Below are 72,089 nucleotides of genomic sequence, written 5' to 3'. Positions count from 1 at the left end.
TGAATAACCGAGTATTAAAGTGGCACCTCCTTGGGATTTTTACCTTATTGAGAAATTCTCATTGCTTGGAAATCCAGACTATCTGAAATGATTGTTTTCCCGACCCTCTCCCTTATGTGGGGTGCTCACTAATGGAGTATGGTCTTAGCCAAGTGCTATGCCGATTGGAATAATCGGTTTAAAATAACCGAATAATTGGTTGTTGGTAAAAACTGCAATCGGCCTATCGGTTATGGTTATTAAAATAGGAATAATCAAAGACCCTAATTGCGACAACAGTTATAAATAAATAACTGCTATCCTAACCGATTGTATACTCTTATTAGGCAATTCATTCAGAATGAGAGAACGTGCACAATTAAGTAAAGGACAACTTGCCAAAAGAACGTTTCAAGCTTGAAACAGTATTATTGTAGTACGTACAAACGTTTTCGAATAACAGACTCATGATTGGTTATTTCATATTTGATTCTTAATTTATTGTAGCACAAATACACCGTTTTGCATTTTTTTTTTTTATATATATTTGGTTACAATAACTGGTTATTGCTTATTGTAAAACAAATTTATTTTGCATTTTTAGTATTGAGATGCTGAACATCTTCAAGATTTACGAAGCTTTTCTCTTCCATTCTAGGTAACTTAGACTCTTTCATGACAAAGAGTAGGATTAAATTATCATCCACTTTAAAAGTGTAAGCCGGTAAAAAAAAATAAAATTATTTATTTAATTTATTATTTTAGGATCCGTTTAGGGAAACACTTCCAAAAAAAAAAATTGAAAAGATTTTTTTTCAAAAAAAAAAAAAAAAAAACCAGTTATCCGGTTAATAACGGTTTAAAATAACTGAATAACTAACAGTTAGTAAAAACCGCAACCAGCTTACCGATTATGATTATTGAAATAAGAATAACTGAGGACTCTGGTTGCGGTAGCGATTATGAGCAAATAACTGCTACCACAACCTATTGTACACTCCTATTAGGCCGGTCGTTCATAATGGGAGAGCGTGCACAATTAAGTGAAGGACAGCTTACCAAAAGAACGTTTGAAGATTGAAACAATGTTGTTGTAGTACAAACGTTTTCGAATAATAGACTCATGAATGGTTATTTCATATTTGATTCTTAACTTATTGTAGTACAAACACACCGTTTTACATTTTATTCTTTTTTATATATATATTTAGTTACAACAGCTGGTTATTGCTTAATATTGTAAGACAAAACTATTTTGCATTTTTAAGTAGATGATGGGATATAAAACTTTTTTATGATTTTGCTTAGTTATTCTAGCTAAAAGTGAGAGATAGATAATCTATTGGAATGTTCTTGGAAGTTTAGGACTTCAATTTTATTTTTTTAAAATTAATTTGGACTGTATTAAATATTTATGCACTTCGGGACGTTTATCTTTTGCTTTATGGAACGTTAAATTAACCTAGATTTTAAATTAATTTGTACTCCCACGCTATATCTCCTTGTTTTCTTTTAAGTTAAGTGTATTTTTTTAAAAAAAAAAAACAAAAAAATTGTTCGAAAAGAAAAAAAGTTGAGTCTCTACAACATGAGTTAATTATCATTCACTTTAAAAGTGTAAGCCGATAAAATAAATAAATAAATAATTATTTTAGGATCCGTTTAGGTTTGCATTTTAAAAAGTAAGATTTAAAAGTAACGATTTAAAAATGTGCGATGTGAAAAAATAATTTTTAAAAACGTAATTAAGTATTTAGTAAAATTGCAGTTTGACTTCCCAGGTCAACCTTTAAAATTATGCATTTTTAAAAAGCACTCATTTGCATGGAATTTAATAAATAGTTTCTAATTAAGACCCGCAATCATGGTAAACGTAATTACAAATTGAAATTCTCATTATTCACATCAAGGAAGAAATCCATCAATTCTTGAAAAGTTCAACTTATTTACTCTTTTTGAAAGCCTAATTTTTAGGTTCAAGAAATTAGTTCAACTTGCATAATTTTTTCTCCGACGATTATTTGGATTGAGTGTTTCACTCATTTCAAAATAAGGTACCTAAACTTTAAAACGTCTCAATTTAAAATAATCAAGATTACGTTTAGATGCCGCGGGCCATTTTGTTGAAGGTATAAAGACAGAAATTCAAGGTTTAAGTCATGCTTCTTTGGTCCACGAGGGTAGAGGGGCCAATAATGTATGTAGCTCATTACTTAGCTAAGGAAGCATCTAGTAAGAAGATAGATTCATGAAGAGATAGCGAGTTTCATTTTACATGCAATACTTAGGGACAGTTCCTATCCCTAAGATCCTTTTCTGGGATCAGTTTTATATTCAATGAAGGAATTCTACTTTGTTTTTTTTTTTTTTTTTTTTTTTTTTTAAAAAAAAAAAAAAAAACATGTATTGGCATTCCATTTTCAACAATTATATATTACATGTGAAAATACCATTAGGCAAGCGTTGTGGGTTCGTTCAATTTGTTGACAGGCAAGTAAAATTTTCAAATATTTGTTGGATTGGGTGGACAAAATATTCGACTTTCTTAGGGCCGTAGTCCTTCAAACAAATAAGCGGTATGTTTTACCTAGCAATTTCCAATCCTTTTTTTCTACGTAATAATCGTTTCTAAACACTACTTGAGAATTTTGTTTGGCCCGAATAAAACGCAATGTTTCACAAATATCCTGAACCATATGTAAAATCTAAATAAAATAGAGTTAATGGATGCCTTTCTACAATTTACCATAATTCATGTAGTAAGTGTTGATTTTTTACTATTTTCAATCTTAAGATGATGAATGAAACAATGAATCAGCAATTGAGATGCAACTCTCATGAACATATAGTGGTTTTTGTTTGTGCCAAACGATAGCAAAAATTGTTGTACCCATACACTCATATGTGATCTTTTTTGTTTGCTTCGTTCGCATTGCATTGGATTATGTGTCCAACAAGCAATGGCCACAATATAATCCAATCTCCAAAATCTCTTTTCTTTTTCTTTTTTTTCTTTTTTTTTTTTTTAAATAGAGGAAAGTATACAAAAAGACAATTTTTTCTATTGTATTAATATTTTTTTCATTTTCTGTTTGTCTTTATATATTAATTGTGGTCATGTTTCTCTGTTTTTTCTCTTTGTACTTATTTTTTATTCTAATTTATATAAAAATTTTAATTTATGTTCTAAAAGTAGTTTTTTTATGTTATATATATATATATATGGGATGTCCTACATCAATCATACACCAAAACTCATTGGGTGTGGGACTCACATATATGAAACCTACATGCATAGGTCTCACACCCTATGTATCTTAGTTTAGGATTGATGTAGGGTAATATGATATAGAAAAATTATTTTCCTATACACACACGTGTGCGTAAAGATGGTAAAAAATAATAATCTCTATTTCAAATGACTTCTTCCTATACCTATTAATTATTTTGGAATAGGGAAAAGTATATAGAAAATATATTTACTTTATATTATATTAGTATTTTTCGACTTTCCATTTTTTGTTTTTATTTTCTGTGATTTTCTTCTTCCTTTCCATTGTTTTTCCTTATTTTTTCCTTCTAATTTATATTTTTTTCCTTTTCATAAATTTTACATTGAATTAAAAAAAATTATGGTGAGAGAGAGAGATTTCTATTATTGTTTTTTTTTTTTACGAGGTATGACAATTTTTTAATTTATACTGTTATTTATTATTATTTTTTTTAAAAAAAAATGTGTAATATACATTGTTTACGTACTAAATTGATGGACGGCATTGCTTTCAAGACTTCATTGGAACAAGAAAAATTATACATAAAATGCAATTCTTTTCTATTATATTAGTATGTTTCATTTTTTGTCTTTATTCCGTCTAAATAAATATTGCACTTACTTTCTTCTTCTCTCATATAAGTGGTTTTTCTTTTTGCTTATAGCAAAAATTGGACTCAATATTATTATTATTATTTTTGCTTTCTTAGAATCGGGAAAATGTACTTTCCATTATTTGAGTAATGTTTCTTCTTTTTTCTTTTCTTTTTTTTTTTCTTTTTTTTTTATTATCTTTATTTTTAATGGTCATGTTAATTTGTTATGAATTTTCGCTCCTTATTTTTGTTATACTATAGGGTTAAATACATTTTAACCCCCCAAATTACTACAATTTCTCCAAATGGCTCCCAAAACTACCAATGCTTAGATTCTGGCCTCCCAAACTACCACTTTCTGATTTTTTGGCCCCATCCATCCATTTATGCCGTCAATTCCAACAGAAATTGAGTCATGTGCACGACACGTGACCTTTTTAGCCCAAAAATCTGAAAATATCCCTCCCTCTCACTTTGAAATTTCCACGGTTAAGGGAGGGGTATTTTCGGGTCTTTTGGCTAAAAGGGTCACGTGCCATGCACATGACTCAGATTCTGTTGGTATTGACAGCATAAATAGAAGGATGGGGCCAAAAAATTAGAAAGTGGTAGTTTGGGGGGCCAAAATCTAAGCATTGGTTGTTTGGGGGGCCATCTGGAGAAAGAGTAGTAGTTTGGGGGACTAAAATATATTTAACCCTATAATTTATATATTATTGTTATTTCTATTCTAAAAGTAGTTTATATTTATTTTATTATTTTTTTAACATGATGTATGCAAAGGAACTATTCAAACTAACGATAACAAGGACTCAACTAGAGTGCTAATATGAACTTAAACTAATATGGTGCAAAGTGATGGACACCAGTATCATCCATATCATAACATTTCACCCTCCTTGAAAGTGTCCTTGTCCGAAAGGAGAATTGGTGGAAATTGTTGTTGCATGACACTGCACTTCTCCCACATTGCATCTACAAGTCCATTAATTTTAAATGCTTCCGTTGCGGAAGTGACTTAGGCGATTTTTCTTTTTCTTCTACCAGCCTCTTTAATTTAAGTATTGAATGAAATTGGACTCGATGGCCTTGAACGAACATGTCGTCACAGTTTAAATACAATCCTTTGGCTTGATGTTCTTACATCTTTGTTGGTGAAAGGCAACGGCTAGGAATAGACATAATTCTAGCATGGTTTAGGAGTTGTTCAAACTATAGTTGGTAACATGTCCCGGGATCGAAACCTGACCCTGATACCAAAATGTTGTGTGAATGATTTTACAATCACGTTGTTAAGTTTTGAAGGAACCTATACTCTTTAGATTTATTAAAGGGAATCTAAACCTTTTCAAACACTAGGTTTAGAATAATTCTTCGATTATTTTTATTTATGACTTCTTCTCTTTAAATAGATGACATAGCATTGTAGGATTGATCCACATGTAGAGCCTGGAACAATTCCTACTTCGACTCAATCAAGTAGTGATAAGCATCCACTCAAACTAACTAACAAATGATAGACTCCTATTAATTGGCTAACGTGAACTCAAACTACAATGATGACTCATACTAATCTTTCAAACTAAAGATAAAAAGGACTCAAAACAATTCAAACTAAAGATAACAAGATGATCGTTAACAAAAAAAAAAAACCAGTTCCTTTTCTATTATTTGAGTATTTTTCGTTTTTCGTTAGTCATCCGTTTTCATTTTTTTCCCCTTTATTTTATGCTCTAATTCATATAAAAAAAATACAATTCTTTTTTGTTATAGGACTATAGGAGTATTTTATAGTTTCTGTCCTTATTTTTTTGTTTTAATTTATATATTATGTTTATTTCTATTCTAAAAGTAGTTTTTATTTTTTAACGTTATATATGCAAAGGATGGTCGATTATACATAACTTCTTCCTATACCTTTGAGGCTAAGATTTCATTAGAATTGGAGAAAATATACAAAAAAGAAAAAGACAATTATTTTTATACTATATGAGTATTTTTCTTTTTTCGTTTGTAATCTGTGTTTTCAAATCACAATTTTTAAAAACATAGTTCTCAAATGATTTATGTTTTGTGATTAAGTTTAAAATCGCACTTGGTGTTTACAAAATCTCAATCCCAAACACACCCTTAAAACGTCTCAATTTATGGTATTTATTTTTCAGAAAGTTTCAATCTCAATCATCTGTTAGAATTTTTTGTTAAATTCTATCAAAATTCAAAAAAAAAAAAATAATAAATTTTTTTAAAGATTCACGCATAGGTATTTTTACAAATTCTGTTAAATTCTAACCATCACTCAACAGAAATTTAACGGAAAAGAGTAGTATTTTTAGAATTTTGACGGAATTTAACTGAAAATTTTAACGGATGACTGAAATTGAAATTTTCTGAAAAATGGATACCCAAAATTGAGACGTTTTAAAGTTTAGTTATATTCTTTCAAAATACGTGAAAGTTAAGCTGCTATAAGTGAAATTCTCCTTTTTCTTCAATTTTTTTTTTTGTTAAAAAAACAAAACAAAAGTTGGTGCTTTCTTGGGCCAGCCTAAACAAACTTATCAGCAATAATGATGATCATTGATCATAACAATAATAATACTTGCAAAATATTAATGATAAGAAGAAAATACAGGAACGTAACTAAAAATGAAGTCCAAAATCTCCTAATCAAATCCAAACAACATAAGCAAATCAAATAAATGAGATCAAAAAATTTGCCAAACTTATGTAGACTTTCGCACAAGCATCATTCAATTCACGCATTCCGATTGCCAAAACTGCTATACAAATTAACTGTTGTGATTCAAGTTACTTAAAGATAATAATCGTCTAAAGCAGTTAAGAGTTACGAATTAATAATCGCAACCGCTTGTCACCATATATGTTCAACAAACAAAATTAATGCTTAAGCAAAATAATTCGACCGCTGGAGAACAAATAACAAAGATTCTCGATCTGCTAATCTATACATAATTTACATATTTGACTGCAGCAGAGTTATCGACTTAATTGTGGCAGAATTTTTTGAAGTTCTGTCACCCATCACATACTCAAAGACCGGCAGGATAAATGAATCTCATAATAATTAACTATAATAATCACGATGATCGATTTTCGCACATAAAAATAACAAAACATATACCATTAACTATTTTCCTTCAAAAGACAAGAAAATGAGTGTAGGAATATATACTAATTACTTAATCAAACCCACCAGTACGTCCACCTAAAACACCAAGACTACTGACTAGGCCCCATAATGCATGCATTGCTGCTTATAATTGTCTTTACCGGCGCGCATATATGGTAGAATAAACTGACCCACCTTGGCACATTTTTTTACCTTTGCCATCCTTATTGAAGGTAATTGTCACTGTCAGCATCGAGAAGAACAACGGTGCTTCCCACACAAGTGTATGGCAGAAAGAAATACTCGGGCATATTCTGAATCTCAACAATCTTGCGAGTATTCTTTTTTATGTCATACCAATAGAGTTCTATGCAATGATCATCTATAACTTCTCCCGTAAGAACCTTTTCGCCTTCATGCGAGAACACTAAGGGTGACAAGTTGGAAAAAGCCGGCTGCACCCAATAAAGCAGGGTCCAACTACTGCTCACCCCATACTCCTTCATGACCCAAACTTCACAGAGATCCTCAAAAACTGCACAGAGCCATCCTCCCAGGTCCACAAAATGGACACGCTTTTTGATAGAAAAATTAACGGGAAACTCATGCACTCGAAATTTCTCAGTGCTGAGATCAAATGCGACATGCTTCTTTTTTAAGTCCATCGTAAATATTGGAGTAGCCACCCAATGAAAAGCACCGTTTGAGAAACTGTACGGGCCTGATAAAGAATACGGTTCCTCAACAGGCCATTCTTCTTCCACCATTCTCCAAGAGTGTTCTCTGAGACTGTATATGTCAAGAGAATAAGCTCTTCTACCTTCCCTTACACGCTCAAGCGTGGCCCGTTGATGGAATTTTACAAGCCTTAAAACCTTGTAGTCGTCGTTGACCCGGTCGTATCCAAATGATAAGTATTCTCCACAAACAAACTTCTCTTTAGGCTTAGAGGGTAATTTTTTGTGTTTTCTGATTAATGGGTTCCATATCACAAACTCACAGACAGCATTATCGTCGTTTCCGATGCAAACCAGGCCATTGCAAGAGTCTACAATCTCCGTGGACGGTAAGTGGTGCAGTGGGTGTTTGATCTTCACGGCCTCGCCGAACCGATCATCGATGGAAAAGTTTACCATGAGGTAATCCAGTGGCTCGTCGGTCTCTAAAATGAGGGTGCGTTCTTTGGAGCGTTTGAGATGCAACTTGATGAAATATGAGTCGTTGATTATTAAGGCGAACCATGACTTTGAAACGTACTGAAAACGAACCAGACACTTGACAGGTAGTAGGGAAAGTATCTCGATGATGAGCTCTTGCGGGAGACTCGTCCTCTTTTGTTGAGCGAATTCCTCGTTCTTTTGGTATATATGATTCTTCATCCGTTCTGAACTGAACGTGTTTGGTTGGGTTTTGCATGCTATGGAATATTATATGGATGGCGGCAGCAGAGGTTAAGGTGGTATATATATAATTGATATTTGTAACCCTGTTATGTCGAATCCTCTGAACAAGGAAAGTAGCTGTTGGAGGGCTCCCCGTAAGGAAAACGAATAAAAATTATGAGCTGATCCAAAAAGCAGAGATGCCTATGAGAGTCTGAGGTGGGTAACCCTCAAATCCACGGACTATAAAGCCATTCATACGGGCTGGTGGGCAGCCTTCCCTACTAACCGCCCAAATTAGGAGAGATCATCCAAAAAGGTTTTGGTATATATGTTTAGTTTCTTTTAAAAGTAATTGATGCAAGTATATATCATGTTATAGTTGATATGGGTTGATTCTCAATTATATTTGTAATCTTTGATATTTATAAATGGACAAAAATTAGTTACAAATCCGTTGGTAGCCAAAGGCAAATTAGAATTTGATAATTTGAGAATCTCAAATAATTAAACAATTTAAGGGAATACTGATCCGCAGGGGCGGAGCCAAGTTTTAGGCTTTGGGGGGGTCAAATTGAAAAAATAATAATTTTGGAGGCTAAAACTACAAATTTTTTAAAGAATAGGGGGAAAATTATATTTTTTTCTTTTTTTTTTAGATTTTTTCTTTTTTTGGGGGGAGAGCCCTTTGGCTTGGGGGGGCTTGGCCCCTGCTGATCCGTTTTGTGGGACGGGCATCAATAATTACGCTCAGTCTTCAGAAAATATATATATATATATATATATATCTTTTGAGAATAACTATATAATAAATAAGGCAACTCATTATTTTCCATAATTAAATGAGGACAATTGGACAACCCAATGGCCACAATGTAAACGTTAGCATTTAATAATAATAAAATAAAATAAATAGTATTTAGCAACTTATAGCATTATCATATTTAAGGAAAATTATGAGGACAACCCAATATATATGGCAATATATATTTTTAAACATTAGCATTCTCTTATTTATAAAAGTTTGACATTTGTTAAATAAACTATTTAAAGATATTTAATGAGAGTTTGGTAATAAAATTTTCAATTAAAAATTTAAATTTTATTCAAAAAAATTGATTTAGGTCGTTGTTAAGGTGAACCTAAATTTTATTTCAAATTTAGGTAGTTAATTAATGCGAATTTTGAAAGACATGAAGATACTCTTTTTGAAATTTTAATGCCCAGGCATGCAGCTTTTGGAGAGAAGATTTATTGTTTATACAATTGCAGAATATGATTTTAGGTTTAAGTCTTCATTTAATGCGATTTTCTAAGATTCTATGTATGTTAATGCGATTTTCAAGGCAACTTGTTTAATGCAATTGAAGAATAGGATTTTATATGTAGCCGGTTTATGTCTTTAATTAACGTGATTTTTGAAAGACTTGAGATACTTTTTCATTCCTTCAAAAAAAGAAAAAAAAAAAAAAAAAAAAAAAAAAAAAACTTTTTCGACATTTTAATGCCCTTGGCAGGCATGCGACTTTTGGAGATAAGATTTATGTAAAACCAAGAGTAAGCTGATTGAGCAATATTTTCTGCACAATAATTGTACATACTTTTGTGTGAAAAATGATTTTCACAATTAAAAAAAAAAAAAAAAAAAAAAGAATAATGTTTCCTACACAAAAAAAAAAAAAAAAAAAAAAAAAAAAAAAAAGAGACTGAAAATCATTTTCACATCAGTGTTGTTGTATAAAGTGTAGTGCACAATTGTTGTGCAGGAAATATTATTCTAGCTGTTATATGAAAAATTGAGTGAAATTTAAAACAAAGTTTGAATTTTGAAAGTAACCCTTGAATTGTTTTATTAAATGAAATTTCATTTCCCTTTTGGTATTGTCTCAAAATTTTAAAAAAATTATGAGTTAGATAGATCAGGCACCTAAGAGAAATAACTTCTTTTTTTTGAATAATCATTTAGAATTCATTATAAAAATCACTTACATAAGCTCATCATAAAGAAGATCCTGGATGAAGGATGGACACTCATCCGTCCAGACACACTTACTGTGAACTACCAAGGTATACTTTGCTAATGAATGAGCTACTTGGTTGGCTTCTCTGTGAACAAAATTCACTGACCAAGGGCTGAACCGGTAGAGTCTCTCCTTGATAACTACCACAAGGTTTCCAGCAGTGCCCTATTTCAAGATATATTGGTGGATTCATGTATGGTGAAACTCATATGCATAGATTCCACCAATATATTTTGAATTGTACATATAAAATTTGTGCATTTGAGTTGTGCAAGAATCATATTCATAAAGTATAACAAATTGTATTTTAAGTGATATATAACATATCTCTTCTTTTTATTTTGATCAAGTAACTGACATTTCATTGTAATTCATTTGTCCAAACAATTAAAGTACGTCAATCAATACACGTTTTACTTCACCATATTTTATAAGGGTTGCATAAGAAGAGCGTTGAAGCATACATTTTATTTACCTTAAATTAATTATATGCCAATAGAAATAGGAAAATGCTAAAAATATTATTAATACACAATTAATGCATAACCCCAAAACATATTTATAGGACCTACATATGTGGGTTCTATTACAATATATTTTGAAATTGTACACTAATAATACCCTAATTAATAGGGCATGAATCATTCTCCTTTCTTTACGCAGGTTATCCTTTATTGGCAAAAGATATCTCCCGGGATCTTTCTTGTTTCAGAAGATAAAAAACACCATATCAGAGAGAAAGCGACCTATAGAGTATAAGTTGTATAACGTGATTTCTTGAAAACTGGCACCGACTCATGTGCGTTGAAAATGTCAGTATCCTTTTTATGGAGCTTTGGCCTTTGTGCACTCAAAATCTCTCTTTTCTCCCTTTTATTAAGAATGAACTTCCTGTCTTTATCTATTTTTTCTTCTATTTTTTTATTTTCTAAAATCACTATTGATCAGTTCCATTGTAAAATCCACGCCTAAACTATCAAATCCTTTAAAAAAGGTTACTTTTGGCGAAATATCCTAATAATACCCTTGTTATATGTCATTTTTTAATTAAAAATAATAAAATAATTCAAAATTTTTAAAAATAAACTAATTTTTTTTTTTTTTTTTTTAAAAAAAAAATGGGTGTTTGAGGTGGCGATATTTCCCAATCGCGACCTGATCTTCTCGACACCCCTCCGGTCACCGTCCATTTCTCCATCAGAAACCGATCGAGGTCTTACACAACGATAATAAACTTGTTCATCGTTTGTAACAAAACAAAATCTAGATTGTAATCATTTATAACCTTCGAAAGATCAATATCATAGACATCGAATGATAGAAAATTAGCCATGTTTGCGTTCAGAGAGACAGAGACGAGTTCACCGAGCTGCAGGCGACAGGCGTGCATCATGCCCAACGACAATGCTAGAAAGAAGTAGACAAGTAGTACGTATTCCGGTCAATCGCAATATTTTTTTAAAAATATAAAATAAAATTTTAGTTTTTTTTTTTAGTTTTTAATTTTTATAAAAAAATATATTTTTTTTAAAAAAAAAAATAAATTTTTTTTTGAATTATTTGAATTATTACTTAATTTTTTCAAATTTTTTGATTTTATTTTTATATTTTAATCGAAAAATGACACGTAGCAGGAATATTATGAAGATATTTTACCAAAATGGGTCTTTTTCAAAAAATTTAATAGTTTAAGGGGTTAGAATGCAAACCTTGGTCATCTAGAAGGCCATTCGGGAAAAAAAAAAATTAGTAATTTGAAGAGTTAAATTGTATTTTTTCCAATTATATATATTTGACATGAGGAACTTTTGTTGTTGAATCTTTCTGGTTCAACGTTTTCAAGAAAAAATAATATATATATATATATATATATATATATATATATATATATATATATATCACAAAAACGTCGAGTTTTTTTTTTCCAATTTTTGCCTACTTAAGTGGTGCCACTGTTATCTTTGACAACTAATAATTAACTTAATTATAAGGAAAAAATTATATTTAGTCTTTAAATTTTTGTCTTATTTAAATTTAATCTTTAAGTTTTTAATTTTAAGAATATGGTTCTTAAATTTTGTACAAATTTAAATAGATCCCTTTGTTATTTTTTCCCTAAAAGTGAATAGTTTGTCATATTCCATGTGTATCTCAATTGACACGTTAATGTTCATATTAACACTTAATATTAAAGAAACATCAGACTCCAAGGGATAGCAATTAAAAAAAAAAAAAAAAAGAATGAAAGAAAAAAAGACCAAACTCTATAAACAAAAACTATATTATCCACCATCTTAATCTTCTAAATTTGTAAGATTAGATAAAAAAAAAAATAATAAAAAAAAAACCGTTAAATTTGATGCTGACATGAACATTGGTTGACATTGTATTTGGTACTAAAATGAATCCTAGAGTGTTAAATGAATACATGTGACAAATGAAAAATCGTTAACTTTGACGGTAAAGTAATAGAAGAATCAATTTGAAATTTAGACAAAACCTAAGGACCTTATTTTTTAAATTGAAAACCTAAAAACTAAATCCAAATTAGATGAAAACTTATAGGCTAAATCTGATTTTTTTTTTTTTTTTCCCCTAATTATAGTGACCCCTAACAAGCTAATGGAATAATGTAGTGTTTGCATCCGATTCCGATTTTGAGGAATTTTTTCCAACTTATTTATTGAGCCGACATGTCTTCACATACATTTTATATTTTTATACGTAATTTTAAAAGTACATGTGAAAATTATATATATTTTAAACACTTGTTAATTTAATAGATTGAGTTTGAAAACATTTCTAACTCAATTTAATGAAAACTTTTTTTGGGTTTGCGAGTTTCCAATTTATTTATTTATTTTTTCATGATATAATAATGGATATTGGAGGAGAAAACATGTAATTCACGGAAATGTTGAACTCCTTCTGTCTTATAATAGAAGGAAGTTTATGGATCATATTTATTTTAAGAAAATAAAATAAAAATAACAGTCTTCTTATATATATACATATATATACCAAAATCATATGACAAATGCGAGTATGAAATTATTAGTATTAAATCACTCAGTTTATCTCATAAGTTTAAGTTAATGAAAAATGACTGATTTAACAAAAATGAAAAAAAATAAGTAAGTCATTTATCTCCATTATTCATTGGCTCTTCCTTAATAAGTAAGACCAACATGATTTAACTGAAATATGAGATAAAAAGTAAAGGATTTGTCCTCAGAATTTTTGCTTTATTAATATATTAAATTATCACTTATTTCCAAATGTTAAGATAAATAATAAATTAATAAGTTAACAAATAAAAAATGTTGTATCTCACAAAATTAGAACGGACACATAGTTATTTTATTCTACTGCTTTTTATACGAATATTTGAATTCGTGGATTTTTGTATATTTTGATTCAAAATTATTACAAATACATTTAATGAAAGTATGAGAGCTTTCGTATTCGTATGTTTGAAATTATATTTATTTATAAATATAAAAAAAAAATCATTTATTAATATTTAAGAGAAAAGAAAAGAGACTTCAACCTATGTCGCATCAGTGTATTAGTTGGCATTAATGAAAGTATAAGTGTTTGAATTTTTTTTCATTTATAAATATCAAATTTTATGAGACAGATACATTTTAATAATATAAAAGAAAAGGGTCTTTAAGCTATGTCCCATATGTGTATTAAGTGGCACTTCAACCTACGAAAAATGTTAGATTTACAACATTAATACAATAATTGTACAACAACCCCTCACATGAGGTCCACCCTCATGTGAGGGGTTGTTGTACAGTTGTTGTATTGATGTTGTACAAGAATCAAATTCCTCGACCTACTTTATTTCAACTCAAATTCCTCAATCTTCTGGTTCCCGCCTTTTTTATTAGGAATGATTTTACACAGTTTCTTATTATATTACAAAAAGAGAGGAAAAATGAAAAGGTAATAATAAAAAGTAGGAAGAGAGATGCTAGAGTTTAATTGATTTAATCTTCAAATGAGTTTTGACTTTTAATTGATTAATTTATGTTTTATTTTTATTTTATTGTGAGTATAAATTATATTTAGGTAATTTTTTATTATTAATTTTAGCTTTTGACGTAGTATAAATAATGTTTAGGCCCCTTCAATAAATAAATAAATAAAGAAAATGTTTCGGCATGTGAATACAGTAAAGGCTGAGCATGGAAGATGCGTGTACAGTAACCACTACTGCTTCCTTCTGCTTGAGGAGAGATAACAGCGGGCTTCATTTAATGCACAGTACAAAACTGACAGTCATTTTTATGATGGGTCATCCATACTTGACTTTCCCATGAAACGTAGGGCGTATTTGGCAAAGATCATGACAGGGTAATAGGTCGTTAATTTTGAAATTTGTAAAAAATGATGGTGTGATAAAAATAAAAAAAATTTGTATAAAAAAATAAAAAATTTTGTATTGTAGTGATTTTTTTATTTAAATAATAATAAAAAATTATTGATGTGATATAAAAAATAAAAAAAGTGAAAATGTTTTGATGTTAATTATTATTGAAAATTTGAAAAAGTGAAAAAAAAAAAAAAATATATGTCTACAATAACAAGCACTACTATGTAATGTCTCGGCATTAAACAAACAAGCTCGTAAATTTCGAACCTCTATTTATTGTACGCGTTTTTCTCAGGTATATATACATTACATATATATATATATATATATATATATATACAGGTAGCATAGGGATAGGACAGCAACCTTTACGCGCGGTATGTTTTTGAAAGGAAAGAGATGGAAAATGCTTGCGTGTATCATAAATTAAGAAGTGTGACATCTTGCTACTCTTCAGAGTCATCAACGCTGGTCCCTTTCTTCCTTCTTCTTCAGGCCGCTTCTCGTATTCGACCCCTTGAGTTACCAGTTTCCAAATGAAGGAAATGATACTTATTGTTCGCCAAAAGCTCTCCGCTTTCTCTCATAATATGATGTTCTTTAGAAATCTCCTGCTATCCCCGCCCCTCTATATAAAGACGCACACCCTTAACCGCTGTTATCACCATCAACCTCCCGCTCTCTCTTTCATTTTTACTCATTTACAATACTCAATCATCATGGCCGATTTTGCACCACTTTTCGTGAAATATTTATCTAAGAAAAACATGAATGACAGTGTCATATCGACTTATTCGAAGTCCGAGTTTAACTCGTTTGCCAACATCATTCCTCCACAATTTTTCAACGACTCTAATCCGTCTGTTCCTGTTAAAATCCCTGCTCGCATAATATTCAGAGAAGCTGGTGTCTTGCAGGCATCAACTTAATCTGGAGACAAGAGTCGGTCCACTTATAAAAGGCGTCAAGCATCCGATAGACCTTTAAATGCGTGGAATCAATTTCAGGATGATGGAAAACAAATTTGGCCCGATCACTAAGGATCTTATGGTATTATATCCATGGTGATTGGGCCAAATTTCATAGTAGTGTAATTGATTTTACTCATTTAAAGGTCCATAGGAAGATCGACACTTATTATAAGGAAACTGACCCTCGTCTTGAGATTGAGTTGGTGCCTGCAAGAAGCTCAGTTTTTCTGCGCAATGATGATTACGAGCCCATAGTGTTCGAGGAGTTAACAGTGAAGCTAATCCAGCAGCAAGACTCTACACGTAGCGAAATACTTATTAAAAATATGGATGTGACGCCTTTTTATGAGACTTACTTGTGTGAAGGCGGCCATCCGTGACGGAGGCCGTTTTCGGTGCATATATTCCCCCGGTCGATTATGTAAGTTTGTGGGGGTGATATTTACTTTGAGATGGATTATTCAAGAAGGGATGAGTACCGAACTGGAAAATTCAATCTCAGGAATTACTTGGAAAGTGGCGCTCGGAAATTTGAGATTGGAGAGGAGATTAAAATCTGGTATTGCCAGGAGCATAACAAAATGGAGCTGGCTTTCATGGATATATGTTACCCGAAGCTCCCGTAATGTTTCTTTTGTTTTAATGTTTTTTCTTTGGTTTAATGGATGATTTTGTTTTTCCCGACTCTCCTTATTGTTTATCTGTGCAGGGTTTCGGAAGTCTGAATATCTCGCCGTAGTTTTTGTCGGCAGGTGTCACGAGTACTCTCCTGGGCTAGGGCTAACTGGCTAAGTTCGGAAGAGAGGAGATAGAACTGAGGAAGGGGTTTAGTTCGTGGAAGCCGGGAAAAGCTAAGGTTGAACTGCTGGCTTAGGGAGTTACGTGGCAGAAAATTGGTGGTTGTTCGTGTGAGTGGGGAAACAGCTTGCTTCTTACTCTTTGTTGGTGACGGTGGCGTGGCTGCATCACGATGATTTATTTCTCTTTTAATTTTTATTAAAGTTGGAAGGACCGTTAAATACTTAATATTTTTATATGGTTGTGGATGTTTAAACTAATTATGGTGTTTAATTCTTTGTTGCAGTTTAATCTCTGTGAGCTGGCTTATTTTTTATTTTATTTTTATTTTTATTTTTATTTTTTTAATGTGATGAAATTTTCGGAGTGTTTTTTTTTTTTTTTTTTTTTTTTTAAATTTTTTATGTGCTGAAATTATTTGGAGTGTTTTGTTATATTTTTTTTTATGTGATTTTTTTTTTTTTTTTTTTTTTGCAGTGTTTTGCATTTTGGAAAAAGAGGATTATTTGTTTTGCAGGTCATGTTTTGCAGCGACGCTGGTGTTTGCTGAAAAGGAGGAATCGGGCGTGAAGTAACAAGAAGAAATAAGTCCAAAGAGAAGGAAGTGAGGAGTTCAGAAAAAGAGAAGTTAAAGGGACTCATGTTCGGTTATTTTATATTTTGTTATTATACTACAAATGCAAGTTTTGTAATAAGTTTGAATAAGAAAGCTTGTAATGGGTTGGTTTGGTTATCTGTTGGACGGTATTATCTAACCTGACTACCCAACGTATTGTACTGGGTATTCGAATATCTCAATGCTGTTTTTTTTTTTTTTTTTGGGTAATTGGCAGATGGTGATCAAATGGGGGATTAAGGGATTTAAACTTGAATCTCTGAGTTAAGAACTTAAGAGAGCACTATTAAAGTGCCGAATATTTGTTCACTCCTAGTGGGTTACAAATTATTTGATGTCTCGGAAAGAAAATGAAGAAATAAACTGATGATAATTAAAAACTTTAGGTATTACCATATAATTATTTTGTACTTAGGAGCTAGTAAAACGGATTGTGGCATCAACCTACTGGCATGGTGATTCTCCAAGATAATGAGGCCATCTCCAGTAGTTAAAGTTATAGTAGCTACTCAAAAACTACAAATATTTACTTAATTTAGCTACTCCAACAGTTAAAAAAACACTCCAACAATACTCTTTATTCTACTCTTCATTTCATTAGAATACTATTTTTTTAATCATTTTCTTTTATTAAATGATAGAGAGGGAGAGGGAGAGAGAGAAAATATTAATAAAAAATTCATAAACAGATGAACAGTGAATAGCCAGTGTTGGCTATTCACTGTTCAATGTTGAAAAGAAAAAGTCATAGTGGCTAATCTGTTGGAAGAGAAAAAATGTTCAAAATAATCAAATTTGATCCTTTTGATTAAAGTAACAAGTCTGTTGGAGATGGCCTGATGCAGGAGCACGAGGTATGTACTAGAACCCAATCAAGATTTTATGAAAATATTACGTTCAAATGAAAAGAATTTTAAAATAAAAAAAGATGCATTTGGGTGTGTGTGTGTGTGTATATATATATATATATATATATATATGTATATATATATATATATATATATATATGCATCTGTCTTATATATTATATAAATTTTTTAAAAGAATAAAATTTTGAATAAATTGTGCAAATAGTAAGTCAAGCTATATTTTGATAAAGATAATACATAATATGATATTTGATATAGTAGTAGAGGATTTAACTGAAATATGAGATAAAAAGTAGATTTGAACTCAGAATTTTTGATTTATTAATATGTTAAATCATCACCTATTTTTAAATGTTAAGATAAATAATAAATTAACAATTTATTTTCTAACTTAACATTTAGAAAATATTGTATCTCACATAATTAGAACAGACACATAGTTATTTTATTTTACTGCTTTTTAGACAAATATTTGAATTCGTGTATTTTCTTTTGTATATTTTGATTCAAACTTATTACAAATACATTTAATGATAACTATTGGCATGCATTTAATGGAAGTATGAAAGCTTTATGATGTGTTTGGCAACCGAGTGGAATAAATATTCCACTCGGATTTTTCCTAAAACCCGCCCACCCGCCCGAATACCCGAATTTGACCCGAATTTTGTTTGAATTTTAAGCTGATAATTTGAGTACTGGTTGGGCCCCACGCGCAGGACAAACTGTCTCCCAAAAAGCGCGTGGGTCCCACATATAAATAATAAAATAATACAAATTTAAATAAAATAATAAAAAAAAACTTAATTAAAAACACAAGGGGTACTTTTCGGCTTATAATTTTAAGTAGTGCGATATAAAAATAATAATTTTAAAATATATAATTTGAAAATTTAGTTAAATGTTCGTTTAAATTTTAATTTTATCTTTGAAATTATAATTTATTTTTTAAAATTATTTGTTTTTTTTTTAAAAAAAATACATATTATCCTTGATTTAAAATTGTAAAATTATAATTTTTTTAAAATAAAATTCAAAACAATTCCTTAAATATGATTTAATTAAAAAAAGCATTGATGGTAAGTAATGAAAGAAAGCACGCAGTAGGTGTGTTTGGTGGATTATTAAAAGAAAATAAATAATGCTGTGAGTAGTGGGTAGTAGATTTATAAATTTTTTTAAAAAAAAACAAAGCAGTTGCCAACATAGCCCTGCCACGTAGCCCTAAGGATTTGGATCCCTCCCTTCCCTCCATATTAGGATCCCAAATAGATCCCTCCGGTCAATACCAGCTCTTAAAAACCTGACTTTCCCCCTGTCCTAGACACCTGAACACGCCACGCCACTTCCGACGTTCTCACAAGAACATTAAAAGGCTTGTTCTCCTCATAGTGGTCCACGCAGGTCCCTTTCTTTCTTCTTCTTCCGGGTGCTTCTGGGATTCTACCCCTTGAGTTACCAGTTTCCAAACGAAGGAAATGATGCTTATTTTTGGCCAAAAGCTTTGTAAACTGCTCGTCCACCTCTGGAAATGGCCTCTACCCTCCGCCCCTCTATATAAAGAGGCATACATCCACTCTCTCTGTTCTCACCGGCACTCTCACTTTTCATTTTTATCACCTAAACCATTCTTGTATTTCCTTCAGTCATTAGTCTATCACCATGGCTAACTGGGATACTCTCTTCGATAAAGTCATAACTGCAAAAGATGCCAGGGAAAGAGCCCTAACTACTTACAGAAGAGAGGAGTATAGGTCTTTTGCTTACTCCATTCCCGCAGAAATTAACCACAATCCCCCTCCGTTCGAGATTGAACTTCATGCCATTGTTATGTTCCGAGATCAAGTGTACGAACACTGCACTTTGGAATACAAACGCTTTATTGATCGTGGCAGTTTTAAGCTGATAATCTACGGTGGCGGTGATTTGAATTTATCGCAAGGTCGCAGGATTGATGCCAAATTCAGGTGGATTGGCACCCGGCTTGAAATTAAGCTGGAGTTGGCTGTTAGCCCCGAGGTCCAGATGGACTTAAATCAGGAGGCTATGCCATTTATAGAGCTCACCAAGAAACGAATCACCAGGGACGACGTTTCCAACAGTCGATTCCGTCTTCCACAGACTGATGTGAGGCCGTTCTACGGTATCTGCCCTGAGGAGGTCAAGGTAGCCATTGATAATGGCTCGGCGTTTTCTGTGCAAATTTTCCCCCCTGGCCAGGAAGAAAGTTTTGGTGCTGATGTCCTAATTGAGCGAGGTCGCATGGGAAGCCGCCATGAATGTTCTAATGTGACCATCAATCTGAACCATTATCTTTCGAACCGCGTGAATGCTGGTGAATTTCAGGCTAGACGGACCTTGAAAGTCTGGTACAGAGAGGAGTCCAACAAGTTGAAGCTGGCGTTCACCAGGCCAAGAGACGCTCAGATCCTGTTATGTCTCATTTCTTTCAATTATTTATTTTTTTGTTAAGTCAACGACTATTTTTTTTTCTAACTCACCTTGTTATTTTTCTCGTCAGGGGGTTTCCAATCGAACCGTTCGAGGAGGACGAGGAGTAGACTTTGGCACCGTCGCTGCATTTATTTCTTTTTTAATTTTTATTAATGGTTGAAGGACTGTTAATCACTATTTTTATGTGGTTGTTGAACTTGGGACATTATTTAGTTTTAAACATTATTAGGATGTTTAGTTTTTTGGTTGTAGTTTAATCCTTGTGAGCTGTCTTATTATTTTGTTTTTTTAATGTGTTGAAATTATGCGGAGTGTTGTTTTATTATTTTTGATGTGCTGAAATTATTCAGGGTGTTTTGTTTTATTTTTTTATTGTGTTGAAATTATTCGATGTGTTTTGTATGTTGGAAAAAGGTAGATTATTTGTTTTGCAGGACCACTGCTAGTCATGTTTTGCAGCGCCGCGGGTGTGGCTGAAATGGAGGAATCGGGCGTGAAGTAACAGGAAGAAAAATAAGTCCAAAGAGAAGGAAGTGAAGAGTTCAGAAAAAGAGAAGTGAAAAGGACTCATGTTTGGTTATTTCATGTTTTGTTATTGTATTAAAAATGCATGTTTTGTAATAAGTAGAATAAGAAAGCTTTGTAGTGGGTTTTTATCTGTTGGACGTACGGTATTATCTACCCAAAGTATTGAATTGGGTATTCGAATAGAGAAATGATTAAAACACTCACATTACACAACATCAAGACACAATGGAGTGGGGCTTACACATGGACTCCACTACACATGGATCCCACTCCATTGTGCCTTGGTGTTGTGCTATTGTTGTGTAGTGTAAGTGTAAGTGTAAAGATCACTCCCCATTCGAATATCTCAATGCTGTTTTAATTAAGTCCGGATTTTCTTTTTAATTAAGTATCATCATTTGGCGTATAGTATTTTTTTTGGGGTAATTGGCAGATAGTGATCAAATGGGAGATTAAGGGACTTAAACTTGAATCTCTGAGTTAAGAACTTAGAGAGCACTATTAAAGTACTGAATATTTGCTCACTCCTAGTGGGTCGCAAATTATCTGATGTCTCGGAAAGAAATTGGAAAAATAAAACTGATGATAATAAAAAACAGTAGGTTAGGCGAGGGCAATTAGTGAAAATATTTTTTCATATATGGACTACCTGAAATTACCCATTGGAGCTTGCAATTTCAAAATAATATAATTTAATATTAACCATTTTAAATTTCACGTGAGAAGGTACAGTGGACTTATCGTTTGGATATTTTTTTAGTAATTTGTTCGCGTGCCTTACAATAATTTTTTTTTCTTTTTATTATTATTTTAAGTAATTAATGTTTGGAAATCATCAATTTTCAATTAAATTTTATCTTTGGAATATTTTTTTCCTAAGCCGCGTTTTTATCCTGTATAACCCATATATTTCTGAAATCAGTACGTGTGATCCTAGTAGGGGTGTAAATCCGGGCCGGTTATAACCGGACCGGAACCGGATCCGGGCACTAACCGGGCCCGGAAAACCGGTAACCGGATAGGTACCCGGTTTTTAAAAACCGAGTACCCGGGGTACCCAGTCCCGGTCCCGGTTTCGTGTTTTCAAAATTCCCGGTTAAACCGGGAACCCGGGACCGGGTGTAAATTATTAACAAAAAAAAAAAAAAACCCCTTCCCTTTTACCGTTTTATGCTTTTATGTGTGTCGTTTTAAGCTTTAACCGGTTAACCCTAAATCTAAAATCATACACTCACAGTCTATTCTTCATTTTTTCACGCTTTTAGATCACCCACTGTCCACCGCTTATCTGCTAGCCTGCTTACTGAACGCATCTCTTCCTTCTCCTTTTCCTCTTTATTTCCAGTTCTTCCTCCTCCTTTTCTTATTCTTCTTTCCTCTTGTTTTGTTCTTCTTGCCGAGTCCAGATACACAGAGAGAGTAGAGAGACCGAGAGTGAAAGATGAGATCGAGAGAGAGATCAGAGAGATTGAAGAGAGAGAGAGAGATCGAGAGACTGAGGAGATCGGGAGTGAGATTGAAGAGAGAGAGAGATCGAGAGACTGAGGAGATCGGGAGAGAGGGAGAGTCAGAGATCGGGAGAGGGAGTCGCAGATGGAGTCGGACCCGGAACCTAGGGGACCCGATCCTCTATAGGCGGTGGCTAGAACCGAAATTCAGCGAGGCATGGAGAGGTCTGGCGAGCCGTGAAACCAAAGGAGGCCGATCCTCCATGGGTCACCAGAGGCGCAATTTTCCGGCGGTTCTAGTGGCAATTCTGGCGAACCCGTGATTTGGTTTATTGAATGAGTGTTTGGATTATTGTTGATTTTTAGTTGATAAATTGTGTTCTTGTTCGGCCATGTACTGTGATTTGGTTTGTTGATGATTCTTGGCTGAATTGTTGTTAGAAGCCCTCCATTTTTCTGTTGAAACGATTTCCCCTGTTTTGGTGTTGGTTGTGTACCCGGTTGTGTTTCCTATTTTAGTAGTATACCTGTTTCGGTTGTTTTGGAATTGGGTGGATTCACACTGCATTCACCATTCATTTCTTCTTCAGTTCTTCTTTTCTTTCATTCTTTGTAATGGGTTTTGGACATGAAGAACAAAATATTAAAAACAGGCCCAAAATATATATATTTTTTAACCCGGTTTAGGTACCCGGACCCGGGCCCGGTTATTGAAAATCCAATAACCGGGACCCCGGTTCCGGTTCCCGGTTTTGGCCAATAACCGGGAACCGGAACCGGATTTACACTCCTAGATCCTAGGCGATAATTATTACCATCATTTGCATAATTCAACAAAAGTCTATGGATATTTGAAATACCGTATAATTTTCATAATATATGTGCTTCACACAAACGGTTTAGACCTTTTTTTTAGTAAAGAGTAATGATTCATTACCACTTAAATATACAACTTTTTATTACCTTGCCTATGAGGCAAAGTGGTCCCTCACTTTAATTTATTTTTTTTAAAAAAAAAAACTCAAAAGGTAGTGGGAGACCACCTTGCCACATATGCAATGTGGTGAAAAGTTGTATATTTGGGTGGCATTGAATCATTACACTTTAGTAAACAATACAACGGCCCAGATTAAAACTAATCCATTACAAACTAATCCATTTTTCCTTCACAATGGTTGGATTCAACCAAAAATAACTAATAGTTCACATTAAAAACGGGAGTAATTGCACCATTGATCCCTGTGGTATGTCATAATTATTTTTAACTCCATATGATTTAAAAAGTTCATGAAAGGTCCTTGTGGTAAGTCATAATTACAAATTGATCACTGGCGTCAAATTCCGTTAAAATTTTTAACAGATTATGTCAAATGCCACGTCAGCGCCACGTGTCGCCATCTTATTGGTGACACGTGTCCATCTTGATAAATAAATATACTTATTTTTAAAAAAAATTAAAATTGAAAAAAAAAAAAAAACAAAAAAAAAAGTAGCCACGCCACCTCGCGGGCCCTTGCTTCCCTTTTTTTTTTTAAAAAAATAATAATAATAAGTTTTTTTATTTATTTTTTAATAAATTTATATTTTTTTTATTAATATGGACACGTGTCGTCATCTTATTGGCAACACGTGGCACTGACATGGCATTTGAAGGAATCTGTTAAAAATTTTAACGGAATTTGACGCCAGAGATCGATTTGTAATTATTGCTTACCACAATGACCTCCCATGAACTTTTTAAACCATAAAGAGTGAAAAATAATTATGGCATACCACAAGGATCAATGGTGCAATTATCCCTTAAAAACGAATGATGTGTTTGGTGGCCTTACTAAGTGCACACGTTCTCAGCCTTTTTGGAAAACGTAAATGAGGTCCTAAGATTTTGATTCCTTCATGAACGGCACAGATTCAACCAAAAAATATATATATATGGCAATGTACATTTTTAAAGTTAAGCATATTTTTATTTTTAAAAGTTTGACATTTGTTAAATAAACTATTTAAGGATAATTAAGGAGAGTTTGGTAATAAAATTTTTCAATTAAAAATTCAAATTTTATTTGAAAAAATTGATTTAGGTTGTCGTTAATGTGAACTTAAATTTTATTATGTGTACCTTCAAAAAACAAAAAAAATACGTGTAACCAGTTTAGATCTTTAATTAATGTGATTTTTAAAGACTTTAAGATATTTTTTTTCGAAATTTTAATGCCCTTTGCAGGCTTTTGGAAATAAGATTTATGTAATACCAAGGGTTAGTTGATTGAGTAGTGTTTTCTACGCAACAATTGTACATACTTTGAACAAAAACGCTAATGTGAAAATGATTTTCACAATTAAAAAAAAAATAACGTTTCTTACACAAACACAAAAAGAAGAAGAAGAAGAAGAAGAGTTAAAATCATTTTCACTTCAGTGTTGTTATACAAAGTGTGCATTATTGTTGTGCATAAAATATTACTCTAGCTGATTGTAGGAAAATTTGAGAGAGATTTGAGTGAAATTTAAAGCAAAGTTTGAATTTTGAAAGTAACCCTTAAATTGTTTTATTCATGCTCCGTTTGTTTCAACGTAAAATGATTTTAGCATTTTTCGGCGTTTGGCAGGGGCGAAAATAACAATCAACTGTAAATGATTTTCAATTGACAAAGAATGCTTAGTAAATTTCAGAAACAGGTTTACGCTTTTTAAAAGCGTAAATCATTTTCCTTCGATGACAGACACATTCAACCTTTTTTTAAACAACGCAGTCGACCTTCACGAATTACACTCAAACATACAGCTATCATCAGAAACTTGATAGTGCCGGAATATGCTTGCCAGAATCATGTCGGCACCGGAATCCAGCAACACCTAGTCGCCGTCGTCGGATTCTAGCGACCATATTCCGATCGGATTTGGCCAGGCAGGCTGGATTTTGACCGGATTCATGCCGGGTTCCAGCCAAATCTGGTCAGGCTCCAACCGGAATCGATCAAACTAGCTTACTATTGGAATCCGGCCATACCAGGCCAAATTCTTGCGAATTTGGTCGGAATCTGGCTCACCGGATTTTAGCGACATCAACCGGACGTTACCGAATACCGGTGGCGGTTGCCGGATTTTGTTTTTTGCCATTATGAATTTCTCCGTACGAGCGAAACATCGAAAAATATTTAATTTTAGTCGAAAAAAACAAAGCATAAATGAAGTTTCATTTGCCTTTTTGTTTTGTCTTAAAATTTAAAAAATTTAAGAGTTAGATAGATCCGGCAACTAAGAGAAATATAAATTTCAAACAAAAAAAAAAAAAGTATTGTTTAGGATGAGTAAGGAAAGTTTTCTTGTAAAATCTTTAATTAAAAAATTGAAATTTTATTTGAAAAATTAAAATCTTAGTTTAATAGGTTGTTTTGGTCAATCTATTTCCCATATTTCATATTTGCATTTGCCAAAATTGTTTATAATTACTAGGTACCAATTTAATATCAAATGATTTTTGGAATTAATAATACATTAAATTTGAAATCATTGATACATTAATTCTAAAATACACGTATGTTTAATTTTTTTTTTTTTTTTTCCCTTCCAAATGATCCAATCCACTTAATTGTATAATTTGTACTTGGTTATGTTCGTTTGAAGTCAAAACACATCCCTAATTGTTTAATAATCACAACTTAATTTGTAATTATGTAAACATATACTTTAATACTTTAAAATTTTAAATTGTGATGTAATGATTCTCATGTATCTAATGAAAGAAAATTATAGCAATACTCAATATAAATATTAACTAACATAGATTAAGTTTTTTTTTTTTTTTTGAATAGAAAAACCGAGCTACCTTGCATTGATCTATTGGACACTCGAAGGTAAATAAAGTGAATAAGTACAAATTCCCTGCACACTAAGCCATAAATTTTTTTGACTTGAGTGCTGCCTACAAATACCAAATATTACTGACATACGTATGAGCCACTCTTTAACAATAAAGCTCTACAACAAAGAAAAGATGGCTGATTTAGCTAACAAGCCATAAAAAGTTCAGGAATATATGAAAATCTAATAGACAGACTTGCAAAAACCATACTAACACACAGAAAACACAAAAACACAGATCTGGCATCGGTGAACAACTGTCATCGCCAGAGACGGCGCGTGTAGAACACGTGCCATCCCCAGGAACCCCACTGCAACAGGCGACCGCCATAAACTACTGGACACCACTGGTCACAATCTGGAAGACGGAGCGTGGCTGCCCAAGGAGAAAATCTCTGGCGCGTGCTGGCCACTCGTTGCGCACTGAAGTCCAACGAGGTCGTGGCTTGAGGCGACAGAACCAGAGGATGTTGGCAAACACCATGGAGGGGCGCGTGTTGTGCAAGATTCGACGGATAGACACAGATCTGGCTTCAATAGTAAATGAAGAAAGAAGAAATCCCCACTAGCTATTGCCGGTGACATGCCGGTGCCGCTTCCAGATGCCTTCCTACTTGAAAAACTGAATAGAGAAAAACAAAACAAAACATCATTGCCCTGGAAGGACTAGGAGAATATCCAACTCCACTGGATCTGACTAGGGAGAAACGAAAACTCAATAGCCCAAAACAGACTTGGAGAAAACCAAAACAAGAAACCTAAATTGGCATGGGAGGAGGGAAGAATGGCGCCTCCAACCTCCCCGAACACAGATCTCGTTCTCCTCGCTCTCTCTCTACACTCTCAAACCCTGGCGGCTAGGGTTGAATTCTACTGAAAACATTAACAATGATAATTATTGATAATCATATGGTCCTATGTATCAAACTATTAGTCATTCTACGGATAGCCCCCCGAACTATCAATGCTTGGACTCTAGCCCCCCAAACTTTAAAAACCTTTGAAAAATGCCAATTTTAGTGAAATATCCACATATTCTCCATGCAACGTGTCATTTTTCAATTAAAACTAATAAAAATTAAATTTTAAAATTTTTTAAAAAAACTATAAAACTAAAAATTAAAAATTAAAAACCATTTTTTTTTTTGCTATACGACAAAAATTCTTCATTATTTTTTTTAAAAAAAAAAATACAAAAGGAGTGATTTTCTAAAATGGTTAAATCTAATATATATTTAAATGAGTTCATATTTTATTTTGAGAAAAGATAAAATAAAATAAAAATAAAATTTTAATCAACTGAGATTATTCTCAATTTAAAAAATATATATTTTTTTAATTTTTGTATTTGTTTTTTAATTTTTAATTTTTTAATGTTTTTAAGTTTTCTTTTTCTTTTTAAATTTAATTTTTAGTATTTTTTTAATTGAAAAATGATAGGTGGCAAGGGTAATATGAGGATATTTCGTTAAATTGGGTATTTTTCAAAACTTTTTTTAGTTTGGGGCCAGAGTCCAAAAGTTGGTAGTTCGGGGGGCTATCCATAAAATGACTGGTAGTTTGAAGGGCTAAATTATAATAATTTTTTTTTTTGTAAAAAAATAAATAAATAAACCACCATTTTTAAGTAATAAGGTTCATTTGATCTTGAATCTTAAAATGTGATCTAATTCTTAGGTAAGGTGGCTTTTGGTGGATTCCGGTGTCTGGTTGTCTTTTTTCCATGATTTTATCTTTCCTCAGTATTCTTGGGTAGATCCGATTGGGAGGTGAGGGGCTTTGGAAGGAAAAAAACTCAAAATGTATCCTTTTTATTATTATTATTATTGGTTTTGTTTTTTTTTTTTTTTTTTATAAAAAAAACTGTCATGATAATATTTGTTAAGAAGATTAAATAAAACTCATAAAAATCACAAAATGTATACCATTTACTCTTTTCCTTCCAGAGACAAGAAAATGCGCGTATGAGTACTAATTACTAATTTTTTTTTTGATGAATACTAATTACTAAATGATACCAAGAAAAACTTACAAAAAAAAAAAAAAAATTGATACCAAGAAAGATAAAACAACTCCAAATTATAGATGTATAAATTGCTAATACATGACCCCGGCAAAACTATTCAACTGAATACTCAATTCAAAAAAAAAAAAAAAAAAAAAAAAAGCCCCAGCATATCCACTTAAAACAAACATGCGCACCAAGATCAACTGACTGGGCCATCATGCATGCCACAATTAATATATATACTGTGCGCCTCCTTATTGAACATAGTAGAATAAACTCACCCACCTTGGCACATTATTTTTATTTTTTTACCTTGCCATCCTTATCGAAGGGAATTGTCACTGTCAGCATCGAGAAGAAGAACGGTGCTTCCCACACAAGTGTATGGCAGAGAAATATTATCGGGAATATTCTGAATCTCAACAATCTTGCGTGTCTTTCTTTTTATGTCATACCAATAGAGTTCCATGCCGTCCGGCTCTACAAGTTCTGCCGTAAGAACCTCTTCGCCGTCATGCGAGAACACTAAGGGTGGCAAGTTGGAAAAGGCCGGCTGCACCCAATAAAGCAGAGTCCAACTACTGGCCACCCCGTACTCCTTCATCACCCAAACTTCACAAATATCCAGAAAAACTGCACAGAGCCATCCTCCCAAGTCCACCAAATCGACACACCCTTTGATAAAAGAATTAAAGGGAAACACATTCACTCGAAATTTCTCAGTGCTGAGATCAAATGCGACATGCTTTTCTAAGTCCGTCGTCTGAGGAGTAACCACCCAATGGAAAGCACAGTTGGAGAAAATGGCCGGGGCCGATAAAGAATACGGTTCCTCAATAGGCCATTCTTCTTCCACCATTCTCCAAGAGTGTTCTCTCAGACTGTATACGTCAAGAGAATAAACTCTTCTACCATCCCTTACACGCTCAAGCCTGGCCCGTTTATAGAATTTCGCCAACCTTAAAACCTTGAAGTCGTCGTTGACCCGGTCGTATCCAAATGCTAAGTAATCAGAACTAGTCTGTTCTGTAGGCGTAGAGGGTAATTTCTTATATTTTCTGATTAGTGGGTTCCATATCACAAACTCATCGAACTCATCGTCGTAGTTTCTGATGCAAACCAGGCCATTGCAAGAGTCTACAATCTCCGTAGATTTTAAGTGGTGCAATGGATGTTTGATCTTCACGGCCTCGCCGAACCGATCATACTTGGAAAAGTTTACCAAGTGGAAATAACGTGGCTCGTAGTCCACAAAAATGAGGGTGCGTTCTATAGAGCGATTGAGATGCAACTTGATGAAATGTGAGTCGTTGATTATCAGGGCGAACCATGACTTCGAAACGTACAAAAAACGAACCAGAGGCTTGACGGGTAGTAGGGAAAGTATCTCGATGATGAGCTCTTGCGGGAGAGTAGTCCTCTTTTGTTGAGCGAATTCCGCGTTCTTCTTTTGGTGTATATGACCCTTCATCTTGTAGAACAAATTCTGAACTGAACGTGTTTCAGTGGGTTTTGCGTGCTATATATATATATATGGAATATGGATGGCGGCCGCGGAGGTTAAGGTGATATATATATATATATATATATATATATATAAGGTCTACATGATAGACGTTCCCCAAATCCAAAAAGGTCTTTAGTATCTTTTAAGAGTAATTAATAACCATAATCAGTGCTGAGAATCAAATGGGCACAATCCTGGCAAAGAATCAATGGCAATATCTCAGGTTTCCGTGATTAGTGCACTCCCAGCGTGATTCTCTCAATTGATGTAAGCATCCTGTTATAGTTGATAATATGGGTGGATTCTCATTGATACTTGATTGATTGAAATTGATCTATAAATATAAATAAAGATTCTTCTTTACCAATGCATTACCGATATTTGTCGAGGATTTTGTCTTTGGTGCATTTAATAATGCAATGGGCCTATTGTCTAACATAGAAGAGAAGGGAACTGAGTTTAAGGAAGTTATACTCTTTAAGGAAAGGTATCGATACATGGGCACCAACACCCACGGCTTCCCGTTGTTCATTCTTCAATTTCTTCTTCACCTAATATAGAAATGGAAGTGTACGTAGGCCATTTAAGATCTACTATTATTGGGGACGGACCAGATCTCTTCATATTTTTTTAATATTTGAGATTCTTAAATTATTAACCGTTTACAATGTGCCAATTGTCTACATGAAATAAATGCAATAAAAAAAGTGATATTTATTTCGTATGGACAGTTAGCACATTGTAAATCGTTAGATATAAAGTGTGATTAAGGATTTAACAATTTAAAAATCTCAAATGTTTAAAAATTTGAAAAAATCCTAACCTATTGGGGACACGCTAGCCTGATTGCTTGAGTTTTCACGTGTTCATGTTCTTTGCCCTCAATTAATAATTATACAATATATATATATATATATATATTAAGGCTCAAAAAAATATTTTAAGACTTTAATACGGTAAAAAGTTACTAAATACTCTTTAATTAAAGCCCTCACTTAATAATTGTAAAATAAATGTTATTTGCAAAAAAAAAAAAATTTAAGACTATAATATACTAAAAAAAATTAGCAAAATTTAGCAAAACGTCACTTTTGGAGAGCTCTAAACCTGAATTCAAGCCGACCCAATAATTCAAACACTGGATGGTGAATTCCTAAATTTGGCTCGGGTCAGTTACCATTTTTCGTTTTAGGGCCTCGTCAATTTGAAATTCGGAAAGGGTGATTTTTCGCCCCAAAAAGACCCGGTGACCAGGCCTAGTTATAGGTACAGGAAGCTGGATTGGGATCTCTAATTGTGATCGATTGATTGCATAGCGGACAACAAAAAGCCCACAACCACAATTCATTGAATTCAATAGGAGTTATAAATGGAAGGAAGGAGCATTGGACCTGCAATTAGCAGCATAGTCTTATGACTCAGTTGGAATGAACAAGCCCAGCCCAATTTCGCATCAAACATAATATGGGCTTTAGCTTGATAGCTTAGCCCCTTCACAAGTTGGACAGATAAAATCCACCAGGCTCGCCAGAACCGTTCTTTAACGTTTACAACTTTACATACACCAGGAGAAAATGCTAACAAATTGATTAAATGTGTCTTTTCGAATTTTATATTTATCTTTCTATAAGCAAATAAGCTTGAGATCAAATGGTACTTTTTCTCTTTATAATTTGTATTTGGTTATGTTGCTTTGAAGCCAAAACACATCCTTAATTGTTTACTAATCATTGCTTAATTTGTAATTATGTAAACACATACCGTAATACTTTAAAATTTTAAATTGTGATCTAATGATTCTCATGTATCTAATGAAAGAAAATTATAGCAATACTCAATATAAATATTAACTAACATAGATTAAGTTTTTTTTTTTTTTTTTTAAACAGAAAAACCGAGCTACCTTGCATTGATATATTAGACGCCTGAAGGTAAATACAGTGAAAAAAGGTACAAACTCTCTACACACTAAGCCAAAAAAAATTCTAACTTAGGTGCTAGCTACAAATACCAAATATTATGAATAGACATATGAGCCACTCTTTAACAATAAAGCTCTACAAGAAATAAAAGATGGCTGATCTAGCTAACAAGCCATAAAAAGTTCAATAATATCTGAAAATCTAACAGACAGACTTGCAAAAACCAAACTAACATACAACAAAACAGAAAACATAAATTTGACGTCAGAGAACAATTGTCATCGTCGAAGACGGCGCGTGTCATCCCCAAGAACCCTACAGCAGCATATGGCCGCTAGAAACCACCGGTCACGATCTGGAAGATGGAGTGTGGCCCTCACGCGCTGCTGCCCAAAGAGAAGATCCCTGGCGCGTGCTGGCCACGCGTCGAGCACTAAAGTCCGACAAGGTCGTGGCTTGAGGAGGCAGAACCAGAGGATGTCGACAAACACCATAGAGGGCGCGTGTCGTGCAGGATCCGGCGAATAGACACATATCATGCTTCAAAAGTAGATGAAGAAAGAAGAAAACCCCGCCAGTTATCGCCAGTGCCGCTTTCCGATGCCTTCCTGGCTGAAAAACCAAATAAAGAAAAACAAAACAAAACACCATAGCCCTAAAAGGACTAGAAGAAAACCAAAACAAGAAACTTAAATCACCATGGAAGGAGGGAAGCATGGCGCCTCCATCCTCCCCGAACACAAATCTCATTTTCCTCGCTCTCTCTCTACGCTCTCTCAAACCCTGGCGGCTAGGGTTGAATCCTACTAAAAACACTAACAATGATAATTATTGATAATCATACGGTCCTATGTATCAAATGATAATGTTTTTTTACTTTTTTTATTATTTTTTTTTATAACAATTCTTAACTAATAAGTATCATGTGATTTTGAATCTTAAAATGTGATATAACTTTTCTTTTCTTTTCTTTTCTTTTTTTAATTTTTTAGAAAAATACAATTTAACCTCCTAAACTACTAGTCATTCTACGGATAGTTCCCTGAACTATCAATGCTTGGACTCTGGCTTCTCAAATTATCAAAACCTTTGAAAAATACCTATTTTGGCAAAATATTCTCATATTATCCCTGCGATGTGTCATTTTTGAATTACAACTAATAGAAATTAAATTAATTTTTTTAAAAAAAAAAAAAAACTAAAAAACTAAAAATTTAAAACCAATTTTTTTGCTATATGATAAAAATTGTGTTATTAATTTTTTTTAAAAAAAATATATAAAAAGAATGATTTTCTAAAATGATTAAATCTATTTTTTTTTTTTATAAAAAAAATGAGTTCATATTTTATTTTGAGAAAAGATAAAAATTAAAAAATTAAAAATTAAAATAAAATTTTAATCAACTGAGATTATTCTCAATTTATTTATTTATTTATTTTGTTTTTTAATTTTTTAATTTTTGTTTTTAGTTTTAATTTTTTAATTTTTTATAATTTTAAATTTAATTTGTACTTTTTTTAAATTGAAAAATGATAGGTGGCAAGGGTAATATGGGGATATTTCGTCAAATTGAGCATTTTTCAAAATCTTTTGTAGTTTAGGGCCAGAATCCAAGCGTTGATAGTATAGAAGGCTATCCATAGAATGTCTAGTAATTTGGAGGGGTTAAACTGTATTTTCTCTTCTTCTTCTTCTTTTTTTTTTTTTTTTTTTTTTAAAAAAAAAAATAAAATAGAATCTTAAGTAAGGTTTATTTAATATTGTATCTTAAAATATGAACTAATTCTTAGGTAAGGTGGCTTTTGGCAGATTCTAACGACTGGATAGTTGTCTTTTCCCCTTAATTTTATCTTTTCTCAGCATTCTTGGGCAGATCCGAGTTTGGGGAGGGGGAGGGGGGGTGGCCTTTGGAAGGAAGAAAACTCAAAAAGTATTCTCTTGTTTATTGGTTTTGTTTTGTTTTTTTTGTTTTGTTTTGTTTTTTTTATTTTTTTTATTTTTATATATAAAATCTGGTGTTTTCATGTTTAATATTTAATATTTGTTTAAATGATGTGTCAGAATTTTATTGGAGGCTGCAAAATTTGAATTTTACAACCCATTCAATGGGATCTCATATATAAAATGTTTTATGAATTATGAATCATATAATATCATCTGACTTATAACATTATTTTTGAAAAATATGGTTTTTTGCCAACCTAAGACACAACTTCTGATCACCTTGCCCATGTGGTAGTCAACCCCTAGCTAGCTTTAGTTTTTTTTTTTTTTTTTATAAATAAAAATAAATAAAAGTAAAAGTTATCATGTGTGCAAAGGTTTTTCTTAGGATGTCAATGTTGTTAAATAAATATATGAAATAGAGAATATAGGTGAAAGAGAGAGAGAACATAAGAGAAAGAGCGGAAATATATTAAAGACTACATTGTATTGAGTCTTGTTATTCGTATAACATATTACAAGAGACCTTTATATATAGAGAGACTATAAGTAGTGACCAATAAACCTCAAAGTATTTAAGGTAGGAAAGAAGACTAATTAAGGTAGGAAACAAATCATAATAGAAAAGACAATAATATATTTTAACATCCCTCCTCAAACTCAAGGTGAAAAATTCTGAAATATTGAGTTTGAAATTAGAAACCGGATTTAAATGCAGGCGAAGTATTCTATGGTTGGATCAAAATGATGCTGGCGAGAAAAGCTAAAAGTGATGGCTGGAGAATAGAGACTAGCCATTAATCCCATGAGGGGCCAAGCCGCAACTGACAATGATGGTCAGAGAACAGAAACTAACTATTAATCTTGTGAATGGTCAAACCACATTGTGCCAAAAGACTAAAGGAGACGGTCAGAGAACGGAGAATATCTGTTAATCCCATGAGAGGTCAAACCGCAACTTACAATGATAGTCAGAAACAGAAATTAGCCGTTAATCCCGTGAAGGGCCTAACCATATTATGCCAAGTTTCACCAATGAATTGAGCCACAGATCACAACAAAATAGGCAAACAAAAAACCAAAAGAGGTTGGAGAGTGGTGGCAGGCAGCGGAGGACTGCGGCTGCTGGCGGCCGACAGCAGATGGTGGTAGTTGCTGGTGGCAGTGAATGCTTGGTCCTTGAATTGGGCTGAGAATGGAGCCTAATACGCAATTGGGCCACAAATAGACCAAAACCCATGGACCATTGAATATGGTCTGAACCAAAATTAAGTGAACCAAGTCTAACCCGCTGGGCCGGGTTGACAAATGTGGATCGGTTAGAAATGTCTGGAGGAACCGGGTCTAACCCGTGAGTTCGGGTTGACAAGTGTGGGCCGGTTGGTTTGGTGATATGGAATGAAAAGACCTGTGTCTAACCTGGTTCAACGGGCTGACGAATTTGGACCGGGTCGAAAGTGCTAACGTGGCGGTGGTGCTGCAGGATTGCTAGGGCTGACGTGCACCCCTGAGAGATTGACATTTATCAACTAGAAGGGAGAGTAGATCTGGCGTGTGTTATACACGTGCCTCACCGGTGGAATCCAATGTGTAGAGGACTTAGGAGGCGAGTGGTAGAGCGTTGAATCTTGTCCTAGGGAGATCTTTTCGGAATTCAAATCGATGGCGGAAGATCCACAGTACGGCGGCTTGAGCGAGGCAAACAAATCACGAGGGGGAGCGTGGAGCAAAGATCCAGAGACTTCAAGCAGCGCGTGATGACGTGTGGATGCTCTGATAGAGACATTATGGATATCGCTAGAATTCTCGGTGGCGGATCTACACAGTGGTACTGCAACCGGGATGATTGGTGGACTGAAGCGGCAGCAGGTTGCGTGGCAGAACTGGTTGCGCTTGGAGTCGTGAACTTGAGGTCCAAAACTTTGAACAGCGCGTGGTAGTGCATGAGGGGTCCGATGGAGACGTTGGGACGGTCCTAGACAGCTCTGCGTCTGATCTACGAGTTGGTGCTATCACGGAGGGAATTAGCCTTGTTGGAGGCGCATGGCACCACGAGCAGAAAGTTGGGGTGGTGCATGGAGGCGCGTGTGGCTGTCCTTGACGACAGATCTTCCCCAAATCATGAGATCTAGACCTTGTAGACTTGATTCCTGGATTTTATTTATTTATTTATTTATTTCCAGATGTGGCTGCGATGAAGGCATAGAAGGGACTGACATCAATTTTAAAGATGTGAAGCGTCGTGCGGATGACTAGAATTATGAGACAATCGCAGAACACATGAAGGACGCCTGGAAACATCAATGTCATTTATTGAAGGCCTCAAGAAAGTGGCTCTGATATCTTGTTAAAATAAATATATGAAATAGAGAATTTATGTGAAAGAGAAGAGAACGGAAGATAAAGAGCGAAAATATATTAAAGACTACATTGTGTTGAATCTTGTTATTCGTATAACATATTACAAGAGACCTTTATATATAGAAAGACTATGAGTAATGACCAAGAAACCCTAAAATATTTAAGGTAGGAAATAAATCATAATAGGAAAGATAATAATATATTTTAACAAATGTATCATATCTCATAGTCATATCCATCGTTCCCAAAGGATAACTCAATTGGCTCGGGACCACGATTCATGAAGCAAAGATCACTAGTTCAAATCTCCCTCCCTCCTCTTGTGTGGCCAAGTCCAAAAAAAAGAATAATAATAAAAATAAAATAAAAATAAAAAAATCTTATCCATCTATATAATAAGTGTATATCATATGGCACAATATTATATTATTATATGATTATATATTCATTATATTGTATGAATAATATGATTGAGATATTAAGTATATGAATTGTCAATTGTCATTAGATCATATAATTAACAGATTAAATATTGCTTCTATTTACTTTTACTATTTAATATAAATATAATCAATTATTTATTACTACTCAATATTTATTTGGTAATTGTTATTTGTTACTTATAGGTTACGTACACACGAGTCAAGCTTTAATAAACAAGTTGATCCTTATACGAGCGAGTTCACAATCATTAACTGATTCGGGTCAAGTTTATACAAGTTTGTATATATTGTTTAATATTCAAGCCAAGTTATCATCTGTCTTAGTCTCTAGCCTAAGCAACTTGCGACAGATTTTTTTCTTTTTTTTTTTAATTTTTTTGGTTGTTTTAATTTGTCTCACATCACATACACAAAAACTGTCATGATAATATTTGTTGAGAAGATTAAATAAAACTCATAAAAATAAGAAAATGTATACTATTAACTCTTTTCCTTCCGGAGACAAGAAAATGAGTGTATGAATACTAATTACTAAGGTGTGTTTGTTTCGTATAAAAAGTTGAATAAAGTTGAATAATATTCAACTTTTTTCAAAAATAAATCATATTTTATTTAACTTTTTCAAATTTTTTCAAATTTTATCTCACAAAGTCAAACCTCGTAATTCGCACAGTATATTCGAATAGTATTCGTATTCAACACCCAAACGGACCATTAAATGATACCAAGAAAGACTTACAAAAAAAAAAAATGATACCAAGAAAGACAAAACAACTCCAAATTATAGATATAGAAATTGGTAATACATGACCCCGGCAAAAAAATTAATTCAACTGAATACTCAATTCAAAAAAGAAAAAGAAAAAGAAACCCATGACTAGCACATCCTCTTATAACATGCGCACCAAGATCATCTGACTAGGCCATCATGCCACAATTAATATATATATATATATATACTTGTGCGCCTCCTTATTGAACATGGTAGCTAGAATAAAACCTTGGCACATTTTTTTTTTACCTTGCCATCCTTATTGAAGATAATTGTCGCTATTAGCATCGAGAAGAAGGACTGTGCTTCCCACACAAGTGTATGGTAGAAAGAGACCGTTGGGCATATTCTGAATCTCAACAATCCTGCGTGTCTTGTTTTTTATGTCATACCAATAGAGTTCCACGCATTTATTATCTACAAGTTCTGCCGTAAGAACCTCTTTGCCTTCATGCGAGAACACTAAGGGTGGCAAGTTGGAAAAAGCTGGTTGCACCCAATAAAGCAGTGTCCAACTACTGCTTACCCCGTACTCCTTCATCATCCAAACTTCACATATATCCAGAAAAACTGCACAGAGCCATCCTCCCAAGTCCACCAAATCGACACGTCCTCTGATAAAAGAATTAACTTGAAATGCATGCACTCGAAATTTTTCAGTGCTGAGATCAAATGCGACATGCTCCTTTTTTAAGTCCGTTGTCCGATGAGTAGCCACCCAATGGAAAGCACCGTTAGAGAAAATGGCCAGGCCCGATAAAGAATACGGTTCCTCAATAGGCCATTCTTCTTCCACTATTCTCCAAGAGTGTTCTCTCAGACTGTATACGTCAAGAGAATAAACTCTTCTTCCATCCCTTACACACTCAAGCCTAGCCTGTTGATGGAAGTTCACAAACCTTAAAACCTTGTAGTCGTCGTTGACCCAGTCGTATCCAAATGCTAAGTAATCAGAACTAAGCTTTTCAGCCTTTTCTCTAGGCATAGAGGGTAATTTCTTGTATTTTCTGATTAATGGGTTCCATATCACAAACTCATCGACGTCATCATCATAGTTTCTGATGCAAACCAGGCCATTGCAAGAGTCTACAATCTCCGTGGATTTTAAGTGGTGCAGTGGCTGTTTGATCTTCATGGCCTCGCCGAACCGATCATCGATGGAAAAGTTGACCAAGTGAAAATAACGTGGCTTGTCGGCCACTAAAATGAGGGTGCGTTCTCTAGAGCGATTGAGATGCAACTTGATGAAATATGAGTCATTGATTATGAGGGCGAACCATGACTTCGAAACGTACAAAAAACGAACCAGAGACTTGACGGGTAGTAGGGAAAGTATCTCGATGATGAGCTCTAGCGGGAGAGTCGTCCTCTTTTGTTGAGCGAATTCCTTGTTCTTCTTTTGGTATATATGACCCTTCATCCTTGTAGAGTGAGTTCTGAAGTGAAGTGTTTCAATGGGTTTTGCATGCTATGGAATATGGGTGACGGCTGCCGAGGTTAAGGTGGTATATATATATATAGTAGTGGTGTTCAGTCTATATGATAGAAGTTCCCCAAATCCAAAAAGGTGTTGTTATATATGTTTAGTATCTTTAAGAGTACGTAATTAATAACCATAATCAGTGCCGAGAATCAAATCAGTTGAATCCTTGCAAAGAATCTATGGCAATCTCAGCTGTACGTCCATGATTAGTGCAATCGCCGCGTGATTCTCTCGATTGATGTAAGTATCCTGCTATAGTTGATTTGACTTGATTCTCATTGATACTTGTAATCTTTGATTGATTGATTGAAATTGATCTATAAATATAAATAAAAAGATTTTCTTCTTTACCAATGCATTACCGATATTTGTCTAGGATTTTCTTTGGTGCAGTTAATAATGCAACGGGCCTATTGTCTAAAACGTAGAAGGAAAGAGAACTGAGTTTAAGGGAGTCAATAATTAATGCAATGTAATTCCGTATTTATTATGGAGAGGTTTTACGCATGCGCAACGCATCCGTCTCTCTTCAGTCTTTTTTCCACATGTCTTTTTTTTTTCGTTTTTTTTTTAACAAAAAAAGGGTTGAAAACGCAGGGGTCGACTTTATGGTTCATTTTCAAAATTTTCCCCATTTCCCAAATCTCTCCCTCTCAATCCTCCCCTCCCGCACCGATCGACTGCCGCCCAACGGCCGACACCGTCCGGCCCTCTCAGACCACCGCAGGCCACCGATCTCCACCAGCAGACCGTCGATCCCAGACGAACGGCGCCCACGACCCATCTCCATCTCTTCCGACCGACACCTTCCCGGCAAGACTCTCCCTCGGACCGGCGACCCATTTCTCTCGGAGATCTACTGACCACCGTCCCCCTCTCCCACCTTCCTAGCGTCGCTTTGGTTTATGAATACTGATTTCCGGACTCTCTCTTGGACCCAGCAGACCGGGTGCTCTCCGACCAGGTCTCTCTCTCTTTCTCTCCCCCAACTTTGGCTTACGAATACTGATTTTTGGTTGCACATATTTTATTTTTTTGGTCACCCATTTCCGTAGATGCATGACCTACCCCACGATTTTATACATGGGCCAGTTCTTTCGATTTTATTTTTGAGATTTGCTTTGGGCTATATGTTTTCAGAACCTCGTGTTGTGTTGAATACAAAAGGTTATATCAGGACCGGGCTGTATGCTTTCATAAGTTGTTGCTCGCATTTTGACTAGGTGTTTAGGGGAAAGTTTTAGTTTTCTCTACGAGAGCTGGTCGGCAAAAATGGGTGAAGGGAGAGAAATTTTCGTGGGTTTCTCTAGTTTTCTGATTGGGCTGCAGAAATTTGGCAAGGGTGATTATTTATATTGGATGGTTTGAATGCTGTACTTGTAATACTGCTGGAGCACTTTCATGTTAGAGCCCACAAAATATTGCCTGAATATACCCCTGCACACGTTTTTTTGGCCAAAAATAATTGACGCAGTTAAGTCATGGAATTTGATTTCTCTTTTGGCAGGTTATTTTGTATACTTTGTATCTACACTTGTTGCTACTTGTGAGGGCTGGCTTTGCTGATCTAAAGCAGTAATCTTAGTTTAGCAAATTCCATTGTAATGTTGTGTGCATGGTTTTGTTAGGTGTTAGGTGATAAGGAGTGTTGCAAAGTGAATTTGGTCATGTATGTGGTGGTGTTCTTTAGTCTTTTAGTGAAATAAAGAAATGATAATTTGTGGAGGACATAGTAAGTTGATGTACCCAACTTTTTGCTTTCTAGTGTCACGTTACCACATATGTTGCTTTCCCTTTCTCTTTATGTTTTGGGAATTTGTTTTCTGATTCGCATAAAGTTAGGCCTGCTCTTTTTGAAGACTTTCCCTTTCTCTTAATCTTTGTGATTTCAGGATAATATGTTAGCCAAATTTAACTTAGTTTTCATGATTATTAGGAGTAACACCAAAGACAGCTTGAGGTGTGTGGAGGGCAGGTTCATGTTCCATGAAGAGGTGTTGGGGTCAAAATAGAGCCACTCAAAGAAATTCAGTTTGGCCAAGTTGAACTGGAAGGCCTCAGATCAAAACTTTTGTGCAACTGCTTGCATATGAGAATTGAAATATCTCCTAGTGGATTATTTCTTCTTTGTAGATTTATACCTCATTTGTGGTAATGATCATGACCATGTTTGTGATGTTTGTCTAGGAATTAATCCTAGTTTTTTTTTTTTTTTTTTTTGAAAAAAAAAATTACAAGTTCTGGATTGGCAAAAGATCCAATGTATTAAACATGCAAAACATGATGCTCTATAGGGTTTGAGGTTGGAAATGGGAAAATTAAATATTTCTTTAAGTTATCCTTGTTGAACCTTATGTAGACTTGAAATTATAATCAAGTGACTCAAACTTGAACAAAAACATCACATTTTCCAGATTTGGATCTACTGCCAAAAGTGCTTGAGAATCTTGAATATTATTAATTTGGCAATGATCTAAAACAGAGTATTTATGGGAATTGCTTACCAAAGGCTGCAATAGAATAAACTTGAGGCACTAAACCAAATACACTCTAATACTCTAAGGTACAATACTAAACCAAATTTGCAGTAGATTCAATGACAAAACCAAAATGTTTCTTAAGACCCTACAGGAGTCATGATATCATGCATTATATTATTGAATTTAAGCTTTCTAATACCTAACAAGTTTTGGTTTATAAAATGTCCTATGCCCTGTTATAAAACAACCCTATAATTGCGGCCTTTAGGAATTAGGTGTATAATCATTGATTACAGTCGGCAGTAATACTATAATACAACTGAAAATTTGTACTTACAAGCCAACATCATTCAAATCCATCAACACCAATTTAACACTTAAGTTTGAGCATTTTAAACATTAGACAATTTTAGATAATCACATCCTGTACAAAAAAAATCTTCAAAACAGAAAAGTTCACGTCCGTCCGGCCACCACATGACAACATGCAAGTCCAACAATACTTGTAGTGCCTATCCAAAATCCAACATTACAACATAGAGATATAAACTTCACAATAGAAGAAGTTGATAATGGCTTCGATGATGTCGGTAAATGGGACAAGGACAACTTAAGAGCTTCAATTATTTGGGCAACATTTCAACTTTTACGTGAGTGTCTTCTCCCGCCTTCCAATGCATCCAGCCAAATATACCTGCAGTTCAGCCAAATAGACTATGATATACATATTTGAAGGCCACAAAAGCCCAACCAACAGATGAAAAATGAACACTTTAAATGGATAAGAGAGTTGGATATATAACTGCTTCTTAGAGTTCATTGCAATGAACCTCGCACATCTAGTCAGTCATTAATTAAGGCAGTCCACCACAATTTGTTGACACTCTTAAACAATTCTATAAACATCTATAAACAATTTAATTTCTTTTTCCAAACGTAGTAAGCTGTCCAATTTAATATGTATATTGTTAATACTGTCCAGCAAACATAGCATCCAAAATTAACCATGCTCAAACTTCCATAGATTCATTAATAAGGCCACAACATCCAAGAAAAACAAAGCACATATCAAATAAATCCAACATTAAAGTTGAAACAATACTCTTATATCTACATCTACTGAGTAAAATCAGGTTTCTATCCACATGTTCCATTATTTCATCTGAATATACACATGAATCAGATTGCCATTGCAGGGGACAGTGCAGTACAAATGATCTAAATCCAATCTGGTTAAAACAGATATCAAACTGATCACAAACATGCCCGTACTGCAGTCTAGAAAGATCACATTCAAATAACAATGTTTTTATCGAAAGAACAAAATTCAGTGCATGCATACATGTGCAAGAATTAGCTAAAAGGCATTCCTTCTACAATCAATGGAGTTCATTTATAAAACATAAAATGCCAATTTGTTGTATATCTTACAATCTTTTGACATTTATAAGGAATCAACAACAAACAGCTTTTTTTTTTCCTATTTCTTTCTTCTTACAGTAAGTTGGAAATTTAAGATGACATTGGTAACCTATAATGGAACATATGGATAGAAACCTGATTTTAACTTCAGAATTTAGAACCTGTAAATGTGTTCACAAATATTTTGGTTCCTTACCAACAACTAAAATCTGCCCCCCACAAACTACCAATACAGTCATATATCTACATCTATTTAGTAATTACAACACCAAATTATCAATATTGCAGCTGGATAAAGCCGTGACATTTATAGTGTCTTAAGCAATTGATGGATAATTTTAAGCCTAAACCAGCCCACCAAATAAGCACAGCATACCATGGTGAAAATTTACAATAAACTTACAAATTTCAAGGCTATGAAATATGCAAACTTACCGCGGCCGGCGTCAGAAAAGGGGGGAGTTCCGCCGGAAATGGGGGCAAATCGGAGCCGGAAACGGGGGGAGCTCGGTCGGCGGTGGAGATTGCCAGAGATGGGGGAGATCGGCCGGAAATGGGTGAAAATCAGAGCTGGAAACGGAATGCGTCGGAGATCCGGTCCGGTCTGTGCCGGGACGGCCGGTCTATGCTGGGTTCGAGAGATCGAGAGAGCTGGGTGGGTGGGTCGTCGAGAAACCCGGTCGATCTGGGCGGCGTCGGAGATCTGGTGCCAGTCTGTGACAGAGCTGGGTGTCGGAAACGGGGGCAAATCGGAGCGCCAGAAAAGGGGGAGATCGGCCGATTAATGGGGGAAGGAGATTTTTGAGGGAAGAGAAAGGGAGAAAAATGTTGGGGGAAAATGTCGCGGGTCTGGTTTGTGAACTTCTGTGACAGAGCAAGGCGCCGAAAACGGAGGCAAATCGGAGTGCCGGAAAAGCTGGAGATCGGCCGGAAAATGGGGAAGGAGATTTTTGAGGGAAAGAGAAAGGGGAGAAAATTTGGGGGGAAAATGTGCTAATGGCGCAAATTATTTCAGTGGCCTGTGTCTTTCCCATTTGAGTTCAAAATTTTTAACTTCATTGTCAGTGCCACGCTGGAAAGAGACGGATATAAGACGGACAAAAGGCTCACGTTTGGCATTTCTCTTTATTATGTAGAAGCTGCTAGTGTCTGATAAGGGCTAAAATTTATGACTTCGGTTTTGTTTTTATATATGTATTAACTGGAAATTAATGACGTCGTCGGTTTTCGTCTCCTTTGAATCGAATCCGTTAGCTTGCATTTATTTACTTTAAAAGCTAAATGATTTCTGGATGGACCGGCCGGTGAGTATAATCCTTCTTAGCTCCAATAGCTCTTCTCTAGTCGAGTATTGGGTTGCTTCACGGACTTTTAAGTATTATAATAGAGAGTAAGAGGGGAGCTCGATAAACGATGATTTTTGTGAATTTTAACTAAAATTTACCTAAACCTTACTTTTAGGAGCCAATCATTCTCAATTAATTAGCTTTTTGTAACTTTGCCAAAGTATCTAAACAAAAAGTTAAAAACACAATTCATTGAATTATGTAAATAAAAGTTAAAATACATTTTTTCTTAAATCGGTAAACAATGCAACCATACATGTAGCGTTGCCATGTTCATGTATTTAATACACGTGGCCAATTGTTTTTATTAAATATATATTAATAAAAACAAATTTTATTAAGTTTTGTATATGGCCACGTGTATTAAATACACATGGCTAATTGTTTTTATTAAATATATATTAATAAAAGTAAATTTTATTATGTATATATACGTATAAGATAACTGGCCGCGTGGCTTTCAGAATTTGTGAAGATAGCAGTGGCACACGGGAATTGTCCCGCGCGCCACTGCACAGTAGTTTCAAATGAAAAAAAAAAAAAAATCGTTAAATACATGCATATTCTGATGTTCTCTCTCTCTCTCTCCTCTGTATCTCTCTGTCTCTTGCTCTCGCTCTCTCTCTCTCTCTCTCTCTCTCTCTCTCTCTCCTCTGTATCCGGTTGATACGTATCGCTCTCTCTCTCTCTCTCTCTCTCACGGTGTGTTCTCTCTGTACCGCTCTCTCTCTCTCCTCTGTATCGCTCTCTCTCTCTCTCTCTGTCTCTCGCTCTCTCACGGTGTGTTCTCTCTCTCTCTCTCTGTATCGCTCTCTCTCTCTCTCTCTCTGTATCTCTGTCTCTCTCTGTCTCTCGCTCTCTCTCTCTCACAGTGTGTTCTCTCTCTCTGTATCTCTCTCTCTCTCTGTCTCTCTCTCTCTGTATCTCTCTCTCTCGCTCTCTCTCTATATATATATCTCTCTCTCTCTCTCTCTCCCTACTGAACTTGCTCGTACGTGTTTTCCTCTTCAATTTTTTTTTTTTTTTTTTTTTTTTCAGTTATTATATTTTTTTCCTCTAAAAGTAAAGAATTAAATTAAAAATACAATCAATTATTTAAAAAATAATTAAATACAGATTTAAATTAAATAAAAAATTATTATTATTATTTTTTTTAAAAAAAAAAACATATTGCCACGTGTATAATAATACACGCGGCCAACCGTTGGCCGCGTGTATTAAAATACGCGCGGCCAATTGTGCAGTTAGTGTCAACCGGACCCACCGCGTGTATTTACGTGGCCACTTGCACGCGGCCAACAGTTCGCCACGTGTACAGTGACCATACACGTGGCGAACTGCAAGTGGCGAAAAACAATTTTTTTTGTAGTGAAGCCCAGCCCAATTTCGCATCAAACATAATATGGGCTTTAGCTTGATAGCTTAGCCCCTTCACAAGTTGGACAGATAAAATCCACCAGGCTCGCCAGAACCGTTCTTTAACGTTTACAACTTTACATACACCAGGAGAAAATGCTAACAAATTGATTAAATGTGTCTTTTCGAATTTTATATTTATCTTTCTATAAGCAAATAAGCTTGAGATCAAATGGTACTTTTTCTCTTTATAATTTGTATTTGGTTATGTTGGTTTGAAGCCAAAACACATCCTTAATTGTTTACTAATCATTGCTTAATTTGTAATTATGTAAACACATACTGTAATACTTTAAAATTTTAAATTGTGATCTAATGATTCTCATGTATCTAATGAAAGAAAATTATAGCAATACTCAATATAAATATTAACTAACATAGATTAAGTTTTTTTTTTTTTTTTTTAAACAGAAAAACCGAGCTACCTTGCATTGATATATTAGACGCCTGAAGGTAAATACAGTGAAAAAAGGTACAAACTCTCTACACACTAAGCCAAAAAAAATTCTAACTTGGGTGCTAGCTACAAATACCAAATATTATTAATAGACATATGAGCCACTCTTTAACAATAAAGCTCTACAATAAATAAAAGATGGCTGATCTAGCTAACAAGCCATAAAAAGTTCAATAATATCTGAAAATCTAACAGACAGACTTGCAAAAACCAAACTAACATACAACAAAACAGAAAACATAAATTTGACGTTAGAGAACAATTGTCATCGTCGAAGACGGCGCGTGTCATCCCCAAGAACCCTACAGCAGCATATGGCCGCTAGAAACCACCGGTCACGATCTCGAAGATGGAGTGTGACCCTCACGCGCTGCTGCCCAAAGAGAAGATCCCTGGCGCGTGCTGGCCACGCGTCGAGCACTAAAGTCCGACAAGGTCGTGGCTTGAGGAGGCAGAACCAGAGGATGTCGACAAACACCATAGAGGGCGCGTGTCGTGCAGGATCCGGCGAATAGACACAGATCATGCTTCAAAAGTAGATGAAGAAAGAAGAAAACCCCGCCAGTTATCGCCGGTGCCGCTTTCCGATGCCTTCCTGGCTGAAAAGCCAAATAAATAAAAACAAAACAAAACACCATAGCCCTAAAAGGACTAGAAGAAAACCAAAACAAGAAACTTAAATCACCATGGAAGGAGGGAAGCATGGCGCCTCCATCCTCCCCGAACACAAATCTCATTTTCCTCGCTCTCTCTCTACGCTCTCTCAAACCCTGGCGGCTAGGGTTAAATCCTACTGAAAACACTAACAATGATAATTATTGATAATCATACGGTCCTATGTATCAAATGATAATGTTTTTTTACTTTTTTTTTTATAACAATTCTTAACTAATAAGTATCATGTGATTTTGAATCTTAAAATGTGATATAACTTTTCTTTTCTTTTTTTTTTTTCTTTTTTTTTTTTTTTTAATTTTTTAGAAAAATACAATTTAACCTCCTAAACTACTAGTCATTCTACGGATAGTTCCCTGAACTATCAATGCTTGGACTCTGGCTTCTCAAATTATCAAAACCTTTGAAAAATACCTATTTTGGCAAAATATTCTCATATTATCCCTGCGATGTGTCATTTTTGAATTAAAACTAATAGAAATTAAATTAATTTTTTAAAAAAAAAAAAACTAAAAAACTAAAAATTTAAAACCAATTTTTTTGCTATATGACAAAAATTGTGTTATTAATTTTTTTTTAAAAAAAAATATAAAAAGAATGATTTTCTAAAATGATTAAATCTTTTTTTTTTTTTTTATAAAAAAAATGAGTTCATATTTTATTTTGAGAAAAGATAAAAATTAAAAAATTAAAAATTAAAATAAAATTTTAATCAACTGAGATTATTCTCAATTTATTTATTGATTTTTTTTGTTTTTTAATTTTTTAATTTTTGTTTTTAGTTTTTTTTTTTAATTTTTTTTAATTTTAAATTTAATTTGTACTTTTTTTTAATTGAAAAATGATAGGTGGCAAGGGTAATATGGGGATATTTCGTCAAATTGAGCATTTTTCAAAAGTTTTTGTAGTTTAGGGTCAGAATCCAAGCGTTGATAGTTTAGGAGGCTATCCATAGAATGTCTAGTAATTTGGAGGGGTTAAACTGTATTTTCTCTTCTTCTTCTTCTTTTTCTTTTTTTCTTTTTTTTCAAAAAAAATAAAATAGAATCTTAAGTAAGGTTTATTTAATATTGTATCTTAAAATATGAACTAATTCTTAGGTAAGGTGGCTTTTGGCAGATTCCAACGACTGGATAGTTGTCTTTTCCCCTTGATTTTATCTTTCCTCAGCATTCTTGGGCAGATCCGAGTTTGGGGAGGGGGAGGGGGGGTGTCCTTTGGAAGGAAGAAAACTCAAAAAGTATTCTCTTGTTTATTGGTTTTGTTTTTTTTTTTTTTTTTTTTTTATATATATATATATATAAAATCTGGTGTTTTCATGTTTAATATTTAATATTTGTTTAAATGATGTGTCAGAATTTTATTGGAGGCTACAAAATTTGAATTTTACAACACATTCAATGGGATCTCATATATAAAATGTTTTATGAATTATGAATCATATAATATCATCTGACTTATAACATTATTTTTGAAAAATATGATTTTTTGCCAACCTAAGACACAACTTCTGACCACCTTGCCCATGTGGTGGTCAACCCCTAGCTAGCTTTAGTTTTTTTTTTTTTTTTTTTAAATAAAAATAAATAAAAGTAAAAGTTATCATGTGTGCAAAGGTTTTTCTTAGGATGTCAATGTTGTTAAATAAATATATGAAATAGAGAATATAGGTGAAAGAGAGAGAGAACATAAGAGAAAGAGCGGAAATATATTAAAGACTACATTGTATTGAGTCTTGTTATTCGTATAACATATTACAAGAGACCTTTATATATAGAGAGACTATAAGTAGTGACCAATAAACCTCAAAGTATTTAAGGTAGGAAAGAAGACTAATTAAGGTAGGAAACAAATCATAATAGAAAAGACAATAATATATTTTAACATCCCTCCTCAAACTCAAGGTGAAAAATTCTGAAATATTAAGTTTGAAATTAGAAACCGGATTTAAATGCAGCCGAAGTATTCTATGGTTGGATCAAAATGATGCTGGCGAGAAAAGCTAAAAGTGATGGCTGGAGAATAGAGACTAGCCATTAATCCCATGAGGGGCCAAGCCGCAACTGACAATGATGGTCAGAGAACAGAAACTAACTATTAATCTTGTGAATGGTCAAACCACATTGTGCCAAAAGACTAAAGGAGACGGTCAGAGAACGGAGAATATCTGTTAATCCAATGAGAGGTCAAACCGCAACTTACAATGATAGTCAGAAACAGAAATTAGCCGTTAATCCTGTGAAGGGCCTAACCATATTATGCCAAGTTTCACCAATGAATTGAGCCACAGATCACAACAAAATAGGCAAACAAAAAACCAAAAGAGGTTGGAGAGTGGTGGCAGGCAGCGGAGGACGGCGGCTGCTGGCGGCCGACAGCAGATGGTGGTAGTTGCTGGTGGCAGTGAATGCTTGGTCCTTGAATTGGGCTGAGAATGGAGCCTAATACGCAATTGGGCCACAAATAGACCAAAACCCATGGACCATTGAATATGGTCTGAACCAAAATTAAGTGAACCAAGTCTAACCCGCTGGGCCGGGTTGACAAATGTGGATCGGTTAGAAATGTCTGGAGGAACCGGGTCTAACCCGTGAGTTCGGGTTGACAAGTGTGGGCCGGTTGGTTTGGTGATATGGAATGAAAAGACCTGTGTCTAACCTGGTTCAACGGGCTGACGAATTTGGACTGGGTCGGAAGTGCTGACGTGGCGGTGGTGCTGCAGGACTGCTAGGGCTGACGTGCACCCCTGAGAGATTGACATTTGTCAACTAGAAGGGAGAGTAGATCTGGCGTGTGTTATACACGTGCCTCACCGGCGGAATCCAATGTGTAGAGGACTTAGGAGGCGAGTGGTAGAGCGTTGAATCTTGTCCTAGGGAGATCTTTTCAGAATTCAAATCGATGGCGGAAGATCCACAGTACGGCGGCTTGAGCGAGGCAAACAAATCACGAGGGGGAGCATGGAGCAAAGATCCAGAGACTTCAAGCAGCGCGTGATGGCGTGTGGATGCTCTGATAGAGACATTATGGATATCGCTAGAATTCTCGGCGGCGGATCTACACAGTGGTACTGCAACCGGGATGATTGGTGGACTGAAGCGGCAGCAGGTTGCGTGGCAGAACTGGTTGCGCTTGGAGTCGTGAACTTGAGGTCCAAAACTTTGAACAGCGCGTGGTAGTGCATGAGGGGTCCGATGGAGACGTTGGGACGGTCCTAGACAGCTCTGCGTCTGATCTACGGGTTGGTGCTATCACGGAGGGAATTAGCCTTGTTGGAGGCGCATGGCACCAGGAGCAGAAAGTTGGCGTGGTGCATGGAGGCGCGTGTGGCTGTCCTTGACGACAGATCTTCCCCAAATCATGAGATCTAGACCTTGCAGACCTGATTCCTGCGATGAAGGCATAGAAGGGACTGACATCAATTTTAAAGATGTGAAGCGTCGTGCGGATGACTAGAATTATGAGACAATCGCAGAACACATGAAGGACGCCTGGAAACATCAATGTCATTTATTGAAGGCCTCAAGAAAGTGGCTCTGATATCCCGTTAAAATAAATATATGAAATAGAGAATATATGTGAAAGAGAAGAGAACGGAAGAGAAATAGCGAAAATATATTAAAGACTACATTGTGTTGAATCTTGTTATTCGTATAACATATTACAAGAGACCTTTATATATAGAAAGACTATGAGTAATGACCAAGAAACCCTAAAATATTTAAGGTAGGAAATAAATCATATTAGGAAAGATAATAATATATTTTAACAAATGTATCATATCTCATAGTCATATCCATCGTTCCCAAAGGATAATTCAATTGGCTCGGGACCACGATTCATGAAGCAAAGATCACTAGTTCAAATCCCCCTCCCCCCTCTTGTGTGGCCAAGTCCAAAAAAAAGAATAATAATAAAAATAAAATAAAAATAAAAAAAATCTTATCCATCTATATAATAAGTGTATATCATATGGCACAATATTATATTATTATATGATTATATATTCATTATATTGTATGAATAATATGATTGAGATATTAAGTATATGAATTGTCAATTGTCATTAGATCATATAATTAACAGATTAAATATTGCTTCTATTTACTTTTACTATTTAATATAAATATAATCAATTATTTATTACTACTCAATATTTATTTGGTAATTGTTATTTGTTACTTATAGGTTACGTACACACATACACACGAGTCAAGCTTTAATAAACAAGTTGATCCTTATACGAGCGAGTTCTCAATCATTTACTAATTCGGGTCAAGTTTATACAAGTTTGTATATATTGTTTAATATTCAAGCCAAGTTATCATCTGTCTTAGTCTCTAGCCTAAGCAACTTGCGACAGATTTTTTTTTTTTTAATTTTTTTGGTTGTTTTAATTTGTCTCACATCACATACACAAAAACTGTCATGATAATATTTGTTGAGAAGATTAAATAAAACTCATAAAAATAAGAAAATGTATACTATTAACTCTTTTCCTTCCGGAGACAAGAAAATGAGTGTATGAATACTAATTACTAAATGATACCAAGAAAGACTTACAAAAAAAAAATGATACCAAGAAAGACAAAACAACTCCAAATTATAGATATAGAAATTGGTAATACATGACCCCGGCAAAAAAATTAATTCAACTGAATACTCAATTCAAAAAAGAAAAAGAAAAAGAAACCCATGACTAGCACATCCTCTTAAAACATGCGCACCAAGATCATCTGACTAGGCCATCATGCCACAATTAATATATATATATATATATATATATATATATATATATATATATATATATACTTGTGCGCCTCCTTATTGAACATGGTAGCTAGAATAAAACCTTGGCACATTTTATTTTACCTTGCCATCCTTATTGAACATGGTAGAGTAAAACCTTGGCACATTTTTTTTTTACCTTGCCATCCTTATTGAAGATAATTGTCGCTAGTAGCATCGAGAAGAAGGACTGTGCTTCCCACACAAGTGTATGGTAGAAAGAGACCGTTGGGCATATTCTGAATCTCAACAATCCTGCGTGTCTTGTTTTTTATGTCATACCAATAGAGTTCCACGCATTTATTATCTACAAGTTCTGCCGTAAGAACCTCTTTGCCTTCATGCGAGAACACTAAGGGTGGCAAGTTGGAAAAAGCTGGTTGCACCCAATAAAGCAGTGTCCAACTACTGCTTACCCCGTACTCCTTCATCATCCAAACTTCACATATATCCAGAAAAACTGCACAGAGCCATCCTCCCAAGTCCACCAAATAGACACGTCCTCTGATAAAAGAATTAACGGGAAATGCATGCACTCGAAATTTTTCAGTGCTGAGATCAAATGCGACATGCTCCTTTTTTAAGTCCGTTGTCCGATGAGTAGCCACCCAATGGAAAGCACCGTTAGAGAAAATGGCCGGGCCCGATAAAGAATACGGTTCCTCAATAGGCCATTCTTCTTCCACTATTCTCCAAGAGTTTTCTCTCAGACTGTATATGTCAAGAGAATAAACTCTTCTTCCATCCCCTACACACTCAAGCCTAGCCTGTTGATGGAAGTTCAAAAACCTTAAAACCTTGTAGTCGTCGTTGACCCAGTCGTATCCAAATGCTAAGTAATCAGAACTAAGCTTTTCAGCCTTTTCTCTAGGCATAGAGGGTAATTTCTTGTATTTTCTGATTAATGGGTTCCATATCACAAACTCATCGACGCCAACATCATAGTTTCTGATGCAAACCAGGCCATTGCAAGAGTCTACAATCTCCGTGGATTTTAAGTGGTGCAGTGGCTGTTTGATCTTCATGGCCTCGCCGAACCGATCATCGATGGAAAAGTTGACCAAGTGAAAATAACGTGGCTTGTCGGCCACTAAAATGAGGGTGCGTTCTCTAGAGCGATTGAGATGCAACTTGATGAAATATGAGTCGTTGATTATGAGGGCGAACCATGACTTCGAAACGTACAAAAAACGAACCAGAGACTTGACGGGTAGTAGGGAAAGTATCTCGATGATGAGCTCTAGCGGGAGAGTCGTCCTCTTTTGTTGAGCGAATTCCTTGTTCTTCTTTTGGTATATATGACCCTTCATCCTTTTAGAGTGAGTTCTGAAGTGAAGTGTTTCAATGGGTTTTGCATGCTATGGAATATGGGTGACGGCTGCCGAGGTTAAGGTGGTATATATATATATATGGTAGTCTATATGATAGAAGTTCCCCAAATCCAAAAAGGTGTTGTTATATATGTTTAGTATCTTTAAGAGTACGTAATTAATAACCATAATCAGTGCCGAGAATCAAATCAGTTGAATCCTTGCAAAGAATCAATGGCAATCTCAGCTGTACGTCCATGATTAGTGCAATCGCCGCGTGATTCTCTCGATTGATGTAAGTTTCCTGCTATAGTTGATTTGGGTTGATTCTCATTGATACTTGTAATCTTTGATTGATTGATTGAAATTGATCTATAAATATAAATAAAAAGATTTTCTTCTTTACCAATGCATTACCGATATTTGTCTAGGATTTTCATTGGTGCAGTTAATAATGCAACGGGCCTATTGTCTAAAACGTAGAAGGAAAGAGAACTGAGTTTAAGGGAGTTAATAATTAATGCAAAGTAATTCCTCATTGTGAAAATGTGTATTTATTATGTAGAAGCTGCTAGTGTCTGATAAGGGCTAAAATTTATGACTTCGGTTTTGTTTTTATATATGTATAAACTGGAAATTAATGACGTCGTCGGTTTTCGTCTCCTTTGAATCGAATCGGTTAGCTTGCATTTATTTACTTTAAAAGCTAAATGATTTCTGGATGGACCGGCCGGTGAGTATAATTCTTCTTAGCTCCAATAGCTCTTCTCTAGTCGAGTATTGGGTTGCGTCACGGACTTTTAAGTATTATAATAGAGAGTAAGAGGGGAGCTCGATAAACGATGATTTTTGTGAATTTTAACTAAAATATACCTAAACCTTACTTTTAGGAGCCAATCATTCTCAATTCATTAGCTTTTTGTAACTTTGCCAAAGTATCTAAACAAAAAGTTAAAAATACAATCCATTGAATTATGTAAATAAAAGTTAAAATACATTTTTTCTTAAATCTGTAAATAATGCAACTATACATGTAGCGTTGCCATGTTCATATATCTATCTCCTCCTCTTCTTCTTCTTCTTCTTCTTCTTTTTTCCCCTTTTTTTTTTTTTTTTTTTTTGTATTGTTTATCTTTACCTTCTATGCTTTTTTTTTTTCTTTCTTTCTTTCTTTCTTTTCCCTCCACGTCCTACATGCAACAACAGTTGATTGTTTTTTTTTTTTTTTTTTTTTTAAAGTGCAGTTGATTGGTTTAGGTCAACTAATTTTGGTTACATAGAAATGTTATATTATGATAGGGTCAATCCTTAATGACGGTTAGAAAAATGATCGTTTAAAAATTATTGTATTAGGAAAATAATAAATTTAACAAAACCATTGTTAAAAGACGGTTGTTTGAGAAAAAATGACCATAAAAAATTTGCATTAGAAAAATGACCGTTTTAACAAAACGACCGTTGACAAATATGACCAAATATGACCGTTTAAAAGGAAGAGATAAAAAAAAAACGATAATGAAAAAGTAAAAAAGAAGAATTGGCAGAAATTTCCTACAAACCGGTTTGTATGATATTTTATACACCCACATATAAGAGTGACATGTGTCCTTTAAACATGTGAGACTCACACGTTTTTTCTATTAATGCTATTAAAATGGCATGTGAGAAGCACAACAATGTGTTTCGTACATACCAAATGACACATGTCAATATTATATATATGTGGGTTATATGAAATTTTCTACAAACCGGTTGTAGAAAATTTCTGTCCAAGAAGAATATAGAGTAAGAATAGATAACCAGTTAGTATGGTGCATTTTAAAATTTATTAACTAAATTAAATAAAGTGAGTTTTACTTAGCTATTTTAGATTGATATATATGTAAGCCAAACAGCTTTCAATGTATACTGGGACGATGAATAGAGTGCATCTAGAAGAAGAAGAAGATGAAGAAGAAGATAAAGATAAAGATAGGATTTAGGATTTCCAAACAGCTTTCAATGTATACTGGGACGATGAATAGAGTGCATCTACGGGTCAATGTGGGGACGATAGGGCAGTAAACCTGAATTCAAGTTGACCCAAGAATTCCAACACTGGACAGTAAATCCCAGAATTTGGCACAGGTCGGTTACCGTAAGGGCAAATTTCCATCCTGGAAAGAGCTGGTGACCAGGTCTAATTATAGGCACAGGAAGCTGGATGCATGAGAATCTGGGATCTCTAAAGCCTCATTTGGTTCACAAAATGTTTATTCAATTAGGAAAATGAATAACCATTCTTGAGAATAGATGAAAATAAAATGGAATAATTATTCTTATTTTTTTATTTGATTGTAACGGTAGAATAGACCATAGCATATGTATTCTTTTATTTGGAACAGTGCAATACATTGATGAATAGAATCATATTATAATCAAATTTCCTAAAACAAATATAATTTATATTCTTAAGGACATTCTTTTCTTTATTTTGGAAACATAAACAGTCATATTATGATTTTTTTTTTTTTTCATATACAATTACGCTACACAATCAGATTCAGAGGGGGAGAGAGAGAGAGAGAGAAGCAGAGGAAAAAGAGAGAACTCGTCGTTGCCGGGGGAGGGAGGCCAACTTCCTTCCCCCCCGGCTTTGGTCTTGTCCCTTAGTTCTCTTGGACTAAGGTTTTTGTTTCCTCTTGAGTTTTTCTCAGTGGAGGCTAGCTTTCTCCCAGCCATTAAGGCTGTGGAGCTATTGTTCCCCTAGCCTTGTTAGGCTATGGTGGCTTGTATCTGTGTTTTTTCTTTATTCTTTCTTTTGTTCATAGCAGGAAGGCTCAAATCTAGGTGTTCCAGCTTGGGAGTGTGGCAGGTTTCGTGTTTTTTAACGGAGGTTTTGGCCGGTTTGTTCAAAATTTCTTCTTCAACTTTGGAACCAGATCTACACACCTCTGGTGCTTATTTCAAGACACGCCCCCCCCCCCCCCCCCCCCAGCCGTGTTCATCGTCGTCATCCGCTCCAACCGCTGGAAGCTCAGGCCACGTTGGTAATCGGTTCCCGGCGCGTGGCCGGCACACGCCCAGAGAGTCTTTTGCTCTTTGGCGCGCGTGTTGGCCACACTCCGCCTTTTCTGGTCGTGCACGGTGTTGGATGGGGTCTACGGTGGTCGATCTACTGCTGGGTGGTACCGGTGACGGTGCATGTCCCCCACGCGCCGCCGTCTCCGGCGGAATCCGCCACTGTCTCACTGCCGGCAGCTGTTTTGGGTTTTCTCTGTTTTCTTTGTACATTCCTATGTGTCTACTATGGTTCACAGTTTGTCTATTTGTAATGCACAAATGTTCATTGGCTTATTTGGTGTCTGGGGTAGACTAGGCCAGTCCTCTTATGTTGTTTGTATGGGCTTTATCTGTAAAGAGATGATTTATTTGGTGTTCTTGTAATATTTGTGTATTGTATTTAGACAACTGCTTCAAGTCAGACTTGTTTCTAACTTAAGGTTTAGGGGAGTTTTGTACCTCTATCCTTGTACTCGCCCTTGGGGCGTTCAGTAATATATGATAGCACATGCTATCTTGTTCGAAAAAATTACGCTACAAAATGATTTATAAGAAAAGAAAAAAAAAAACACACACACACACAATCATCATATCACTATCATAAAAGAATAAAAAGAAAAAAAAAAATAGATCATCTGCAAAGCCCTTTTTATTTTATTCTTTTTTATTTGTTTTCTAGCAACAAACATTCGTTTTTTGCTTATAAAGTAAAATGATTTATAAGAAAAAAAAAAAAAAAAACATAATCATCATATCACCATCACAAAAAAAAAAATAGATCATCTGCAAAACCCTTTTTATTTTATTCTTTTTTATTTGTTTTACAGCAATAGACATTCGTTCTTTGCTTACAAAGTTTTTCCCAAGCCTCCGCAAGGCAATTGGAGTCCCCCCCGATATCAAGAGGTACTCGTTTTCCTATGTCTAAGTGCATTCTGTAGGCTACATCACAAGGGAAAAAAGAAAAAGAAAAAAGAGTAACCCACAACAAATTAAGTTGGGTTGAGAAACAAAGAGAGGGGGATGAGAATATAATTGCAGAGATTGAGAGAGATACTGATGATGCATTTGAGTGTTGAATTTTTGTAATCAGAATTAAATCCTTATTTTGTTTGCAAATTTTGAGGTTTGACTTTTTAGAAAAAGTTGAACAAAATATGATTTATTTTTTAAAAAAGAAGAATCAGAATTATATTTTATTTTCAAAATTTCATATCCAAACACACCATGAGTTGAAAAACAGAGAGAGATGGATAAAAGACTTGGGTGTTGAGAGGGTTGGAGATTTTGGGGAAAAGACGAATTTTAGTTATTCCTCTTCCTAAGGAAATAACTATTCTGTGGGAATAATTATTCCCTTAAATATAACCAAACAAATGAATAGTCATTCTGTAGGAATAACTATTCCTTACATGGGTCTGATCCGCGAACTAAACAAGGCTGAATAACTATTCCTTACATGGGTCTGATCCGCAAACTAAACAAGGCTTAATTGTGCTTGATTGATTGTATAGCGGGCAACAAAAGCCCACAACCACAATTGAATAGAAGTAGTTATATACGGAAGGAGCATTGAACTTGCAATTGGCAGCATAGTCTTAGAGCACTAGCAGCAGATTCCCAACTATTTTCCCTATATTTAGGAAACAAAACTACTTTTTGCTTCCCTATAAAAAAATACCCCACAATAGATTCCCTTACATTTCTCTATATCAATTAAATATTATTTTTTTACTCTTATTTTCTACTTTTTCTCTCTTTCCTACTTTTTCTCTCTTCCCTATATCAATTAATTATACTTCTTTTATATTAAAATAATACATAGGGAATGAATAGTAGACATGTATACATTGGGAATCACTATTCATTCCTAACCCCCTCATCTAAATATAGGGCATCTGCTGTGGGGTTTTTTTTTTATTTTTTCATGAAATTTTCCCTAAATATAGGGAAGGGAACCAATATAGGGTAACTGCTACTAGTGCTCTTATGACTCAGTTGGAATGAACAAGCCCAACCCAATTGCGCATCAAATATAATATGGGCTTCACAAGTTGGACGGATAAAATCCACTAGCCTGGCCTGAACCGTTCTCTAATATTTACATACACCAGGAGCAAATGTGACCAAATTGATTCAATGTGGTGTATTTGGGCTCTCCCCCCAACTCTTTTCAAATTTTATATTTATCTTTTTATGAGTAAATAACCTTGAGCTCAAATGGTACTCTCTTCCTTTATAGCAATTAAAAAGCAAAAGAGAGGTGTTATCCTAGCTACAGGGGTGGAGCCGGCATTTAAAATTTGGGGGACTAATTTTTTATTTTTTTTAAAAAAATTAGGGATAAAATTTAATTTTTTTTAAGGAAAGCCTTAGGGCTTTCGCCGGGGGGGGGGGGGGGAGCTCTGTCCTACCTAGTTAGTACGTGCATGGTATATAAGAGAGAACTCTAATGTCATATAAATACTGAATTTTTTTTTTTTTATTTTTCAAATAAATTATTGCTTTTGTTTTGCTGATGGACAAGGCATTGGTGAAAATCAATTTTATATTGATTAGTTATGTCGTTTATATTAAATGACGTGACAATATATATTAATAGATCTATGAAACTTGAACCATAAGAAAATTTTCTCAATTTCAAGACAAAGTTGATCTTGATCATTTCTCTTTATGTTTCACAAAAGTCGAGTCTTTCGAGTGGGAATACGTCCACATCTTCAAAATCATTTATCATATATACTTGTTTTCTACTCAAATAATCTGCATAGTAATTTAGAAGATAACCTATATCCATTGCAAATACAAGCCAGTTGTGCACAATATGTTTTTATTTCAGTGGAGGATTTTTTTGATCTGAAGCTTAGATCATAACACACATATATAAATATATGTGAATGCTAGAGGCATGTAAATGATTAAACCTTCATAGTTTGTGTGTGTCCTAAAACTTAAAATTTAGGGCATGATGCCTGGATCTTATTGTACGTGGCATCTGCCATTTCACTGGTTGAAGCCCACCCCATGTGAAGAGGTGTTGTGAAGTTGTTGTACCGGTGTTTTGTAGGAATCGATCCTCATTTCCAAATGTGTTGTGTGAATACCTCTATATTTTGTCAGAATGCTTTACGAAATTCTATTCCAAATGTCAGGTATTGTTCACAATCGTTCAATCTCATGCTTTATAAGTATGTTGTGTTGTTGATGGAGTGTGAGTGTCAAAGTAAAGACGTGTAGTTGGGGCAAGCCCGTATGGGATCACTGATGATCAGCTTCACAAATCAGCTTTTGTAGGAAATAAATATTTACGAGACACTCACCTTCTTTTTTTTCATTTTTTTTTAAAAAAAAAAAAAAAAACAAGTTGTCATGTTTCACCTATAGCCAAACAGTATTTCATGCTATTTGACACACAGGATTTAAGAAATAGGAGTTATTTTTTAAAATTGAAAAGTTACAAAGTAAATATCACTTCGAACTGAAATTTTTTACAAAAAAATGTTGTATTTTGCTTGATGAATTGAATAAACTAGCATTATATTGGCTTTATATACAGAAGATGAATCTGTCCCTCTTTCTTTACAGTACGTTGTATTTTTTTAACTGTCATTTTTGTCAAACGTTCTTTTTTTCTTTCATTTTTTTTTCATACGGACATTTTTTACAATGGTCGCTTTTTTAAAACGGTCATTTTTTAACGCAATAACTTTTTTAAACAGTAATTTATCTAACTGTTATTAAGAATCACTATTATTGTGCACCCTGCTGTATAAAGAAATGCAATTTTTGAACTATTTATACTATAGTGAGTCTAGTGACCAAGTTTGATTAAAACAAATATAATCAATGAAATTGACAAAGAGCTGTAAATGCTAATACGATTTAATTTAATTTAATTTTTTTCAAAGAAGTAAAAAATACATATTAATTAATTAAATATAATCACATGCAACTATGAAAGAAGAGAGAAAAAAATAAAGGAAATCACCACTTTGATCAAGGAAATCCATCAATACATCAATATACATCTCAGTCTCTCAAATTCCCTCGAAAGCTAATTATTAGTTAAGTTATATAGGATTCTCTTGTTAATACTCATGATTTTCATCATGGCCACAACCAATTTGCTAGCTGTATTTTCATTTGGCTTTCACCTTCGATGTCTTTATCCAGAGTAGTGAGGTGCTAGTATTTGTTTGTATGCATTATGTTTTTTCCTTGATTTCCATGTATTTTTCATTTTTTTTTTTTCATTTTTTCTTTTCTAGTTTTTATCCTTGTAATGAATGGTAGTAATGTTTGTTATACGTAGTTTGGTTTTATGTGCATCGAAATCGAAACCGGTTTGGGATTTTTTTGGCCTTTAAAATTGTAGGTTAACTTTAAAAATTACGGGTTTTAAAATCAAAAAATCAATTTTTCAAAACACAATTATTAAACGACTATTTTTTTTGGGATTTGATTTAAAATATCACTTTTAATTTTATTTATGAATCGTAATCTCAATCGTATTCATAACTCTCTTCTTATATGTAAATTCAAATTATCACTCAATATGTAAAATATGAAACTAAAATGAAGAGTATATTATAGAGTTGGTACGAACATAGAACCACTTAGGGTCTGTTATGAGTTTGCAATTTCAAAAAATACGATTTAAAATTAACTATTTTAAAATGTGCAATTTAAAAAAGTAATTTTTAAAAACGCAACACAGCGTTTGGCTCGTAAATTAGCATTTTAAAAAAAATACCCCCTTACTTGATATTTGAAAAAAGCAAAATTTTTTAAAAACGAAATTTCCAAACGATTCATTTTTTTACGATTTAGCTTAAAATAACATTTTTTATATATGAAATAGTAATTTCAAACGCACCCTTAATTACTATATTTAATCACTAACTAGTGTCAGCTGGAGCCTTAGGCAGATTAGGAGACTGCCTAAGTCCCCCAATTGAGAGATATAAAGCGACAAGTTTAAGTGAGATCATTTTTTTAATATTTAAATATTAATTATATTATATTTTTTTATTTAATTTGTCAATTAGAGCACTTTTTTTTTTAAATTTTATTTTATAACTTATATTATAAAATGACTTATCACTTGATTTAAAGACATAAAATAAGAAGATTTTTTTTAAAAAAAAAATAAAGAGAAAAATGGAAATAAGTCATATAACTATTAATTAAAATTGATTTGTAATAGAACGTAATGCGAAAACAAATTGTTCAACATTGAAAATTGGTGTAATTCTATTTATTATGCACAACGTAAATAATAATAATTTATGTAATTTGAAGATTTGTTATATTTTTCTAAATATTCAGTACAAATAAACTTTTGAGATTAAGGGCTTAATTAAAAACTATTTATTAATTTTTTTCCCATATTAGAGTCACTTTATTGGTAGAAAAAAGTAGAAAGAGAAATGCTGGAGTTTAAATTTTTCTTCTAAAATTGGATTTTCAAATGAGTTTTCACTTTTAATTGATTCACGTTTCATTTTTATTTTATTGCGATTATAAATTATATTTAGGTAATTTTTTATTTATTAATTTTAGCTTTTGACGTAGTATAAATAATGTTTAGGCCCCTTCAATAAATAAAAGAAAAAAAGAAAAAAGAAATATGTTTAGGCATGTGAATACGGAAAATGATTTGTAGGGGAGAGACAACAGTCTTCATCGCTCTCTTTTTATTTTTTTAATAAAAAAATTAAAATTTGTCTTTTGATGTAAATTTTTATTTTTTTTATTAAAGAAAGCAAAAAGAGGGTGATGGGACGGTTCCCCATGTATCAACCCTCTGTAAATACAATTACCCATCGCTGCAGTAATGGCTGAGTACGGAAGATGCGTTACAGAAGAGGAGAAAGAAGATGGCGTGTACAGTAACCTTCCTTCTGCCTGGGGCCTGTGATATTTAGTATTTGCACTGTGCTGACGGGGAGAGAGATATGAAACAGCGGGCTTAATTTATTGCACTGTTCAAACCAACCGAGAGTCTCTTGAATATAGACGGTACAAAACTGACAGTCATTTTTATGATGGGTCATCCATATTTGACTTTGCCCATGAAAAGTAAACACCCGAGAACCAGAACAGTAATGAAAGACAGCACACTGTACTTCAGGCGCGTTTGGTGGGATTATTAATGCGAGGTGTCCACAGATCAGTGGATAGTAAATGAACGATACAATTCATCCTTGATTTATACAAGGAGTTGATTGCCAACATGGCCCTATGGCCCCTATCGGTTACGCGAGCCACATGTGTTAAATGATAATCTCAAGCTAAAGCTATTCATCTGCCAATGCCATGTAGATGTAGTCCTAAACACCTGGAACACGCCACTTCCAACGTCTCTTTCCTTTCTCATCTCAGCGGATTTCTTTTTTATGCTTTTGTGATTTTTTCTGCAGCTTCGTAATTAGTTGCGGATTTCTTGTCAAAGGCACTGCCGGCCAGTCCATGTGCTGAGCTTCCACGAGCAAGCACGCTTGTTGTACGTAAAATGGAACTCCATCTTATCACACACCTCATTTTCTTTCTTCCTCTTTTAGCCTCTGTTCATCTTCAACCCCGAGTCATATTAGTTTTCAATTAAGGTAATGCGTTTCATTTCTTCCTCCTTTTTTTTTTTTTTTTTTTTTTTTTTTTTTTTTTCTTTTCTATTTTTCTTTTAATGTGTTGATTCCAGATTTCACCCATTTCAATCGCACCCTCTGATCGAGGCACTGCCAGAAGCACGCTAAAGAGAAATTCCAGCCATCTTTGATCCAATCGTTACCTGAGAACAATAAATAAAAGGTGACATGATGGAACTTCTATTTATTGTCTCAGGTATATACATTACATACACAAACATATAATATATATATATATATATATATATATGAGAAATGTTAAAATATTTCTTGATGTTTTTCTAATGATTTTTTGAAATGGCATAAATATAATTAAAAAATTATATTTATATATTTTTAGATGGCATAGATATAATTTTTTAATAAAAAAATTTTATGTATGCTATTTTAAGAGTATACTAAAAAATGAGAATATCATGATGCTATAGCATTCCTCATATAAATATATATATATATATATATATATATATATATATATATATATATATATATATATATAAAAGTAAAAGGTGATTAATTTGATATAAAATAGAAAAAAATTTGTATTATAGTAAGTTTTTTATTTAAATAATAAAAGAAATTATTGATGTGATTTAAAAAAAAAAAAAGATAAAAGTATTTTCAGTTGATGATTTTTTGAGATAGGTGATTAATCGGGGGCCGAAAAAGGCTTGCGTGTATCAGATTCTTCTTTCCACATCTTCCAAGAACAATAAATAAAGAAGTGTGACATCCTGCTGCTCTCTTCATAGTCATCAACTCATCAACGCAGGTTCCTTTCTTCCTACTTCTTCGGGCCGATCTCGAATTCGACCCCTTGAGTTATCAGTTTCCAAATGAAGGAAATGATGCTTATTTTTCGCCAAAAGCTTTGTAAACTGCTCGTCTCCGCTTTCTCTCATAATCTTATGGCCTTAAGGAATCGTCTGCTACTCCCGCCCCCTATATAAAGGTGTTGTTCGGCAAGAATATGAACAGAACATAATAATTTTTTTACTGTTTATGTATTTTTTATTTATTTTTAATAAAAAAATATTTTTATTTTTATTTTACTTTTTATATCACATTAATAATTTTTTATTATTATTTAAATAAAAAAAATCATTACAATACAAAATTTTTACACTTTTTTATACAAATTCTTTTTACTTTATATTATATCATCAATTTTTATTAATTTCAAAATTAACAACCCACTACTTTAATTTTTATATTAAAATTAATCATTTTAAATTGTGAGATTTAAAAAAGTGATTTTTAAAAACACAATTAAGTGTTTGGCTCGCAAATTAACTTTTAAAATTTTGCGCTTTAAAAAATTCCCCCCATAGATATTTGAACAAGCAATTTTTTTTTTAAAATGCAATTTTTAAACGTTTCATTTTTTGCGATTTAGTTTAGGAAAATACTTTTTGTTTACGAAATCGTAATCTCAAACGCACCCTTAAATACTATATCAGATCTCTAACTAGTGTTAGCCGGAGCTTTTGGCAGATTATGTGATTACTTAAGGCCCCCAATTAAGAAATATTAATAGATATTTATTTCAAAATAAATAAATAAATTAGGCTTTAATTACTATCGATATAGTTTAATAAAACCCTCAAATTATGATAAAAATAAAATAAAGAAAAGCATTAACAGAATGTATTAGGATTTATTTCAGATAGATTTCGTTGATAAACATTTTGGGTAATGAATTTTTTGAAAAATATTGGTATATATCAACTCTCCTATACATGAGTTTCACACTAAATTTATCTTTGTATGTACATGATATATATATATATATATATATATATATATATATATAACACGTCACAAACATTTTATAACAAATTTTCCTATCAAGGAAAAGCCTAGAAGAGAATGAAGACAAAGAATTACAAAAACATGTAGCAAGCAACGCTACTAAAACATTTGCTAAATTAAGGTAACAGTCCATAATTAGTAACTAAAAGTGTATAACTAATTTTTAAGTCATATTTTTTAAATCAAAAAATTTCTAATAAATTGGACAAGTTATTTTTTGTTTTACAGCTGGTTGGTAAAGAATAGTTACTGCAACATGTGCCGGGCAGTGGGCCTGGCGAACCTGATAGAGCGTAGAAGCGTGGATTGAGATCCACGGCAATTTCTCAAAATTGCCGTGGTAGTTTTTTTGCTATTTTAGGCCGTTAGATGCATCTAACGGCCTAAAACATGCCACTTACTAAAAAGTAGGTGGCCTCGAAAATGCAGCAAAATTTCACTTTCCCTCCCAAGTTCCACACGTTTGCTGAGAACCCAGACAAAAAAAAAAAAATCAAAAAGCGTCTTCTTGGCTTCTTCTTCCCTTTTCTTGTCCCTTTTCAGCTTCCTTCTCACCTTTCTTATCATTTTTACTCAAAACCCACAACCCATTTCAACATTTGAATCTCTGCAGCTTCAACGTCGACGATTAATTTCACCTTCTATTAGTCCCTTTGTTATTTTTTCAGATATTTTCTCAAAAAAAAAAAAAAACCAAAAATGAATTTCGGACAAAGCTTCTGCAACTGCACCAATCAGCTATTTCACTCCAGAAAATTTATGCCTTGAGGTATTATTTCTGGTATTTGCTTTGTTGTGTTATTTTTGAAGCTATCAACTGAGAATAAGGACAATGCAGAAACTTGTTTAAGTTGTTTCTTCTATATTTACTGTTCCCGTATCATGAAATCTTCTCCAGTTGGCTCGTTTAAGTTGTTTGTCTACTATTCACGTCTATATTTCTGCATTTTTTTTTTTTTCTATTCAAATATGGGAAAAAAGGGGGAAAGGGGAACGTCTATATTTCTGCATTATTATTTGTGCTTTGTTCCGTCACTTTTCTTTTGTTAGTAATTAAAAGTTTGATTTTTTTTTTCCTAGAACTAAGTGTCTTTTTTTGCATTATGGTTCTGTCACTTTTCTTTTGTTGCTAATCAAAAGTTCAATTTTTTTTTTTTGGTGGAACTAAGTTAATTTGAGATCGGTTCATTGTTTACTGCTCATGTCTGTTTTTATGCACTATTTGTGATTTGGTTCTGTCCTTTTCTTTCGTTACTAATTAAAAAGTTTGATTTTTTTTTTTAGCTGGAACTAATTGTCTATTTTTCTACATAATTTGTGCTTTGTTCCGTCATTTTTCATTTGATACTAATTAAAAGTTTGTTTTTTTTTTTGCTGGAACTATGTTAATTTTTAGAACTAAGAATTAATTTTTTTAATGGGTTATTTGTTAATGACAGGATTATATTTTTATGCCAAAAAAATAATGGATAACCTTACAAGCGATTCCTTGCAAAATATGAAACCGGTTTCATTGAATATCTACTGGTACACTTGCATTATTTTACTATTCTAAAAAATTAAAATGTATTTCTACATTTTTTATGTGAATATTGTGATTACGTAGGTACCATATGATAAAAGTTCACTGCCCGCATCTTCTCTAAGTATCAAAGAATGGGTACATTAGTCAGGTAAGCTCATACTTGAATCAAATAATACTTTTTATATTAGGTTGACAAGTTAAATGTTATATTTTTTTTAGGTAACTGATGGATTCAATTTTACAACACCTCTTGCTGATACAACAAATATAAATACGAATTTCAGGAATTATCTTGGTAAGTAACAAACTTATGAATGGAAAGAAATTTTTTAGCACTTTATTATTGATTTGAAAATTAACTTCAATTTTTAAAATATGTTCAGGACATTGATTTTTTTATCGTCACTTGGAAACATTTCGAAGGACCATTATGTTGGTGTGAGTTTGGAGGAGGTTGGTGTTGTTTGGAGGAGGACCTAATATTGTTAAGTTTGAAAGATCATTTTGTGTAATTTTAGTATCTTTCTTATTTTGTGTAACTTATCTATATAACAGAAGATAAGGAGCCACAACTGCCTATGTTGATTCAAAACTGTTTGATCAATTGTAGATGAATATGTTGATCGATTGTAGATGAATGAAAAACTTTGCATCATTATGTTATTTTAGCTTGTTTACCAATTTATAGCCTTTTGGCATAACTCGTAAATGAGAAGTTCAGATAACAACATCCAGTAAGCTTGTTACAACTAATACCCTAAGCTGCACTAAACCAAATGCTCGTAAGCTAGAATTGAAAATTATGGAGGAGAAACATGCTTCTGATGGGTTAAATGTAAAAGATGTCTTCACCGTGTAGACAATATTAAAAATGCACTTTTTCTTGCACATTGAAAAAATAATAGAATTACTGCAAAACAGCTCTTTCTTTGTAAATGCAATTTGTATTATTATGATCGGCTCTTCCTTTGTAAATGTGATTTGTATCATTATGAAGGGATCTTCCTTTGTAAATGTTGTTTGTATCATTATGTTTGAAATTGATTTGGTGTCGTAGGTTTGATCCATACCCTGATAGGTTATTCATTATTGTGATCGTATGGTAACTAAAAATGGAATTGAGACAATGGAATAGTAAAAATGAAAATAAATTTGGATGAAAATAAGACTACACTTCGAGTAGGCCTTCACCACATAGAAGTTGTTTGATTAAATTACTCAATGAACTGTTGAATTCCATAGGCCTAAATAATTTACTACTTCTGGCTAAACAGAATACAAACCAAACATGAAAGGGCTGCAACAGCATTAAACCAGCAACTTCTTGCAATTTCCACCTTGCAGAGACGCAGACGCATTCTCCCTCGCAGCAAACTTTAGGAGTCAATTTTTTGCCAGCCCTAACAAAATACAATTTAAATGATATGATGTTGGCAGTGGAATAAAAAGAGAATCCCATGAGAAATTAAGATATGGGAGCACCCAAACAGTAAAATCAACCACACGGTTTGGGGCAAAATTATCAGCATACAAACATGCAGTACTTTTAATCTGAACAATATAATTCCAAAGGTTTGAGGCAACTTTTTTTTTTTAAAAAAAAAAAAAGAAAGTAAAGATGAGTAATTGCAAGTCTGTAAGGCCATTTATGCAGAGAAAAATTGCAAAACTAGTAACAAAAAATAATTCACCAATCTCAATCACCAGAAAAATGTTAAAAGTATTATTGTGTCCATAAGTGCATTCTTTGGTTGCAGAGGAAACAATTTAAAGAAAAAAGAACAAATTGATTGTCCTTTTCATGATCATAGTGTGTTCTGAACAAACGACATCTGATTACAATACATGCAACTCAAATATAACAGAACAGGAGAAACCCAATTCACATTTGAGAAGAAAAGCCCAATTTACCGGAATTAAACAAATAATTTGAAATCAACCTAAACCAATCAAACCCAGTGACACAAAAAGAAAACCTATCATTTACACAACTCCCCGTTAACCATTCAGATCATCAAAAGCGCTACAAGACGAATAATAGAAAAATAACCCAAATGAGAACCCAAAAAAATTCCTAAATTTAAACCAAACCCAGTTCAAATCCAACCAAACAAAACAACCCCAATAGCTCAAATCACAAAACCCACAAAGTACTACCCCACAAAACAAAAGTTACAACCTATTGACCCAGATGACATTAGCACCTTCCTAGAACGAGAAAGCTTAGAGAGAGAGAGAAGAGAGAGGCACATACGTCTAGAGAGCAACCGACGGTGGCCGCTTCATGTCCTCCACCCCCACCGCTCCAGGCGAGTCCAGATCTGGAACTGGGGGCTCCGGAGCCTCGAGAAAATCGCGGTACTAGGAGGTTGAGGAAATCGCCGGGCAAAGGTACAGGTATCAGGCGACTTCTTCCGACTTTTTTCCGGCAAAAGTATCATCCCCAAATTTTCTGCCTAAAACCTTACCTCCATGGTCAAGCGACTTTGTCTGGAGAAGGGAGAATGGGTCAGGAGAAAGAGAGGAGAAAGGAGAATGGGTAAGAAAAAAAATAAAAGAATCAGGAGAAGAATGAGAGAGAGACGCAGACTGAGGTTTGGGGGAAGGAGAAGATGTCTTTTGGTTTGACGCGGATCGATGAGGTGGCTCCTTAATAGCCGTTATTTTAAATGAACTTAAATAAACGGCTTAGATGGGAGAAATTGTGGCTGGGCAATTTTTTGAGATTGCCGGGGATCTCGATCCAAGCGTACACTTCCTCTTGTTTGGAACAAAGTAATGATGTTATTCTTTCCCCCAGTAATGATACGCCAGCTGTGTGGCGATAGGATAGGAACCAGCTATGATTCTGATGTTTACGGCTGCGATCAGTGCTCTGAAGTACTTTTTTTTTTTTTTTTTTTTTAATAAAAAATATAAATAATAATAATAATAATAAGCTGTAATGCAGGCCCAATTACTTGTTCTCATTGAAAGCGATCAGGTCCAATGATCGTTCAAAGCATTGGTCTACCATTTACCAACAAACGAAAAGAAGTTCTGGACGGCTGTGATTCAATTTAGAAAATTTGATCGGACAACAACCTCGATTAGTGTTGCCGTAGACAGTGAAAGCTCAATACAAGATTTGACCTTACCTGCTCATAAATAAATAGGTTAACTCGGACTCGAGGAAATTTGTCATTAGATTTTTGAAAAAATTACATCATTCGTCTGTATGTTTCACATAAATTACGAATTGTTATTTGTCATATTAAAATTAATTAAAAAATTCTTTTAATTAGTCTAATTTTTAAATCGGTTTTAAAGTCAAATTTTGTTAAAAGTTTTGACAATTTTTATTAAGCGCCGCCACGTCATTACCAATAAAATAATAATAATATTGATCTTAATAAAAAAAATATAAATATATAAAACTTAAATTTTTTTTAAAAAAAAATTAAAATAATAATTTTTTAAGTTTTATAGATTTTTATTTTTTGTTAAGATCAACATGTATTGCAATTTTATTGGCCATAACATTGCGCTTAACAGAATATATGAAATTTTTTAAAGGAATTTGACTATCCGTGTGATTTGTAAATTTACAAATACTACATGAATTTTTGAGTTAATTTTAATACTGCAATAAGTAATTTATAATTTAAACTAACCAGACAAACAATGCAATTTTCTCTAAATTTGTAAAGTTCACTCCAACTTCCTTTAATTGATTTTATAAGCTATATTTTTATATCATTATTATATATTTTGTTGATGCGGTGGTGTACGTAGATATATATATTTTTTTTCAATAAAATGATGGCTTGAAGAAAAAAAGTAGTTAAACTAAAAAAAGAAAGAAAGAGGAAATATGGTAAGATAAATCGTAGAATCGCAATTCGCAATTTCTCCATTCTGAGATGTTTCATATTCACATAAGCGCAATTCGCCTCAACGGTTGCAATATATACTCTAGGTTTTTATTTGGGTCGGCGCCTTAAATAGATAATAAGCATATATTAAATCAAATCATAAAGTCGATTAAAAAAACCGGGGGGGGGGGGGGGGGTTCACGAAGTTGGTGACGCCACTGGCCATTGATGCGTTAAAAACAAATCAATTTCCTTCGGCAAAACAAATTGTTTGAAGTGTATGAATCAAAGCCTGGTAGTTTCTGAATCAGCTATCGAGACTTTGTACACAGTCTAGTCTCTAGCCTAATCGACTTGTGGCATCATTTTTATTTTTTTTTTGTAGTTTCTGACTTTCTGTCATAAATCACTTACTTACTTTTTGCCTTGGACCACTTTAGCAGCATGGAACATCCTTTACATTTTTTGACCGGTTCATTACCGCGCTTTTCCTTCTCTTTCTCTCTTTTCAATCCGCTGCTGACACGCGTCCCTCTAACTTGACCCTGGCCTGATTCGCAGTGAGTCATATGCAACATTTGACGGTCAAAAAGCATTGGTCACGAAACACCCCTTTCACTCCGTTTCAATGTCATACTGATCAAGCACTGCAGTCTGCAGCCCATGTGGAAGAAGCACGCTTAATGTAAATGCTCGTCACACAGGTCATCTTCTTTGTTCTTCTTCCGGCATCTGCTCATTTTCATCCCCAGAGTAATCAGTTTCCAATGGAGGAAATGAGTTTTAATTTTTACAATGATTCTGAAAAATGCTCCTCCACTCCAGATCGATGGCCTGCATGCGATCACGTTATGCCTCCTGCCCCTCTATATAAAGAGGGCAATCTCTTTTCTTTTTTGCACCTTCACCTTTCTAGTTATATCTCATTTCCTTGACCCATTACTACCATGGCTAACTGGTCACCCCTGTTCGACAAAGTTATATCTGCTAAGGACATCAGAGAGAGAACCATTACTACGTATAGGAGAGAGGAGTATCGGTTGTTTGCGGACTCCATTCCCGCTGAACTTTGCAACATTCCCCCTCCGTTTCTTATTAGTATCAATACGAGTGTAATGTTCAGAGATGTTGTTTATGAACCGTGCGTTTTAGAATATTCTCGGAGTGTAGATCGCGGCAAGTTTGTGCTCCACCTCTCCAGTGATTTAAATCTTACGCCTGATCGCAGGCTTGATGCCTCTTTCAGGTGGATTGGCACCCACCTTCGAATAAGGTTGGAGCCGGCTGTTAGCCCCCAGGCTCTGCTGGATTTAAATCGGGAGGTCATGGAGTTTCAGGAGCTCACGGAGAAACCTATCAGCAGGGACGACACTACTTACAAACAGTTCCGTTTACCACAAATGGATGTGCGGCCGTTCTATAATATCTGTCCAGACGAGGTGAAGGCAGCTATTGATCATGGCGCGGCTTTTTCGGTTCAAATTTTCCCTCCCGGCAAGGATGAAAGTTTCGGGGCTGATATGTTATTCGAGAAAGGATTCTCGAGCAGCCTGGAGTATTGCACCGTTACAATCATTCTAAACAATTACCTGTCCAATAGCGAAAATGCTGATGCATTTATTGCTGGAAAGATCCTTAAGGTTTGGTACCGGGAGGCGTCTAAGAAACTGAAGCTGGCGTTCACTGCAACGCGGACAGACATTGAGCTCCTGTTACGTATCATTTTCTTTCTTTTAATTTTTTTTTTTGGTTTAGTCAACTATTATTTTATTTATTTTCTAACTCCCTTTTTGTTTGTCTCTGCAGCCCGCTTCTAATATAAACAAAATCCAGCAGAATACGGCGCCGGGCTGCAGTCGAAATGATTTATTTGTTTTTGTAATTTTTATTATAGTCGGAATGACTGTGAGACACTTTATATTTTTATGTGGTGGTTAATCTTGTGACTGTTAAACACTTGCTATTTTTGTGGGGCTTTGAATCTGGCTATGTTTAAGTAATTAGGACGTTTAATATTTTGTTGAATTTTTATTTCTGGGAGTGGACCTGTGTTATCTCATTTTTCTTTTTTTTCTTTTTTTTCTCGTGCTAAATTATTAGGAGTATTTTCTTCTTTGGAAAGAAGAGGTTTATCTGTTTTGCAGATCACCGCTAGTCAAGTTTTGCAGGCTTGCAGCGATGCGTCAAGGTGTTACTGTGAAGGAGGAATCGCAAAGGCTTGAAGTAGCACAAAGAAATGAATCAAAAGTGAAGGAAGCGTGAAGATTTCGGAACAAAAGAATAGAAACAGCAAGCCCTAATCAGTAGCTGTGTAGTCAAGCATTGGGCAAGTTCGGTCGCAATTAAGTGAAGGACAGCTTGGCAGAAGACCGGTTGAAGATTGAAACACAGTGTTATTGTAGTACAGACGCACCGTTTTGAATAACAGACTCATGTTTGGTTATTTCATATATGGTTATTGTAGTTCAAAGTACAAACGCACGTTTTGTAATAAGTAGAATAAGGCTTGTAAAATCTCATCCACCCAAACTATTGGGCCTGGTATCCAATATCAGAATCC

General features: G+C 34.0%; 6 protein-coding genes and 2 long non-coding RNA genes across 8 annotated transcripts; 3 read left to right on the top strand and 5 right to left on the bottom strand.

The window, feature by feature from the left end:
* Positions 1-7,203: 7,203 nt before the first annotated feature.
* Positions 7,204-8,358, bottom strand: LOC133868164 (F-box protein CPR1-like). The gene has a single exon (XM_062304987.1). The coding sequence runs from the start codon at positions 8,356-8,358 to the stop codon at positions 7,204-7,206; it is 1,155 nt and encodes a 384-aa protein (XP_062160971.1).
* A 10,970-nt stretch (positions 8,359-19,328) lies between these two features.
* Positions 19,329-20,678, top strand: LOC133867822 (uncharacterized). The gene is made up of 2 exons (XM_062304587.1): positions 19,329-20,452; positions 20,542-20,678. Exons 1-2 carry the CDS (start codon positions 19,683-19,685, stop codon positions 20,579-20,581), a joined length of 810 nt encoding a protein of 269 aa, XP_062160571.1. The 5' UTR covers positions 19,329-19,682; the 3' UTR covers positions 20,582-20,678.
* Positions 20,679-28,644: 7,966 nt separating this feature from the next.
* Positions 28,645-29,793, bottom strand: LOC133868163 (F-box protein CPR1-like). Its single transcript, XM_062304986.1, has one exon. It carries the CDS (start codon positions 29,791-29,793, stop codon positions 28,645-28,647), a length of 1,149 nt encoding a protein of 382 aa, XP_062160970.1.
* A 7,738-nt stretch (positions 29,794-37,531) lies between these two features.
* LOC133868162 (F-box protein CPR1-like) lies at positions 37,532-38,692 on the bottom strand. The gene has a single exon (XM_062304985.1). The coding sequence runs from the start codon at positions 38,690-38,692 to the stop codon at positions 37,532-37,534; it is 1,161 nt and encodes a 386-aa protein (XP_062160969.1).
* Positions 38,693-39,300: 608 nt separating this feature from the next.
* LOC133869369 (uncharacterized) lies at positions 39,301-40,931 on the top strand. The gene is made up of 2 exons (XR_009900425.1): positions 39,301-39,719; positions 40,692-40,931. It is a non-coding gene; the product is annotated as an uncharacterized LOC133869369 (long non-coding RNA).
* Positions 40,932-51,488: 10,557 nt separating this feature from the next.
* LOC133868161 (F-box protein CPR1-like) lies at positions 51,489-52,649 on the bottom strand. Its single transcript, XM_062304984.1, has one exon. The coding sequence runs from the start codon at positions 52,647-52,649 to the stop codon at positions 51,489-51,491; it is 1,161 nt and encodes a 386-aa protein (XP_062160968.1).
* A 14,158-nt stretch (positions 52,650-66,807) lies between these two features.
* Positions 66,808-68,406, bottom strand: LOC133869482 (uncharacterized). Its single transcript, XR_009900456.1, has 2 exons — positions 67,930-68,406; positions 66,808-67,075 (listed from the first exon to the last, which is right to left on the bottom strand). It is a non-coding gene; the product is annotated as an uncharacterized LOC133869482 (long non-coding RNA).
* A 2,070-nt stretch (positions 68,407-70,476) lies between these two features.
* LOC133868160 (uncharacterized) lies at positions 70,477-71,510 on the top strand. Its single transcript, XM_062304983.1, has 2 exons — positions 70,477-71,240; positions 71,336-71,510. The coding sequence occupies exons 1-2, from the start codon at positions 70,477-70,479 to the stop codon at positions 71,349-71,351; spliced, it is 780 nt and encodes a 259-aa protein (XP_062160967.1). The 3' UTR covers positions 71,352-71,510.
* Positions 71,511-72,089: the final 579 nt, after the last annotated feature.

Source organism: Alnus glutinosa, chromosome 5 (genome assembly GCF_958979055.1).
Source record: "Alnus glutinosa chromosome 5, dhAlnGlut1.1, whole genome shotgun sequence".
Lineage (NCBI taxonomy): Eukaryota > Viridiplantae > Streptophyta > Magnoliopsida > Fagales > Betulaceae > Alnus > Alnus glutinosa.
The sequence above is the reverse complement of the archived record's forward strand: the minus strand, read 5'-3'. Positions and strand labels throughout refer to the sequence as shown.

Excerpts from the sequence above, each read along its gene's own strand:
- LOC133868164 (XM_062304987.1), bottom strand. The coding sequence starts at position 8,358 with ATGAAGAATCATATATACCAAAAGAACGAGGAATTCGCTCAACAAAAG.
- LOC133867822 (XM_062304587.1), top strand. The coding sequence starts at position 19,683 with ATGGCTAACTGGGATACTCTCTTCGATAAAGTCATAACTGCAAAAGAT. Across the intron at positions 20,453-20,541 it reads CCAAGAGACGCTCAGATCCT|GGGGTTTCCAATCGAACCGT; the intron begins GTTATGTCTCAT and ends TTTTCTCGTCAG.
- LOC133868163 (XM_062304986.1), bottom strand. The coding sequence starts at position 29,793 with ATGAAGGGTCATATACACCAAAAGAAGAACGCGGAATTCGCTCAACAA.
- LOC133868162 (XM_062304985.1), bottom strand. The coding sequence starts at position 38,692 with ATGAAGGGTCATATATACCAAAAGAAGAACAAGGAATTCGCTCAACAA.
- LOC133868161 (XM_062304984.1), bottom strand. The coding sequence starts at position 52,649 with ATGAAGGGTCATATATACCAAAAGAAGAACAAGGAATTCGCTCAACAA.
- LOC133868160 (XM_062304983.1), top strand. The coding sequence starts at position 70,477 with ATGGCTAACTGGTCACCCCTGTTCGACAAAGTTATATCTGCTAAGGAC.